The sequence below is a fragment of the Alosa sapidissima genome, chromosome 18 (assembly GCF_018492685.1).
Source record: "Alosa sapidissima isolate fAloSap1 chromosome 18, fAloSap1.pri, whole genome shotgun sequence".
In the NCBI taxonomy this organism is placed as follows: Eukaryota; Metazoa; Chordata; class Actinopteri; order Clupeiformes; family Clupeidae; genus Alosa; species Alosa sapidissima.
The window spans coordinates 18,775,395-18,847,280 of NC_055974.1; the positions used below are offsets into that span (position 1 = coordinate 18,775,395).

At 40.1% G+C, this 71,886-nt stretch overlaps 4 protein-coding genes and 3 long non-coding RNA genes across 11 annotated transcripts in view; 1 reads left to right on the plus strand and 6 right to left on the minus strand.

Annotated features, from left to right (window-relative positions):
• The window catches only part of LOC121689420 (nuclear factor 7, ovary-like), a 7,304-nt gene extending 6,605 nt beyond the window's left edge, over nucleotides 1-699 (minus strand). The window contains exon 1 of the mRNA XM_042069225.1: nucleotides 470-699. The gene's annotated coding sequence lies outside the window, so the exon portion shown is untranslated. The remainder of the gene's footprint in view (nucleotides 1-469) is intronic.
• An 8,238-nt stretch (nucleotides 700-8,937) lies between these two features.
• Nucleotides 8,938-11,828, minus strand: LOC121689511. The gene is made up of 3 exons (XR_006024791.1): nucleotides 11,754-11,828; nucleotides 11,348-11,421; nucleotides 8,938-9,104 (listed from the first exon to the last, which is right to left on the minus strand). It is a non-coding gene; the product is annotated as an uncharacterized LOC121689511 (long non-coding RNA).
• Nucleotides 11,829-17,660: 5,832 nt separating this feature from the next.
• On the plus strand, nucleotides 17,661-19,770 carry LOC121690416 (P2X purinoceptor 7-like). Of its 3 annotated transcripts, XR_006025061.1 has the most exons (5): nucleotides 17,661-18,009; nucleotides 18,208-18,277; nucleotides 18,819-18,973; nucleotides 19,189-19,233; nucleotides 19,403-19,770. XR_006025061.1 is itself a non-coding variant. In XM_042070954.1 (4 exons), exons 1-4 carry the CDS (start codon nucleotides 17,888-17,890, stop codon nucleotides 19,557-19,559), a joined length of 504 nt encoding a protein of 167 aa, XP_041926888.1. In that variant the 5' UTR covers nucleotides 17,661-17,887; the 3' UTR covers nucleotides 19,560-19,770. The 3 variants fall into 3 exon arrangements, 2 of the variants coding, with proteins under 2 accessions (XP_041926888.1, XP_041926889.1); XM_042070954.1 differs by lacking the exon at nucleotides 19,189-19,233; XM_042070955.1 differs by lacking the exons at nucleotides 18,819-18,973; nucleotides 19,189-19,233.
• Nucleotides 19,549-23,477, minus strand: LOC121690415. The gene is made up of 11 exons (XM_042070952.1): nucleotides 22,889-23,477; nucleotides 22,186-22,384; nucleotides 21,833-22,064; nucleotides 21,404-21,677; nucleotides 21,134-21,314; nucleotides 20,940-21,016; nucleotides 20,665-20,845; nucleotides 20,335-20,583; nucleotides 20,054-20,225; nucleotides 19,812-19,960; nucleotides 19,549-19,718 (listed from the first exon to the last, which is right to left on the minus strand). Exons 1-11 carry the CDS (start codon nucleotides 23,156-23,158, stop codon nucleotides 19,549-19,551), a joined length of 2,154 nt encoding a protein of 717 aa, XP_041926886.1. The 5' UTR covers nucleotides 23,159-23,477.
• Nucleotides 23,478-30,504: 7,027 nt separating this feature from the next.
• Nucleotides 30,505-47,820, minus strand: LOC121690239. Its single transcript, XM_042070671.1, has 9 exons — nucleotides 47,485-47,820; nucleotides 47,014-47,052; nucleotides 46,208-46,516; nucleotides 41,910-42,305; nucleotides 41,092-41,219; nucleotides 40,764-40,900; nucleotides 32,514-32,881; nucleotides 32,093-32,190; nucleotides 30,505-30,654 (listed from the first exon to the last, which is right to left on the minus strand). The coding sequence occupies exons 2-9, from the start codon at nucleotides 47,048-47,050 to the stop codon at nucleotides 30,505-30,507; spliced, it is 1,623 nt and encodes a 540-aa protein (XP_041926605.1). The 5' UTR covers nucleotides 47,051-47,052; nucleotides 47,485-47,820.
• A 15,930-nt stretch (nucleotides 47,821-63,750) lies between these two features.
• On the minus strand, nucleotides 63,751-68,461 carry LOC121689982. Of its 3 annotated transcripts, none has more exons than XR_006024957.1 (5): nucleotides 67,908-68,461; nucleotides 66,543-66,623; nucleotides 66,198-66,230; nucleotides 64,992-65,134; nucleotides 63,751-63,942 (listed from the first exon to the last, which is right to left on the minus strand). It is a non-coding gene; the product is annotated as an uncharacterized LOC121689982 (long non-coding RNA). The 3 variants fall into 3 exon arrangements; XR_006024955.1 differs by having other exon boundaries at nucleotides 64,987-65,134; XR_006024956.1 differs by lacking the exon at nucleotides 64,992-65,134.
• Nucleotides 68,462-71,341: 2,880 nt separating this feature from the next.
• LOC121689984 overlaps nucleotides 71,342-71,886 on the minus strand; it is a 5,554-nt gene continuing 5,009 nt past the window's right edge. The window contains exon 6 of the long non-coding RNA XR_006024958.1: nucleotides 71,342-71,570. This is a non-coding gene — a long non-coding RNA (uncharacterized LOC121689984). The remainder of the gene's footprint in view (nucleotides 71,571-71,886) is intronic.

The following is a 71,886-nucleotide window of genomic DNA, read 5'->3' on the forward strand; positions in this document are numbered from 1 at the left end:
TATGGTAGGCCTTACATTTAGCCTGAATGAGCCAAGCCTTACTAAACCACCACCCAAATAGCACACAGTGAGATCCACACCCTTAAAGGCAACTGCAACACACCCTTCACCCAGCAGTGAGCACATACCCAAACGCTGATCTACACAGATACTACAACAAACTACCCTCATTGTAAGAGTGCAATAGTATTCATCTCAGTGGACATAGTTGTGCACATCAATACATCAGTAAACACTGTTCCGTTGAAAACGCTTTACTTTCAACACGCAGATGTAAATAGCAGGTTACAAACATTATAAACATAACAAACAATACAAACATAACAAACAATACAAACGTTATGAACATTACACAAATTGCAAAGAGAAACACGAACAACACCAAACACTACAATGTCTCGTTATGCCTTACTATCCAGAAGGACATTCAAATGAGAATTGACACATTTTTGAGGCATTATTTCTTTACCTTAGTGACTTCTTGGGGTTCTCGCTGCAACGACAGTTCTGGCTGACAAAGCCAATGAAGAGGCTTTCTAGCGACTCTCAGGTAGTACTTTCCTATTTGTCATGGAAAAAACAGCAGAATTGAATGGGCACGGGAACTGTTACGCATCATAAAAAATACACACACAGTCAAGCACGCAGGTGATCATGGCTTTCAGGTGAGTGTGGTTTGGACGGAGGAAGACAGCCAATCAGCACAGCCCACAGGTGTGTCTGAAGGTACAAGGTGCATCGCTGTCAGATAATGACACACCTGGACAGGTGCACAATCACCTGACCAGAATGCAGAACTACTGGTTATGGGCACACAGATATGCCCATGAATGTGCACACACACACACACACACACACACACACACACACACACACACACACACACACACACACACACACACCTGGAATCGGAACGCAATAAACAATCAATATACTGTATGTATATATGGCAAGAACTAAAAGCCTCAATCTCTGTCCTTGGTGGTGGGAAAACAGAGTGGCTTAAAGACACCCTGATCCAGTGCAAGTTAAAGACAATCCAGTTAAAGACACCCTGATCCAGTGCAAACTCAGCAGTCATGCTAGGTGCGTGTATCAAAGTTCGCAATTGTAATCCAATACACTTTTCCAATACACTTTGGGACAAATTTGGCTGACATCTCCTCACGTGCTTGTTCAATTTCATGCAGCGCTGCACAGATCTCGCTGAATCTTACAATACAAACAAGCATCATGTTCAGACAGATCTGCAAAACGCTGGCAGTCGAGAGCCCTCACCCCCGACTGCAATATTTATAGATTTTCCTACGGCCTTGTACATGGTTGATCATAACTTTCCACTGCAAGCTATTGGTCTTTTCATGGTGCTCAATCACAATTCATATACTGTACAGTTTTTTCTGAATGCTTAAACACAACCGTGATTCTTATAGCACCATTTCTAAAACAATTAATTCTTATAGCAAAACCACTCACTGAGTTCGCAAAACTAAAAGCACAAACACTGCTTTGCACTCAGTTTGCAATTTTGTAACACACACTTCGCACAACTGTAGACACAATTCACTGCACAGCACTCTTTTTGCGGAACTGTAAACACAACTCTTTACATTCAATTTCCAACGATCAACACACAAATCTATACACATGTATGGCTATTATTTTCACTATTTTGCCAACTCTCTGGCACACTTTCTCATGTGAAAACTGTTTAAGATAATTAATTCACTTTGCAATCAGCCTAAGCACTATAAATAAGCCACAGGTAATGTACAGTGGGTACAATAGAGGGAACAGGAAGAGTGAGAAGAGTATGAATTAGAGGAGGCTGAAGAATAGGACGTGTAGGTGAAGAAGTAGGAGGAAGAAGAGGAGGAAGAGGATGCGGAGGTGAAGAAGTGAGAGGGAGAAAATGACAAGGACAAGGAGGTGAAGTTAGAGGAAGAGGACAAGGAGGAGCAAGAGGAGGACGAGGAGGGGGAAGAGGAAGGGTAAGAAGAGAAAGAAATAGCCCTTTTACAGGTAAAACAATCAGTCTACATGTGGGGATATTGTCATGTCAGGCCTGGATGAGGCATTCCAGAATATATTTTCCCCGGTGCCTTGGACTAGGACATTGCATGTGATGTAGACGAAATTTTGAGAGAGACGACCCGATGTAGACTGATTTGTTTTGTCTTAGTGAAATTGCTACATTGTGTTTTGACTTGGAAAAACACACTTATGTTTGTTTTGATGTGTGTAAATAAACACCAATACTTGAAGTTTGGATCCCTGTATGTTTACAGAACTATGAGAAAAGTATGACCTCAAACTGACATAGTCTACCTTGTGCACAGAGAAAGCAAAAGCCAGATGTGTTTTTTATTCATACCATCAGTGTGTAGTTGGCACATTGTGTGCTTACTATTGTGATGGCTTGTGTTTACTGATACGAAAACATAATTTTTACGAAGGTGTGAAGAGTTAAGCAAGGTGTGTTAGCTTTTGCAAAAGAACTACAATGTTTTGCTGATTGGGTGAAGGGTTTTCCTACTTGTGTGTAGAGTTTTGCAAAAAAAGCCATAGTTACAAAAAATGTGCTTAAGCAATCAGAAAAAACTGTAATAATTAATAATCTAGAGTTCATATAATAATTCATTGTGATTGGGTAAAATGTGTCCTGCAGGGGCGGAGCTAATGGTTCACTATGGAGGGGGCGGCGACCTGTAGTGGGCCCCTACATAGCTATTGTCAGTGTTTATCCCAACATCATTTTTATTTAGTCCACTTCATATTGTACTAATTAGAGGCTGAGGCATTTTGTTTTCTTTCATGTCGATTTAAGATTGTTTGTGTTTGCTATACAGGCTGGAAATATATAGGCCGCACCCAGTTAATTTGAGCACCTTGGGTCAATTACATAGCGTTTAAGTGTGCTATATAAATAAATATGACTTGACTAATATGACTTAATTTCCCTATTTTGACAATCGGCTGGCCTAGGCCTATAAGCAACGCATTTCATTTGAAAAAGCCACCTGGTCAATCGCTAACAACTAAGTGCAACCACAGCTCTATTACAGTAATACATCCAAAAGGACACTGCGCTTTTGCCTGTTTAGGTTTTTGTTCTGTCGTGGGTCGTAAAGCCTATCTTCCTGTCTCTATTGAAGTTGTGTTTTGTGTGTTCACAACATTGACATGTCCCTGTGTGCGGATATACTGTATAGGGTTGAGGCTTCTTGTCCGACAATGCAAACTAGTGACAGCTGTTGTCGCGGTAAGCTTATGCTCCTGTCTCTAAATAAGCACAGTGTAGACTAGGCATACTTACTATGTCTCTTGACATAGTAGCTTAGGCTACTTCAGCAAACCCAGACACAGCGTAGCGTGAGAGTCCCTGTTGCCGGCTATTTCATTTGCAGCGTATAGGGCATGACTGACAAGCTCCCATTGTGAGTGCAGTCTATGGACCAGCGGCATCATAAGTAGCACCCCCCCCCCCCCCCCCCCCAGCAATTAGTACAAATAAACATTGTTAAATACAACAATTCAGCAAGATAGATTTGGCCAAAGGTGGACCCCCTTTCCGTTCGTGGCAGCCGTGGGCCCAGAGCGACTGCACTTACACTCCATCCACTCATGTGCAACGTTCATCTTTAGGGCCTCTTCTATTTTCCATTTTTATTAATATCCTCCCATAAATATGCTCAGGCTGTCACATTCAGTTATATGTAGATGACACTGTGATCTACACCTCTAAGCCAGTTAGTGCCACAGATTAAGTATGCACTACTATCAGACTTGATGGCATTCAAAAGTGGTTCTCTTCCAACAAACTTTTATTAAATAAGAAAAAGTAATTCAGTATGCTTTTTACCAATAGGTATGCACTTTGGCACCAAGTTAATAATATATCAGTTAATTGTCTTGATGACACACCACCTGAGAAAGTGGACTTATTCCAATACTTGGGCCTTTGGCTTGACTCTCAACTCCCTTTTAAGCCTCAGATAAATTGCAGCTTGAGGACATTATTCCCCTCAATTAATTGCAACGTGCATTATATTTGAACCAATGACCAAATGAAACACACCAGAAAGGTATCTCACCTCTCCCTTCAGTATTCCCAGGGAAACTGTATGGTTTTGTTTTCGTTTGGGGGACAGGCTGCCTCTTGGAATGGGCGGTGAGGAGATAATTGCTGAATGTGACGTGAATGTGAAGACTGCTAGACATAGCGTACAATCGCTGACCGCACCTTAAGGCTTACTGAGCTTGATGGAGTGAGGTATTAACATAAATGATGTAATAACATGACAGTGACAGTATAGGCTTTTATCACTGTCAACTGGTTACATACTGTATTGTAATTTTATTGATTTAAATTGTTACATTTCAGTAAGGATTAATATGTGATCACTTTAAGTATATGTGGACTGGGGCTATGGTATTCTTGGAAATACAGTACAGTATGGTACAATATTGGAAATACAATATGGCACATTGGTACATTGTCCTTTCTCTAACAGTGTGTCAGTGAATCCTGTGAATTGAATATATGTTTGACAGAATTTGTCCATGGTGGTCAAGGATTTTGTTCTGGTAAGTTTCTGCCAGTATACATTCCTTTCTTTAACAGATATTTTTTCTTAACAGTGTGTCCAACTTTAGAGCAGAAATAAGTATGTTTACAGCCTGGTATAAAAAACAGTTTTGCTAAATGGTTTTCCTGTTTCTGTGAGTCTTTCATGTCTCATCTGTTTAAATTATACAATTCAATTTAAATTGCATTGACTGAACAGAGAATTAGATGGAAGTTGCAAGATGCAAAACAATAAAAAATGCCAGGCCAATTGTGTCAGAACATTGTTTGGTGTATAAATTTAATTTTACTTAAGAGACAGTATTATCCAATTTTTTTTATTTTTTATTATTTAACCTTTATTTTACCAGGAATAATCCCATTGAAGGGAGTCCTGGCCAAGACATCAGCATAATAGTTCCATATTAAAATATACAGTGTAAAACAGACAACATAAAACAGAAAAATACAGTATGCAATTTAACAGCATCTCAACGTGAGCACCAGCGCTCAGTAACAGCACATGTGCATTTAGTACTCAAATAGTCCTTTATCCTAGTTTTAAACTGTGTCATTAGGCAGTCTAATTTAAAATGATTCTGCAATTTAAACCAGGATGAGGGTGCAAAAACAGAAAAGGCACTTTCACCAAAGACAGTTCGCGTTCAGGGAATATCATACACGATTTGCCTACATGATCGAAGATTACAATTTCTGGTGGTGAGGGCCACACTCAAGAAAAATAAATTCAAAGATTTAGGGAATAAAGTCATGCTGTTATGAGATAATAAATTGAACCTTTAAGAGAAAAAAAAGTCTAAATGTTATGAGAATTAAGTCATAATACATGACAAAAGTCATCTTAAGATACAGGCTTTTATGCCATTTGTTGGAAGGGATTCCTGTGTTAAAATGAAGGAGGTGGGACACCTAGTGATTAGTAAAGTTATACTTTCATATAGGCTTCACAAAAAAAGAAATACTTAATCTTTTGGCACCTCAGCACCATATTGTCATAAGCATAAGGACTCTGAAAGAATGGGACAAACTCTTGTGGAGAAGAAATTTATTAACATAGGCCTACATTGTATGACATGTGATGCAGTCTATGCCCTCCTGGGCTGGGTTTACTTTATGATATTCATGTCATGACATGTCTGTTTTTTTTCTTCTGTGTGGCCTATAGTCCATCATACTATCCAACAAAACCATTATTATATAAGAAAGATATTAATCCAGGCACTCCAAATACGGTGACAGCGAGGAAGCGATATGGATACATTTAAAAAGCCTTTATTGTAACTGGCTACTCCATAAAAAATCATCATGTTTCGATGAAGAGGTCTTCATCAAGGCTTAATTTTCACAGTGGAGTACCATACCATTATTATAACCTACAGTACAATAATGTCTGATGCAATTTATGAGTTGGCTATCAGCGTTGGAAAAGTGAAGTATCTATGAAGTGCTTGGTGAAATTGAAAATAGATTATTGCCGTATAATAATAAATAAGCAAATATCAATAATTTCAGTTGTTTTATTCACACCTTCGTGAAAAGAACATATATCGGTATACTGTAGTTAATTCATTGCATGTCAAAGCCCTTCAATCTAAACACAATATACGTGCTTTCTATTCTATACGTCCCTTATATTATCTTTTTTATTATTTAAAAATGCCTCATGATTCAGGTTTGCTGTTAATATTTCACACATTCACTCTGAACACATTCAACAAAAAAAGGTAGGTCTCAATACTCTTTATCTGCTTTTCTCTTGATCTCTCCCTAACATCTGCTGACACTTACCATTGTAACCCAATTAAGACCAATGGCAAATCAAATGGCAACGTTGCCTATAAGTTGCCATTTGGTCATGGCGACATTACTTTCTGGCAACGTTGTGGCAACGTTGTGGCAACGTTGTGGCAACATTGCCACAACGTTGCCTGCAGGAAGTTGCCATTAAGTAAACAAATTACATTGCCACGACGTAGTGGCTTGGTAATTTTGATAACGTTGCCTCTTGGTAGTGTAAGTGACGTTGCCACAACGTTGCCTACAGGAAGTTGCCATTAAGTAAACAAATTACGTTGCCGCAACGTAGTGGCTTGGTAATTTTGATAACGTTGCCTCTTGGTAGTGTAAGTGACGTTGCCACAACGTTGCCTACAGGAAGTTGCCATTAAGTAAACAAATTACGTTGCCGCAACGTAGTGGCTTGGTAATTTTGATAACGTTGCCTCTTGGTAGTGTAAGTGACGTTGCCACAACGTTGCCTACAGGAAGTTGCCATTAAGTAAACAAATTACGTTGCCACAACGTTGCCTACAGGAAGTTGCCATTAAGTAAACAAATTACATTGCCGCAACGTAGTGGCTTGGTAATTTTGCTAACTTTGCCACTTGGTAACCCAAGTAATGTTGCGGCGACGTAGTGTTGTGGTCATTTACTTACCGTGATACGTCAAAGTTCAGAATTACACCATACGAGTATTAAAGGTTGTTTCCATGTCCAGCACAAAGATTAGGTTTGAATGCTATGCTGGATATGTATGACAATTTCTAGTTTAGAATTTGTATTTCCATTTTATAGTGACAATAAAGGGCTCACCTTCAGACAGCAAAGCAAAACCCATAGGCTAACATGCTATAAAATAACAGATTTTTTTCTAAGTCAAACTATCTTCGAGCCAGAAAAATTAACCACTGGTTTGTATTGTTTATTCACTACCTAGGGATGACTCAATTCCCACAGAAACTATTTGTGCTAAACTAGGATTAATCCAGAACTACATAACAATTCTCAGTTCCACAAACTCTGACCCAGTTGGAAAAATAGCAATGACATATATTCAGATACTGAATTGATGAAGCATTTATTTTAAATGCATATACAGGGACCACATAAATAAATCACAACGACAATTATTTCTATTAAAACAACATTTGAAGTCAAATTCATGCGTTTCACAGATTGAAGTGATGTACTAACAAACCACATTGCAGGGTAGGCATTAGTCAACCAGTACAGAGCATGAAGGCCTTGGAGCGGCTGAGGTGGAGAGTAGCTAAAACAGTGACTGCTAATCAGAATCCAATTCTAATGTTAATGCTGTCTAGTGCAATTTTGACTAAGATCTCCCTCTTGTTATCCAATTACTGGCCACAATAACAGTTTTTTCTCCCAAAAACTCCACAATACTCATTTTGTAATCAAACACAGAGAAATGACAGTAAAAAATATTGTGTCTGTATGAAAAATTGCAATGATAATACTCTGATGAGAGCACAAATGACAACACACTGCAATGTCATGAAGAATGGCCATTAAGATTATTTTTCCCTAACAGGAATCTTGATTGTACTTTGTTTCAGTCACCTCAAAACAGTCATTGATCTTGAATTTTAGTACTCCGACTAATGTACTAATGTAATACAGCCATGGGTATATCATTTACTAATCACACTCTCACGCAGGACATTTTGCCCAATTAACAGAACTATATAAGAGGCTATTTCAAAATACTATCGGAAACAACAAACAAAGACTGTGGTCGGCATCTCCGATTTAAAACAGTGATTCACAAGGCATATAAGGGACAGGGAAACACTAGACCCCAAAGGTAACTGCCCCCCAGTTTTCTATCAAGCTGACGTTGTCCTTAAGCCGCAGAGGGGCTGGTTCTGCTGTTGCAGCTGAGGGTTGTCAAGATGTCCTTTTGCCTCAAGTCGTCTTAAAAATGGTGGATCCCAGCATCTTCAGTTCGGTTCCTGGAAAAGGAAAAAAAAAGGTAAGAATGTCTTACTTTCTGTTCACATACATACATTATGCTGAGAAACAGTTGAATAAAATATCCAGCGAAATGAAAAAGTGTGCGAGGGCAGCTATAAAAGAACAATTGTGTCTAACTAGCTGGGTTTGACAAATTGGTCTTGTTTTTATGCCTGTAGCTCACAGATAAGTGTGACTAAGTAATCTCCATGCTTGGTCACAACTGAATGGTTCAAAATAGAATAATAAACAGACTAAATTAACATACAAATTAATATATAGTAATAAATATATAAGACATTTCTTAATAAATACACTTGTTACCAAAAGCTTTCAACTTTAATAATTTGTATGATCACCACTTTTAAATTAATGTTACTGCCCCTTTAAGACGCCTTCCTAGCCACGAGCTAGTATGAGTTAGACGCGAGCAAGTTCACCTAACGGAAAAAACGAAAAGACGCAAATCATTCATCATGGGACAACATACAGCACCGAACTATATAGGAATTAAACACCTTTCACGTCTTTTCTATCACCAAACCGAGTCTGTTCTATCACATCTAAGCGACAATTTCGTATATATATATAATCCACGCTCTGTTGCTGTTGTGGGTTAAGCTGAGTTTGTTTAATCTCTGCATCTCTTCTTTGTCCCTGATGGTGGCCAGATCAGTGTACTTCTCTCTGCAGTTGGTCTGGGCTTCGGTCCATGTCTTGGGGTCAATGATATAGTGGTACTCACGAGAGGCCAACACTAAAGCTCCAAAGTGGGAAAGAAAGGGATCTTTAGAACAAAAGCTGTAGTCGTTTTGATTGATGAAGTTTATCGACCTAATGAGTTAGATGACCTTGAGTACCTAATCAGTGCATCTAGGCTTTGTAGTGATTGTTGTGTATTGGATCTCTATACTCCATAACCTTAATTCTGGCCCTGCCGGGCCACCGTTGTGAGGCGACCCTACTGTATTAGGCATGTTGCTCTATGTGCTTTGTCTATGAGTTAATCTATTAAACAGAGTTGTCTGCATACTGCCACCGGTCAATTCATTCTTTAATGGTTAGATTGTTATTCAACACATAACAGTGACAAACTACGCAAGATAAGATTAGTCAAGCCACTTGGGAGATATCGCACACTATACAGTAACTCTAAATTACAGTTTTTCTTGATTGCTTTGATGCAGCAGTCAACTCAAACTCATTTTCAAAACAGTTAACACACAAGCCGAAACAGTGGCACTCATGGTCAAAATGATACATTTTGCCTGCAAAAGGCTCTAACACTCTCAAAACATTTAAAACACAGCAAAAGCAGATTTTGTCATCAAACAACTTGTAGTCAAATCACTTTCAATCAATCATTACACACTGCCCAACAAAATGCAAAGCCTTCATTTTTGCTATGTCTGTGGCATTTCTTCTAATTTTTCTGGTATCAGAAAAACTATGGAAAGACAAAAGGTATTGAACAAAAATAAATGTTATTCATTCCTCCCAAGATGTAACTACTATTGACATGTAGGACCTACAGTAAGCACCTGGACAAGACACATTTCATACACTGAACTACAACTTGTCATTTGTCATTGAAATAGACCTACAGGAAACACCTTGACCTATCAGCTTTTGGCCATACAGTTCCTTAGATTCATACTTGTAAATAGCAACACAGAACAGACATTGTATCTCTTATGGATAATGAATGATTGCTGATTGAAGAATTGTGCAAAGGAGATTCACACATTGACATTACAAACTCATAAGTTTGCAAGCAATATCTATTAGCTGTGGATAAATGTTTTCTATTTGTTACACACAATTAATCCAATGGAGTTTAGAGTCTTTGTATGAGAACTGTGTTACTGTAAATGTTTTGAAAAAGGATGTGAAACATGAGTTAAACCAATTAAAATGTGTTAAATAATTTGCTGTGCTAAGAAGGTGAAGCTCAAGATCAAGTGGATCCCAGTCTCATTACATGCATCAAAGCAATCGAGAAAAACTGTATGTAGGACCCCGTGTGACCGTGACCTTTGACCCCAAATAATAACATCAAGTTGCCTATGCTATGTATTACCCTAGCTGTACTGTACTGCTATTTTCCCACCAGTTTGCTGTACATGCTTTTGAATAAATGTAAATACCAGTAGTAATGCAAATTATACTACTTCTGTCCTTTCTTCTTGATCCATGAGTTGAAGTGGCTTTAGACAGACCAGCACGAAAGTCTATGGGGTTTGCCATTCTGAGTAGGCTACAGTTTCGGTCATACAGTCTTGTTTCGGTGGTGAGCGACGCAGACACAGGCGACACCGAGCGTTATGGTGGTGAAATGCACCGCGATGCAAAGCAAGCCGACGCAGAACCATAAAAGGGTCACAACGCTGTAGGAGTGCCGGCGTAGCTACGCCATGGAGTTGACGCAGAAGCATGTTGAACCCTAAGGAAGAACCACTGACCTTGTTGCCTTGAACTGGAACTGTCACGGATGCCTGGCATTACATCGATTATAAGTCTCAGGATTTGTCAAGGAGCCACCAAACAAAAGCATGATGCTTCTCCCCCAAATCAAATTAAAAATGGCTGGTGTATAGTACTTCAACTTCAATAGTACTTCACTTTGGTGAACTGGTAAAAATAGCTGATTTACGTTTCCCCAGACCATGGGGGAAAACATAGCACTCTCACTCTTATGTTCTATATCTCTCTCTCTCTCTCTCTCTCTCTCTCACACACACACCCACCCTTCCTTCTCTAAACTATTTATTGAGCAATGTTTGGACAGAAAACCGAATTGAACACCACTTGCAATGACAGAAAACTATAACAACTATATGCAATATAATATATCAACTATATGCATATGCACCATCCCTGAACTATTTGTGACAACAGCAAGGGTATCAGTTTGATGCCTTCGGAGGACATAGTGAAAAAGGAGCCTATATTTGGCTTTGAATTAAACGGTTCGCTTACTGGCTCCATGTAAACATCAGCACATACATACTGAGACCAAGACCAAGGACAGGCAGTAAGTCCACTTCCGCATGGCCACAGATGGAGTCCTACAGTATCCCCTAAAACAGTGCAAATAAGGATGTATGACATGTCACAGCTAACACCAGATCAATCTCTCTCTCTCTCTCTTTCGATAGGTGCAAATAGATTAAGCATCTGCATAACACAACCAAACAAACAGTTGTACTCTTTTTCAATTTCATTTTTATAATCATCTGAGCTTTGTACTGCACAGTAAAACCTATAGTGTCTAACATAAACTTAGCAAACTCTAAAGACTTAAAAATGTATCACTGCATTTCCAAAATCAACACAAACAAACCTGTAAGTTATTATTGAGTAAAAAGTCTCTGCCAAATGAATAAACATGAATCATAACATGGACACATACCTGTGCACGAAAGTGTTCACTGTGTGTGAAAGGTCTCTGTGACTAGACAATATCCCCTCACTACTGCTTTCATCGTTTGCATTATTATTTGCATAATTCATAAAACATGAAGCATACCTCATGCTTTTCCCAGAGAGACTGCCCAATATTGATGTTCATGGAAAGAGACATGACTAGTGTTTTAAATACATTTTCGTTAGCTCCCACACCATAAGTGTATCTAAATGAGCTATGTACCAAAAATTAAATTTTACTGTGACTCAAAGAGCTGTAAACAATGTTAAATCCGCTTGGAGCTCCAGTGGAATTTTGATTTGTAAAAAGTATTCTCAGTCTAACCATTGATGTGCCGTGTGAAAGGACGGAAATAGGCACCCACTAGCCCAGTACTAAACTCTGAGCGTGGTAACAAAATCGGATATTTCAGGCAGTAAAATCTACACACCTATGGCTACTGAAAAATGTAAGGTTAATTTATCAAATGTTATTTTGAAGTATTTAAAAACGTTGTTGTTTTAGAATTTTCGAACGAAAGGGTAATTGGTGCTTTTATGATAAAACTTTTATGGATAAAAACAGTGCTTGTAGTGGCACTGAAACCATTCAAGTAGAAAACGGACTGTGATAAGCAAATTCATACTGAAGCCTTTCATGCCTTTCACTGTATGTATATTACAACTCCTCATGACAACAGATGACTGGGGCTGATCACTGGTGCTGAGCCTAAGCCCCATGACCTAGTTCTTAATGGGAACAAGCCAAAAGAAAGGAAGTGTAAAATGCAAACTGTTACTGCTACTTTCCATATTCCACTGTAGCCTCTCTAGTTCCTGAAAAATATCCATCAATCATACAACATAGCTATAAACCAGGACCAAACAGTGAGGCTGTGCCAAATAAAAGAAATTGAAAGATATTATGGCTACTTTATGGCAAATGACACTATAACACCAACCATTAAACTCTATTACAGGCCTATAACAGAGCTTTGTTCATTCAGCTCTGAAATAGTTGCAGTTTGCAGGATGATGATGTAACGGGTGCGGTGTCAGCCAATTCAGCGTATATGCCTATAGGGTGGATGTAATTCAAAGTGGGGCATGTCAGGACAGGGAACAGTAGGTGGTCTGCCTAGGAGATGGTTCTGGAAAGGGGAACAGCATGGAGTGTGTCTCAAAGTGTGTCTCAAAAGTGTGACAGAGAGAGACCATAAAAGCTGAAACAGGAAGGCTTGTGTAACACACTTTTTTAAAACATTCATCATTTTAAAGACTTTTAAAAGTGTTGTCCTGTGTCAACACTAGATGAGTGTTTTCAACTGACGTTGAGGGTGTCAAAGTTGCCAGATATGGTGTATGGATACATAAAAAAATGTTTAACTAATTCAGAATCACAACATGTTCCATACAATGGCCAAACAAGTTAGGCACTGTAAAAAAGTGTTTCTAGTTCCTTTAGGCAAACCATTCTAAATCAAACAAATGATTCAGAAATAATGGGAGCAAACAGGAAGTGAGGTCATTTACAGTAAACAGAAAGACTGATAAAAATCTTTCAGTAGCTCTTTCACTAACAAAATTATGTCACTGGGTCATTACCATGAAGTCAGCTCACAGGGTGGGCAGCCGTGGTTGCCGGTTCGACTCCTGAAGTAGGAAAAATGCGGGCATTCAGGGGAAGTTGTTGAGCACTGTTCTCCCATGCCCAAATCCACAGCTAATGGCCTTAAGCAAGGTAAATGAGTAAAATGGAATAAGGGCTCTCCACTTAATAAAATATAATAAAATAAAATATAATAAAATTATAATAAAATAAAATCAGCAGCCTATTTTGATACTTCAGAAACAAGTAACCATGATTTAATCATGATTTGCAGGTTAATGAAAACGTTGTCATTGAATGATTTCAATTAAATTCCCACTTCAAGAATTCAAAATTTAAGAAAATATGTAAAAATGAAGTACAACAAGATGAAAACATACCTGACATGGATGCTTCTGTTTGAGTGACAATGTGTAAATAGATACTGGCCCTGGTCTGACTGATATTGCTCCAATGCTTTAGGGTGATAAGCTTTTGCATATGTTATGTTGATATTTACACTTGTTTTGCTGGAGAGGATGGCTACACAGCAATCCATTACCATTAAGATGAAGGATGATATAAGAACAATAAGCAAACACTATTGTCAAGATATGTTTCTTAGAATGACAACTCTGTACTCATTATAGGCCTATTTGCTCTGTATTCATAATAAATGTTATCACTCTGTCTGTTCTTGCTTTTCAATTTTATATTGTTCCAGTTTCATATTTTTGTCATTGTTGTATTTTTCAATGTTGTCATTTTGTAATAGATAGATACTGTACAGCGGGAAAAATAAGTATTGAACACGTCAACATTATTTTCAGTAAACATACTTCCAGTGAGGCTATTTGCATGAAATTTAAAAGTAGAGTTATTAAGTTAGTAAAAAAGTGAAATGGCACAGGGAAAAAGTATTGAACATGCTAAGAAAAAGGAGTACACAAAGGCAAGGAATGGCAAGGAACGAGCTGGAATATATAAGTAGTTAGAAAAATTATCCCTCCTATCTGTGCAAATTGATATAAGCTGGGTTAATATATACTGATAGGCTATAAAAAGGTTTTTTGTTACCAAGGTGTCACACAAGAAACATTTCATGATGAGTAAAAGCAAAGAGCTCTCCCAAGACCTTTGCAACCTTATTATTGCAAAACACATCAATGGGACTGGTTACAGATGCACTTCAAAACTTCAGAATCATCCAGCGAGCAGTACTGTAGCCATTATCTGCAAGTGGAAGGAACATCACTGCATCATCAACTGGCCGTGCACAGGATCTCCTTGCAAGATTTCTGACCAGGAAGTCAGAAGGATAGTCAAAAGAGTAGCCCAAGAGGCAAGGACCACTCAGAGAAAGCTCCAGAAAGACTTGGAGGCAGCAGGTACAATTGTTAAAGAGAAAATCATAGGTAATGCACTCCACCGCCATGTCCTCTATGCACGCTCATCCCGCATGACTCTATTGCTGAAGAAAAAAAAACAAGTCAAAGCTCGTTGAAAGTTTGCTACACAACATTTGGACAATCCTATGAAATACTGAGAGAATGTATTCTGGTCAGGCAAGAGCAAAATTGAACTTTTCGGATGTCATACTACACACCATATTTGGAGGAGAAATGACACTGTGCATCATCCTAAAAATACCGGTTTGGAGGTGGTGGCATCATGGTGTGGGCTGTTTTTCCTCTCATGATACTGGCAGACTTCATACAGTTGAAGGAATGATGAATGGATTCATTTTGTTCCAGGAGAATCTTTACATCCACCAGGATGATGAGGATGAGACATGGCTAGACCTTCCAGCAGGACAATGATCCAAACCATTCAGCAAAGGAAGCTCTTAATTGGTTTCAGAGAAAGGAAATCAAGGCCCTGACTTCAATCCAATTGAACAGTTTTGGAAGTTAACTAAAGATCAGGATTCACAAGATGGACCCCTGGAATCTTCAATATTAAAGGACTATCTGTTTAGATGAATGGGCCAAACTCGCACTAGAATACAGTGATTGATTAGTTTCGTCATACAGGAAATGCCTTGAAGCTGTCATTACAAATAAAGGCTTTTCCACAAAGTATTTAAGACATTTCAACAGGTGTGTTCAATACTTTTTTCCTGTGTCATTCTACTTTATTAAACATAACTCTACCCATGTACTTTAATGTTTGGAATTCTTTATATGGGTGGATTATCTGAGTTAATTCTAATGTCTGGTGAAAATTTCATGCAAATAGCCTCATTGGAAGTATACTTACTGAAAAAAATGTTGACGTGTTCAATACTTATTTTCCCCGCTGTAGATATATGGATAGATAGTAAGTATTCCCTAGTTAAATAAGGGAAAACAAACCAATACATGATTATTGAGAGATAGAGAGATGCATAGACACATTAACAATTACACAAATAATCATGAACACATACAGTATACACACACACACACTCAGGCACACGCACACACACACACACACACACACACACACACACACACACACACACACACTAATAGATTATTCACTGAAGCCTTGTCACTGAACCATTGGATACAAATGTGTGCCTTAAACCCTGTGCCCTGCATTTGTAACCTGAAGCAACCTGCTCCGATTCAAGATGTATTTGTTTGCTGCACTTCTGATAAGACTTGCCAATTTGGTTAGAATTTAATGCACAAATTTAGGTTTAATTTCACCGCTTATTATGCCCCTGGAAGTCATAAAATGGGATCCTTTCCAGACGGACCTGTAGAGAAAATTGAGATTTTCCAACAGGCTCCTCCAGGTTCATCGAGGCTACGTTTGACAAGCAGTCATACAAGATAATGTATCAAACAAGTAAAACAGCATGAAAGTATATTTGCTTGTGCTGATAAGACCATATGTGTGGAACGGTTTCAGGTCTGACTGATTAATATGAAACTGCTGTTGTGTGAGGTGATAATGTTTTGCACATTTTCTTATAGTGTAGGCTATAATTTATGCTCTTTTTTCACTGGAAAGGGTAGCGTGGCACAATGGCTAAGTATACACTAAATGGGTCCTTCCAACATCCAACTGACTTTGAGAGTTTCAAATAATTTGCAGATACAGTACATTTTGAGGACATTTCACTATAGCCAATCTCAACGTGTTCAATTTGCTTATGCCAGTCCAGGTAGGATACACTCATTATGAAGAGAAATGAAAGTCAAGGGTGACCCCTTGTGGTCATTTCGGGTGGGGGGCACACAGCTGAAAACCTGACCTACTGTACACTCATGAAGCAATGCACATATTTTGTATTGCTTTATTTTTGTAACCTCTTTGATCATGAGGTTACTTCAAGATAAACACACTTAGAATGTTCCTTTCAACCTTCCTTTGCCTCTTTCAACACAATTAAGATGGTTCAACGTTCAACAATTCATTAGTCACATGGATCTTGAACAGCTGTGAAACTGGGTTGCAACAACTTCTGACTGTGCAAATAATAACTAGATGTACCGCATAGCGGTACAAAATATGACCGCCGCTCAGTCCTGTACATCCGTTCCGCGAAAATAAATCACACTTCAATTTGTCTCCATCTTTTACTCCATCCCCCACTCTTGAAACTTTTGTGTATGCTTGTTTGGCATGCCTGTGTGTGTGAGCGGCTGCACAGAAAGTAGCCTACTGCTGCTGAAAAGGTGAATAGATTGTAGAAACTAGAAAGCCAAAGAAGATGTAGCATTGTTATGAAACCTTTAAAATCTCTAAACAATCACAAGTAGGGCAGTTCATCACAGTTCATCCATTGCAACTGGAATGATGAAAGGTCACTTACACCTGGGCTACAGTACATTGTATTTGGGAAAAGCAAAAGGTATCAGCATAATGTTATTTATTTATTTATTTATAAACAAAAACATCTCTTTCAGTTCCATGCCGTTTTCAACAGCTATCAAAAACAAAGGTCATTTTTGGATGGATGGATTTTTTGTGAATGTTTCTTTGATCTTCTACATAAGATTTTAGTCATCTTTAGTTCATGTGATACTTTATTGTCAATGCACAAATTAAGTAACAGTAGTCTGAAACGTTATTGTTAATGCACAAATTAAGTAACAGTCTGAAACGAAATGCTGTTTTACATCTAACCAGTGGTGCAAATAACGGACATGTCCAAATGGGCCTTGATGAAATGCGTCCCTAGACTGTTAGAATGTGTAGACACATTTTAACGGGCCAAAGTTGAAGAGCTGTTGTCCGTTATTGTTCGTGCAAATATAGGCTGATTCATGTTCCCTTGCATTGTGTAACTGAGGTCCATGGCTAGTCTGGCTTTCACCAGACCAAACTCAATCTTTTAAAGGGGCCCTATTATGGTATTATTTACTGTTTATTATTTAATTTGTTGGGTCTAATAGAATCGATTTACAACGTTGAAGTGTCGTCGGCCATATTATTTTTCATCATACGTCTATCAGTATTACAACCCCTATGTGAAACGCCCGGTTGCTGAGAATTTTGAGGGAGTTAGAATCTTGGCGCTGACAGAAACGTCTCGTCAGACATTTGTAAGTTAGGCGATTATGGCGTCAGTGCTGCCTTACCAATTTGAACCAGAATCCGACCCCGAAAGCGATAATGGAGCTGATGGAGCCAATGATGAGCGCGATGTTAGTCGTAGATTGGACCAAGACGTTTCACTGTGGTAAGTTTTTGTTTATTCTATTATCCACACCTGATTTACGAAATGTATCTCTATAGCCTAGCGTCTAATTTAGCCCGAGGCTAGTAGGCTACTCGTACTAACAAGCTTTATTTGCCTGCCTGACATGGAATATAAGTGAACTGCTTTTGTCTGCCAAAAATAGTTAGTTCTATAACTTATAACATCTTTGTTACTTAGGTGCACTTGTGGGAATTGTGCCACTATGCCTAGTGAAGTGGAGAACGTCTGCTGCAGAGAAATCACAAAGGTAAAACTGATAACTGTAACTTTATGCTAGGCTACTACACGGTTTGGTGTTTATTTCTATGGACTGACCTAATGTCCTAGCATAACATCCCCTTTAGATGAGTAGCTTAGGCCTACTAGTGAACTAGGCTACGCATGTTTATGACATCTCTAGCATAAAGCATCAGCATTACACTTGTAATGGTAAACGAGTGATCTCACCAGTTCATTGTAGTCTCAGCCAGGTGCATACTGTATTATAATCATTGTTATGTAAAAAAACTAATCAATGATACATTTTTATAATTAATATGTAATGGTAAACGAGTAATCTCACCAGTTCACTGTAGTCTCAGCCAGCTGCATACTGTATTATAAATCATTGTTATGTAATAAAAAAAACTAAATCAGTGATAACTTTTTTTTGTAAATAAAAGTCTGACAAGAAACCATGTGGCTTCCTGAATCAATATTGTCCATGCAGTCATGTAGCACTCTGAACAATGATGATGCCAAGGTCACTTGTTACACAGTAGTAGTTCTTGTCTTATTTTCTTTATTAGGTAGTAAGACGAATGAGCCAAGTGCCAATACCCATAATGTGCATGACAGAACATCCAGGCCTAGAACCTGTGTGTCTAAACCCATACAGTCTGCAAAATATCTACAACATTTACAAATATGATTACGGACCTGTTAGGCACAGAACAGAAGAAGAGTAAGTTACTTTGGCTGTAATAAGCTCTTACTAAACAAAACAAAAGCATTATTCTTATGTAATTTGTATGCATGTAAACATTGATGACAATAGTGCATAGCTTCTTCCATAGAGTATGAACCTTTGAGGTAATATTTGAAGAGTTTGGTTTCAAAATGCTATATCTCCATTTTTAAAAACATTAAAAAGTCATGTTATTCAATTGTGTATTTCAGATAATATCAATCAACTTGCTGTTTTGTTGTTTTGATTGAGTAAAGGTAAATCAATTAATGCCCAATTACAGTTCTACTGAAATTACTTGCAAAACAAATTGTAAAAAAATAATAATTATTTATCAAAGTTCTTTAAAATGGTCGATGTAGCGTTTTGGAACCAAACTCTTCATTTGAAAACAGTTGAACAGAGAACTGTGCCTTGTCCCTTCAGGCGTTTGAGGCATCTTGCCTATCGCAGCTTTGTAAGCTGGTGCTGGGGCTACTTAGGACCTAGTCGTCGGGTCATCATCCCGTCATGTGTGGTGCAGCGGATACGGCAGCAGTTCCCGTCTGGTGATTACATAGGCTTCAGACCACCTATTGATTGAAGCGGGAGACGTGACGGGCAACCAGCTCAGCCTTTGGAGTTTTCGGGAATTCTGCTGAGAGGTCTGGAGGGATGGGGATGGTCTTCAATTCCTCTGCAAAAGATGTAGGGTCCTCAAAAACTTCCTGCATGAGCAGCCTCATGAGTTCACGTACATAGTCTGGAAGATATAGCATTCAAATCCAATAAATGTATCCATAACAATCTGTAAACTGTTGTGGCTGTATTTAAAGAAACTCTTTAACAAACTTACTGAAGGTTGGATTTGTTTTCACGGGCTTCACAATGCCTTCCCCCCTCTTCGCCTTTGGAAAAACAACCTTGAAAACGGCCTGTCCTGTAGATGTTGTGGCTTGCTCCCGCATAGCATTTTCATTGTGGTGCATTGCTGCTAGATACAACCTATGGTAACAACACAGCAAAATTATTAAATACATAGAATGACTGACAGTCATCTCAATCAGTCACTTTTAAAATAATGACATTGTGTATTACCTGCACAACATTCCCATGAAGGGGAAAACTACATTCTTTGGTGCAAAACGTAGTATCAGGCTGTGGAAGGACTCTAGCGATGAGGTCTGGTGATGGTGGCTGAGTTTCTCTACATCCTTCAGGACTCTCTTGTTGAGCAGTATTTTCTCAGCTTTGTGAAGTGCAACTGATCCTTCAGTAAAATAAGAACACGTGGTGAAATATCAACCCCCCTGCATCACAACAAAAGACTGGAAAAATGTAATACTTGATTTTCTGAGCAAAGATAATTTGGCACATACCAGGTTGTAACCATTTGCTAGGGTCCCTTGAGACGTGGTCGGGATGCAGACATTTGGGGAAAAGGGGGTCTTCATGAACATGAACATTTTGTAGGTGGTTTAGCAGTGATGTCCATTTTGCCACCTTTTCTGGTCCAGTGCTTGATGACGTGGCACACCAGTAGACATGGTTTTTGATGCTCTGTAGCCACTTCTTCAGAACATCACAGTCTTCATTGTGCGAAGCTTTCTCAAGTTTCTTGGACAAACCTGTTTACCACACACACTGATTATACAATCTGTTAATTGCTAACTTCAAAGTTTAGGATATGAATTAGGAAAACACTTTACCTTTCTCAAAGTGCCAAACGTCATAGAACTGAGTTACGCTGCGTTCCCTCAGAAATTTCTGGATCTGTGGATGACGGTCTGTCACAATGTAATCCACCTTCAATCCATTCGACTCCAGATGATCTAGGCATCTTTTCAGTCCTTCCTTCTCCATATGATAGCTGCCACCTACTTCATTGCTCTGGTAGTGAATGGTCATTACAAACAAAAAACATTAGACAAAATCACACACTTTTAAGATTCAAATTCAAACAAATCCAAAGAGAGAAACATACCTGAACAAGTTGGATGTCCATAATGGTGTTGCTCTCCAGATTCATTAGAGTGTAGCTGCCAAACTTTGCGGAGTGCCCTAAAATAATGTATTACAGAGTGTGTAAAGCTTTTCAGCACACCATCAAGGGATGTCATATGATTCAGAATGCAAACTAATAATTTAGTTGCCAGAATATTTCAAATTTCTACAAACCTGGAGAATCAGCCCTCATGTCTCCTCCTACTGCAACCACCCCACCAAGGTGCAATTGATGCTGGAAATGACTCTGCTGATCCATCTTCCACTTGTGAACAATAGCCGGTTCCATGTAATTCCTTGCATGCCTTCTGAAGGTGTCATACTGAAATATCTGGAGTTGCATGGCCTTGCACAGCTTTAAAGAAAAGACAAATAAGAGGCGTTTTAGACCAGTTTAGTTCATCACTAGAAAGATTCACATGTTTGAAATGGTAAAATGCTTACCTTTTCCAGTTGGATGAAGGAGGTCCCTGTAAAGTAGGTAGCCGCAGAAAGTTGTAGGTTGCCGACAGGGGTACTTCCAACCATGGGCTGACTCTCCCACTCTCTGAAGTAACTGCAGTGTGGACATCGCTGAGTGAAAGCCACATAGGTTCCCATCCTTCGTCGTTGGAGATTACAGCCCTTCTTACACACTGGACAGTTTTCAAACAGCTGTTTGAGGCAGCTTTCAAAAACAATATACTTTTCCTCATCATGTGTGGACTGTGTCTCAAACCTAACAGATTAGAAACACAACATAATATTAGCTTTTAAATATGTTTTCTAGAATATTAGCAATGTTGTATCGCTGGTAACCATATACTGAAAACAGTAGCCAATACTGCTTTTAGTACAGCCAATACTAAACAGTAGCCAATGCTAAAAACTTACGAGATGTCAGATTCCTCTGTAAGTACAGAATCTCCAGGGTTGTAAGTCGAGTCCAGAGGCTCCTTATGAAATTCATTTGAGGAGTCGCTCTCCTCCTCGTCCTCCAACTCAAGCCGTGGTCTCTTGCTAGGTCGACAGCCTGGGCCCTTTATTGGTGTAGACGCCAGTGGTGAGTCTATACCAGAAATTATTCCAGTGCCTACACTGAGAAGAGGCAGCTTTGTCTGGATACCTACGAATAATATAGACACATCTTATTAGAAAATAAAAAATAATTCAGCTGATGATTTTGTCCTGGGTACTGAAGATATAATACAGAGTAGACCTTGGTTAACAACTACATCACACAATACCTTTGCTTCTCATGTGTGCCGTTTTCAGCGATCCCATGGACAACTGTGTGCCGACTGAAGTCGTCTTCAATGGCGCACTTTGTACTCCCACAGAATGCATTCCCACGGTGTTACTTGTCTGGGTTCCCGCCGAAATAAGCTGAGGAGAGTCGGTCTGACATCCGACGTGCTGGAAGGGGCTATATGGGGCACTGGAGTCCTGTAATTATAACACCAAAATCTGTTACGAAAATAATTTTATACAACCTAACAGTTAACATCTGAAACAAAAACTATAACCATTCAACCAAATAGTACCCCTCACATAGCTGACGTTAATTGTCCGTAGACGGACTCTGTTACCGTTTAGAATTTGTTTGAGATCCCCCGCGAAAACTAACGTTAACTTATAACGTTAGGCTACAAATAACACCAGTGACAAATTAATCAGCCTTGCGTCAAGACTACAGACTACTACTTCGCTCTACTTCAACATGGTAGCCTCACTATCAGAGCTAACTGCTACACATTGGTTTAATTATACCACTGAGCTTGCTTTTAAGCTACTGTAATTACACCTTTGCTCAGCTCAGACCACGAACTTAGTCAGCCTCTAGCACTAGCAGTTAGCTATCTCCGCTCGCAAGCTTGTAGGGTTAATTACCCAACTAACGTCAACCTTACACACAACAACTTTTGTTAATATCAAAAAAGGTTTACTTACATGTCGAGCGACATCTTCACCCATAGGGCCACACAAAGTTGGAACAGCATCTTCCCTCAGAGCAAGCAGCTTCGCAAATCCTGTGCTGAACAAACGCAGGTTGCTGAAGCAGCCATCCGTGAAGTGACGGGGACACAGAAAAATGGTCGGTAAAGTTGGGGGAATAGAGTTAAAAATAAACTCTAGCCAACAGGTATGTGTAGGCTCTGCCTTTGGCAAAGCATACAAGGGAGACGTCCCTTCACAACGAAGAAAACACCTTCTACCCATTGCTAACCGAAACTTTACTTGCTGAGAAACGCGAAATCGAACTGTTCTAGACTGACTGTGAAATCATCTGATGACGCTGTCCCATTTACTCCCAGCAAAAGTACGAGGTTACGTCACCTCGTACCGGAACTAAAATAAAGCAACGGCTGAAATTCGCATCGAGGCGTTTCTAGGCAGCTCAGTAGTCTGTCTTTGCGATATTCATTTACTCCCCCCTAGTGGTTACTTTTGATATTGTGTCTTTGCCGACCATTTACATACACAAAAAGCTATGTAATCCACGATAGGACAAGGAAAAAACGAAAAAGCATAATAGCACCCCTTTAAGAAATCAAAAAATAACTAGAAAAGCATTTCCTGAAGGAAATACAGTGCATGAGTAAAAACAAACTATATTGGTTGCTAAGTAGATGAGGTTTAATATAGTTGGAATGACTGAACAGTTAAATAGGTGGATACTTTAAATGGTTAAATTATTTAGGTAGATAGTTGACGATAACTGACAGTTGGAATGGCTCTAATGTTTGCAAATATGTTTACAAAGATAATAATGCTAACCAAGTTACTATGCTAACTAACATGTTAACAATGTTAAAATGTTAACTATGCTAACCATGTGACTTAGCTAACCTAGCTAATAATTTTTAGTAGTTATGTTAACTATGCTAACTAGCATGCTAACTATGCTAACCATGTGACTTAGCTATCTTAGCTAATCATTTTTAGCAGTTATGTTAACTATGCTAACTAGCATGCTAACAATGCTAACATGTTAACTATGCTAACCATGTGACTTAGCTAACCTAGGTAATCATTTTTAGCAGTTATGCTAACTAGCATGCTAACAATGCTAACATGTTAACTATGCTAACCATGTGACTTAGCTAACCTAGCTAATCATTTTTAGCAGTTATGCTAACTATGCTAACTAGTTCCATGTTCCATATGTGTTGTGCATGCATTACTTGAAAAGAACTAGCTCCAGTTATGTATGAACAGTGAAGGTAACGATTTCTTGTGAAAAACGTGAACTTGAAGAAGTGAAAATTGAACAATATGAACTATGAATATTGAACAACTTGAAGCTAAAGTGTGAACATGCTTAACAAAATATGGGAACAAAACATGGGAACTAAACGTGCATTACGAATATAATCAGTGTGAGCCCTGCTTGTTTCCCTGCAACAAGAAGCTTCCATCTGGGGGTGATGGAAGACAGTGACACCCTCAGTGTGTTTGAAATGTCCAGTCGATTGCGCAATTTAGTAAGTAACGCTCAAACTCATTTGAAAGCGCAACAAGGTGATCGCGCACCAGCTGCGAGAGAAAGGGCCCTGCCTCAGTCTCTCCCAAAACCCCCACTACTGTTTTGAACATATCAAATACACCCCGGTCCACTCGTCGTCACCACAAATCAAGCTTGCTTTAAATGCAGCGACTTTATCTGCCAATTTAAAGACAGTCGTCATTCTCCCCTGGAGTGACAGGTTGAGATCATTAAGCAACCCGAATATGTCACACAGGTAAGCAAGTTTTGACACCCAGTCCTCATCACTAAAATGTGCAGATAACGGTGACTTTTTTTCTGTAAGAAATCTCTGCAGCGGCTCTCGCAACTCAAACACTCTGGCCAGTGACCTGCTAAAGATGCTTGTTTTTTGTTGCTCATTCTAGCAGTTTAGCTAACTTCGTGTGACACTACCGTTCGCCAAGAACTGATCAAGTGAAGTGAGCTGACCTGAGGCTGCGCAGCGCTGAAGGCAATATGTAAAAGTGTTGAAGGCGGGACAGACAGACGTAAGAAAATAGACCTTGCAAAATGCAAACATGCGTGCAATCAAACAACTGCATATAGACCTATGCCATGTAAAAACGTGACATTATTGCGAATTAAATTTAGTTTAGTTCGCATGCATTTTTTTTAAAACTCATGTCGTAGGCTACGCCCCGGTTAGGAATGTCCTGCGGCCCGGTACGGTGGTTGGGAACCGCTGGTTTAAAGGGTTAAATTGTTTAACAGTGAAATATTGTAGTGAGGACTTTTATTTTGAAACAGTTTTTGGCAGAGGAAGCAGTTGAACAGGATGTGTAGTCTTAATAAGGCCAGTTTGTATGCTTAAAGCCTGAGACTGGCAGTTGATCCAGGTGGCCTGATCACCTGCCATAGGATTCTAATTGCTTAACGGCCGTATTATGATGTCACAATCAGCAATGTTAAGTCTATGGGGATTTTTAAAAAGTTTTTCTTTAATAGTTTAAAAAGTATAAAAGTTTCAAAGTTGAAAAGACAGCTTGGTCCGTTTGAATACCTACGTTACAAAGTTTGAATGAAGTTTCTAAGTTAAACTGTTCAAGAGAAATTGCGTACGGAAAAAGTGGTAAGCGGAATAATAATAAGAAGAAAAAGTTGTTGTTGTTGCCTAGGAAGAACAGTACAGTGCATTTTCATGCACTGTAAATAGCGGGCAGATCACCCAGCCTAGTCCATATGCACCCGATATTGTTTAATTTTCCGATTGAGATATCCACGCTCTGGCTATTCTAAATGCAAAAATGCATCAGGGAGTTATGACAAAACTGTAACTAACAAACTAGATCCTAATAGAAAGCTGTTAGCTTCCCTAAGCTATTGTAGGCTTATAAGGTAGGCCTATTTACAACATAAATTGTCAATAGGCTATGCTGGCGACACAAATAAAATTTCCTTTGGAAACCAATGGCTTAGGCTACGCCTTACAGTATCAAGCGGACTTAAACTGCCATATCGTGGCGAAAAGTTGTAATAAAATTCACGCAGCTCCATGAGTCAAGGAAAGCGCAAATGAAGCAGTAGCCACTTCTAAATGGGACCCACTACACAGTAGCTTAAGGTCTGTTGCTAAAGCAGCCATAATGAAATGAAGGTGTCATTGTTTGGATACTTCACACACACGTGCTTTTTAATTTCACTTTTTAATTTCATCAAAGCACATCGATTCCCCTCTCACACCCTGCACGCACTTAAAACAAATAAACAGGTGTCTCAGTCTCACACATATATAGGCAAAACTGTATCAGACCGGTGTAACGTTGGTAAATCTTCCATTGCAGAATGATTTTTGTAGCACGTGCAACAAATGACAGTCGAAAGATACAATTACAGTGCTGTTATCAATTTGCTTGGTATAGGCCTAACCGCATTTATAGTTTTCTACAAATGCAATCAATCAAATTGGCCTCCATCATTCAACCAACGCTAACGGTAACATTACCTAGGTCCTTATTGATATTATAAGATTAACGTACCTGCAGTAAAAACCAAGCATGTCCGATAAACATCCTCAGATTTATTTCGGCTTCAAGAAGAAATGGGAATTACATTTCACGTGAACATCGTCCTATCCTTATTAGATGTTCTCTGCAGTAAACTACAGTCCTGTAGGAAGCGTCCATTGTTTTTCCAACCCACTTTTAACTTCCAACAAAATTACGTCTCACTGCAACGATGCGCCATCTAGTGGACAAACTACTACTTATCGCCAATACTGGAAATGCAGCCATGATGATGAATATTTGGCTTTCTTTTAATCCTACTGAATTTGTAATTATGTATTGGCCGTTCTAATACCGAGTAGTACGTGGGTGCCTGTGTGTGTGTGCATGTGTATATGTGTGCACCGCCATCTATGAGTGTACAGTCACTAAATGTACACATAACCTAATTTTTTTTAGACCCCCCCATGGATGAAATTCTACGAAACTTGGCATACCCCCAGAGAATGCCAGGTCAATCATACACATAAAATTTAGTGCAGTTCTGAACAACTTAACTGAAGATAGGGGCGATTAAAGCAGAATAATATTGCATTTTCATTTTTTACCGGGGGGGTGCAAATCACAAATGAGTGATTATGGGCCAGGTTGATGTGGGCCCTTGAGACCAACATACCATAAAAGATTCTTCATCCTCGGTGCCACGGTTCAGGTAGTTATTTAGGAAAAACTGCTTTTTTAGCAGTTCGGGGGGCCCAGCACGGGGGGGGGGGAGTGGCCCCCTGGAACGAAACGATATATACCCACCAAATTTCATGTGCACCGGTGTTTCGGTGTCCCGGGTATCGTTGACCAAAAATTCAGGAAGTAGATGACAGAAAAAAAAAAAAAAAAAACCTTTGACAATCATTATATGACCGCTTCGCTAGCTTCACTAGCGGCGGTCATAATAAAACACACACATTGTTTCTTTAAATAATAAAATGTAACTGTAAATAGGCTGAATAAATAGTAAGCTATTTTAGACTTTGGCGATGAATGTCAATTTGAAAGTGGTCATAGTCTTTATGGCCTTGGGGAATTCTGGTCCTAAAGCAGCTGAAGGACCCTACTTTACTGTTTGTTTTCCAGTTTTCGGAGCCTGGGCTCCCTAGAGATCGTTTTTTTTATTTATTTTTTTATTTTTTTTACAGTGTACTCATGGAATGGGCAGCTAGCGGAACATAAGGAGATGATTGTAGTAGTGGAACTGAGACCATGCAACAACATACTGTAAGAAGCAAAAGGATACATTTTGAAAAACACTGGTTTTCATGCAAATAATTATACACTTAAAGGAATTTAGAAAATGGCCTTGCAATGTACGTATGCTTCATCCCAAATCCACACATCAAGAAAAAAGGGCCTAAAAGACCACGGGAGGTGGCAGTGTAGTGCTAAAGGACCTGGGCTAGTGTAGCCTGAAAATTGTGGGTTCAATTCCCGGCTCCCACCATTGTGCCTTTTTCCGGGGGACAGTGTTCTCACTTGTAATATAGTTGACTTATGTAAGTCACTTTGGGCTTAGCCAAAAGAAAGTGAATATAAAAGGATACTACTACTTTATTCCATTGTAGCCTCTCTAGTTCCTGGAAAAGTCCATACATGATACAAATGAGTTGCAAACCAGGATAAAACAGAGAGGCCAGGCCAAAAACAGGAAGTGTAAGATCTTGTGGCTACTTTATAGCAAATTATAAAGGAAGGACCGTAAGGGCTCGAAACGGTAGGCCTACCCATAAAAAATACTTAAATGGGAGCTCTCCAGTGTGCGGATCTTCACTTTTTCTTTTAACCATATTTTAGACCCTGCACCTGTATTATTTTTGGATGTGTGTGATTAAACCATGCTTTTTCTACTTTATAGCAAATTAAGCCATAACCAGCAACCATTATACTTTTTATCGTAGACCTATAACAGAGTTCTGTTTATTCAGCTCAGCTATTCACCGTAGGCCCTTCGCCAGATCTCAAACACACACTGACTAACACGCTACGGCAGAGTGTGAGGAAGAGAGGATTAAGGACATCTCTGTCTGTTGATAAATATATGAGTCTCTTCTGTGTTTGTCCTCCTAACGCGGCCATAGTTCCCCAATCCTCATAGGCTGCTGTCAGACATATGTCTATAGGTAACTTTGGTGGATGTAGTACAAGTTAGGGCCTATCAGGACAGAGAACAGTAGGAGGTCTGTCTAGGAGGAGATAAAAAGCACCAGACTTGTTTTGTTTCCATATTTGAAGCTGGCCCAGACAGCCTCAGTTCAACCCTGAACTCAACAGCCACACACATACCCCTGTTGCTTCAGTGCTCTTGACAATGCGACAGCTTTGCCTTCCCTCACCTCTTTCTACTGCCCTGCAGCAGCACTAATGCCACCTCCTGTTTCTATTTTTGGTATAAGCTTTTCATGTGCAGTTTCACCTCTGTGTCCCATGTACAGAGCTAGGGTCAGAAGACAGGAGCAGAAACACAGAATAGACAGCTTACAGATCGTGAAGATATAGTCACTGAATGTTACAAGAAGTGTATTGACTTAGAATCACCATACTGCCCCTTCAACGAATATCCCCGAATATTACAACTCCTAATGACAACAGCAGACTGGGGCTGATCACTGGTGCTGAGCCTAAGCCCCATGACCTGGTTCTTAAACAGACCAGACAGTAAGGCCATGCAACCAGGACCAAACAGTGAGGTCATGCCAAAAAGAAAGCGATAGATCTTGTGGCTACTTTATGGCAAACGCTTTGTTTATTCAGCTCTAAAATAGTTGCAGTTTACAGGATGATGATGTAACAGGTGCGGTGTCTGCCTATTCAGCGTAGGCCCTGCGCCAGATTAGGAATGAATACGTTTCTTCTGTGTTTGTCCTCCAAAGGAGGCGATATTTCCCCAATCCCCGAGTTAACACTCATTAGGTGCTGTATGACAAATGCCAGGTGATATTTCCCCAATCCCAGAGTTAACAGTCATTAGGTGCTGTATGACAAATGCCTAGAGAACTTAGGCCCCATCTTGAATTACATCCACCTATCAGGACAGCGGAGGGAGGGAGGTCTGTCTAGGAGGAAAAGGTTCTGGAAAGGTTTTTAAGTGTTGTCCTGTGTCCACACTAGACGAGTGTTTTCAATATATCCACCTGACTTTGAGAGTGTCAATGTTGCCAGATATGGTGTATGAGTACGTAGGCAAGCGATTTTTAAATATTTAATTATTGGGAATTTTAACCTTCTCTCCACACTCATCATGAGAGTCAAGGGTGATCCCTTGTAGTGATATGAGGTATGGCAATATACAGTTCTAACCTCTGAGACAAACACAGGAATGTTTGTGTGTGTGTGTGTGTGTGTGTGTGTGATTACTTTTCCTCTGCACCCAGGGACAACATATAATTAGTAGGCTCTTTCACCGGGAGAGAGCTGTCACTCCAGTCACCGCTTGAAACACATGCGATGTCCAGATCTCTTTATTTCACAGTTTCATTAATTGAACAAACAGATCCTTTCTTATGATGAAGTCTCACACCCACATCTGCTTCTTACATGGTAACCCAAAAACATTATAACCTAAGACATGACAGATTCTATTCAAACATGAAAATCTTTTCAAATCATTGCAATTGATATTTCTGTATCCCTCCCTCTTGCTTTGCTTTCCCACTATGTTGAAAAACTCATCTTTACATGAAACAACAAATTGGACCTAAATTTTTTTAGCATCCTTACATCAAAACCAAACAATTATTTGCATATACCATAAATGCTAATTGATAGATGTGATTAATAGATTGGTCCACACAATTAGTACCACAAATATCAGCAACATTTGGAGCTCAAATGGAAAGTTCCTTACTTAGAATTTTCTCATCTCATTTTCCGCATCCTTATTGTAACCCAGAAACTCACAGTATGTCCACAGTAAAACACTCAAAAAATGCTGATCCGTATAAACCTATATACATGTATTAGCAAAGCAACAATTTTTTAGAGACTGTATACTGTATAGTACTCTCGTGTCTCACTGTATTGCACCCTGACATTTGTGGAGCTATTCAAAACTCATCTTTGCTCTTCCTCTTCTTATTTGCACTCTGTCTCTTCTTCTCATCCTTCTTCTTGTGGAAAATCTGTCCATCAGGCTGCTTTATCCAGCTCAGTTTGGTGTTTGGTGGCAGCCCATTCTCCTGCAGTTTCATTCTGATCTGAGGAGTAGAGGAAAACATGTTATGGCTCCAACATCAACCCTGTCTTTTACCCCTACAGGACGGAAGCTTCAAACATTATAGGAATGGATGAATGTAAGACTGCACAATGTAAGGAATCCTGTGGTTATGGTTATGGTATTTTGCAGACACGTTTGGCCAAAGCGACTTACAAGATATTGACAAAAGACTTTTAGAATAGAATATAATCTTATACTATGTCCACACGTAGCCTAGTGTTTTAAAAGTCAAAGAAAGGAAATAAATATTATTAAAAATACCAGACTATGGACATAGAATACTTACATTGTTTGTAAGGTTAAATTTTACATACTGTTTGATGGACTCAGATATTCTTTAGAATTCTTTAGATATCCTTTAAAACATCAATTCCACTACATTCTAAGTGGGCTACCTATCATCATTCATAAAAAACATTATAAATAATAAAAAGATGTATGTTGTCATAATGTAGTAGCCTATGTTGAAATTCAGTGATCCCCAAACTTCTTCTGAGGGCCAGCTCACTCTGCCTGGCTCTAAGAGAGGGCCCGAGACTCGGAGTATGTCTAACCATAAATTGCTTAGTGCTGTGAATAGCAGTCTACCTTAGTTGAATATTAATCCATTACATTTCATCTATTGCAATCTAATAATATTGTTAGCTGTGTTTGTTTTATATTGCCATCATGCCTTATCAATATAAAATCTATTTCAACATAGAAATAGCTCAAATTAAATAATACTAATAAAAAAACTTCAGCATTCCCAAAAGTATATATTATTCAAAATCTGTGAATTCTTTACATACACAGCTCAAGTTGAGAACAAGTAATATCCTACAAATAATTTAAATTCTCAAACTATGAGAGTTTTATGAAGTGCTAGAAAAAAACATCTGAAATGACCACCATTTTAACTTTCACATGGTGAGAACTGTATGAACTCTGTCTTTGTACATTTGAAAGAGTGAATACAAAATAGAAATAATTATCCCATAAAGTTCCAGCAATATGACTTGAATAGAAGTTAGACACTGATACACTTTTAGAATAGGCCTACTTTAAGCACTGATGCAGTCAGCATAGGCCTATCATACATTGTTTGTAGGTAGGCCTACATTTCATTCAATTTTTCAATGGCAAACTTGAAACAGCGGCAAAACAACCACCAGTGGACAAAAAAGGTATTACATGTGTACTGTTAAGACTCGCCATAGAGAATGAATGGGGAAAATCAAGGAGGTTATAGTTTGACGGTGTCGTACTCCTGCGCGGTTTGGATGCTACATAATACGGACATGTTTTGAGGGGCCACCCAACATGAGGCGACGGGCCGTATCCGGCCAGCAGGCCGTAGTTTGGGGACCACTGATCTAGTTGGTCTCTGCACTGACCATGTCTGTATGGCGGAAGGGTGAGGAGGAGAAAAAACTCACCTGATTTAGGATTTTATCATGAACCACAGTGTTACTCAAGTCCAGGGTGGAGTTAACTTGGAGCTCCACTCTCACAATCTGCCTCTTCATCACTGGCTCTAGAACACACATAACATAGACCTTTGCATTTACTTACATTGTATTTAATACAGCAGACTCATGTAATTGAAAGTTGTATTACAAGAGTGCTGGCCATGTGCTAGTTGGCTTGCCGTCATAGAAAAGTTGCAAAAAGTTGCTTTTTTATACGAATGTCAAAACAACTTGTGGACTGAGCCAGACACTTTGTAGGCTATCTGGCTATGTAAACAACAAGATAGGTTTTATCTGCAAAATAACTTATTTTTTCTAAACTGATTTCCCTTTCAAAGCTGCATGATTTTAATCGATTCCAGTTATGTACTTATTTGAACTTACTTACCAATATAACAGAAAAACGGCCGTTGGCTGGAACATGGAAAATCATTCCATTTGCCATTAAAAGGCATCCAGGTATTGCCACAGTTCTCCTCTCGATTTCCATAATTATTTGGCTCATTATCTTTCCAATATCTGTATGATGAGTTATTTCCATCTGACCACTTCCAGACATCTCTGAACAGGCCAATCCATGCATCGGTTCCTGAAGGTACCAAGTTCTGAACCCTTTGGTTCTCACTAAGGTTCCTCACACTGGCCAGGTCTGTGTGGTGCTCTCTGCAGTAATGTTGAGCGTTACTCCAAGTTGTTTCATTGCTGATAAACTTAAAATCAGCTCTCCCTGTTAAAACAGCATTTAGTAAGTCAGTGTCAGGTCACATGTTAAAATACAGTACAGGCACTCTTTTGACAGTGCTCTAAGCGATGCCACATTTTTTAGGCTAAAATATTTTATGTCACTTACTGCAAACATTACCTAACCAACCACTAGCTGTCGGTGTCCTGAATATCACTGTAAAAACGCAATCTCTGTGGACAGCCCAGGCTCCAAAAACGGCAACAAAAACAACCTGGGCAAATCTAGCCAATAAAAACATAACAAACTGTTCCAGCATTTCACAGAAGAGATGCGCGTTTAGGAGAGTTTCAATTGCACAGGAGCAGCATGGGAGGGAGGGGGAGGAAGTAACGAGCTAGCTCTCTGTTTTGTTTGAAAGTCAACAGAAGTAACGTTACCCAGCATCGCTTAGAGCCATGTCAAAATAACATTATTGACTGTTTCATCTCGAACTATATACTGCATGGTTGCCAGTTGCTTCATGATGTTTTTAGATCATAATTTTGTATCCGTACAGATTACTGTGATTCAAATTTAGGGTAACACCTTACGGTAAGGGTGCATGAATTATCATGAATTCATGCATGAATGAATTAATTAATGATTTATGCATTACTTCATTCTATTATATTTTATGAATCATCAGGAATTGAGTTCATAGTCTCTCATTCCTGACATGCATTAACAACACATCAACTAAGGCATTAAGTATGATGGGTACATCATTATGATATATGATTTCTTAAGCATGTCATAATGATTACATGAATTTAAGGTTAATTGCTCATAAGTTCATCATGTCTCGTGCATGAACGCGTTCATTGAATGATAGTTCATGAACTCGTTCATATTTTGGGTGAACGTGAACTGAATGTAGGCTACCTACTGTATAACTACCTGATAAACGTTACAGTGAACTTGTTCATTAATCTGGTGTCTGTGAACTTCGTTCAATACGGTGCCAGATTTCTATAGAGCCTTCCAGGTGAAAACCTTGGCTTAAGTACCGGTCAGGGCTGTATTAAGGTCGAGCACCACTACAAGTTGAAACAGCATATTGCTCGATGTCGGCAGTAGGCCTAGTTCTAAATACATGTAGGCTACACAGAACGTTACCAATTAACATTACAGAATCAAATTTGATGCTTAATATGCTGATACAGCTTCATGTTTTCCCCCATTATACATGGCATATTTCCAGACATTACCTTATCCATGAGACTACATTATTAAATAGTGAAAACCCCGTTATAATCACCCACTCTGGATATTGAAGCTTACCAAGTGTGCATCTTCAATTTTAACTTGACATGAAGTCATAATCGCCTACTTTGTTCGAATCTATCCATTTCTTTCCAATTTGACCGAAGTCATCCGTACATTTGCACAGACGTCTGGACTATAGGCAGAGTTTACATTCACCTGTCTCTTGATTTGTTTGTAATAGAGACTGGTATTGTTATCCCAGTCTCTCTACTGTAGGCCTATTCGAAACTGCAGGACTACTTCGTTAGCATAGATATTATTGATATTATGAGAAGCAGCTGTCATTGAAACTTTCTTTCTCAACAGTGAGTTTTTAAATTATGGATCTACACACCTCAAGCATGTCTTGACTCTTTATAAACAAACCTCAAAGCAAAAGTGAAATGTCGTGAAGTCAATTTTTTGTTAGGCTATGTGATGACACACCAATACCATTTTCGCTATTCAGTTCACCATGCTTATGTTTTCAAAATCAAAGACTGGTTTGTGTTAGCCTGGGTGTTCCCATGCTGCCTTGCGCGCGATTTGATTCACGCTGCTAAGGCAGCCTGGAGACCATGGAGCAAATTTTCGCCTGAGAGAGGGAACCAATCACAGAACAGGGGGGAAAGCAAGACGATGATGAGCTATGCACAGACGCATTTGATAGACATCCGTGGCACCCAATAAACGGATCAGGGCATTTTTTTCAAATACGAGAAAATGAACGTTTGGTTCCCAGACCACGTCTCATTGAGAAGTGGTGGCGCTAGCCAGGCTAGGTTTGTGTTCTTTCTGGATTTAAATGGCATTCAGAAGGTCAATGAGAAAGTCCATGTTCCACGTTTTCATATCAACCTTAATTAAGAAAGTGGTGGATCAGTCTAGTTCTATTTTAAACAAATCACTCTTTCTATATATATATTAAGTATACTCTTTTGATCCCGTGAGGGAAATTTGGTCTCTGCATTTATCCCAATCCGTAAATTAGTGAAACACACTGCACACAGTGAACACACAGTGAGGTGAAGCACACACTAATCCTGGCGCAGTGAGCTGCCTGCAACAACAGCGGCGCTCGGGGAGCAGTGAGGGGTTAGGTGCCTTGCTCAAGGGCACTTCAGCCATGGCCTACTGGTCGGGGTTGAACTGGCAACCCTCCGGTTACAAGTCCGAAGCGCTGTCACGAATGACAGACTAGAAATTCATGTCAATTCCTGATGATTCATGAGACATTAAGGAATGAAGTAATACATAAATCATGAATTAATTCATACATGAATTCATGATAATTCATGTACCCTTGATTGAAAAAATATAATGTCCGCAACACTGCTTTTGACTCCCAATTATTTAATGCAACGTTTCGACCCTGCTGGGTCTTCTTCAGGTAAATGGTGACCATTTAACAGAATCATTGCGGACATTATATTTTTTCAATTGAGTATAGTTTTCTTTTGTACTGCACCTGCCAGAAGGTGGGATGTGCACACTATAACTGCTAACTGAATTCATGTACCCTTACCATAAAGTGTTAACAAAATTAGATGTGGTGGAGGTATTTATTTATTACAGAAGCGATAGAGAAACCTAGTGGGGCTATATGTCCACCAAACATGCACATGTGTCCAAAAAATCAACGCAAACATGTTATTTCAATTAAATTAAATGACACTCAACCCTATTATTATAATTAGTGATGTAATTGTCATTTTTTTCATAGGTTTAATTTACATGTACTTACTCTGATCATAGCAGATAAAGGCCCTCAAAAGTCCACAGTTAATGTCGTCTCATAGCCCAATGCTGTTTATTTTAGCACAAGTCTGTTTGCCCTGATAATTATTTGGTTGCCCACTATCCCACATGTTAAACATTAGTTCTCCCTGATCATGTGAATCAGTGTCCCTCATAGATATATAGTCCTATCCAGGCCTCTTTATTGTAACTATTATTTTCTGCAATGCTAATGATCTGGTTAATTTCCTCCATGTTTGTAACAGTGGCCAGGTCTTTATAGTTGCCCCTACAGTACTTCTGTGCATCCTCCCAGGTCTTGAGTTAATTCACAAAGTGATACTGGTGCAAAAGGGCAGACGATAATGTCCACAGTTCTACAAACACAAGCAATAAAAAAAGAAAGGGAGAGAGAAAAATTGTTGAAAAATATTATGGTATAAAAAACAGAATTTTATCACAGTGTCTTATTACTGTAGTTCCTTGTTTGAATGTACAGATCACCGAACAGACACTGACCTGCTAGTATGATAAGGTGATTTCCAACTGAAGCCATGATAGAGAATAGTAACTTCAGTTAAGAGTCCTCTACAAGAGTGTGTGGCCCAGGTAGCCTATTGGTTTGCTGTGAGAAAGTGTTATGACAGGCCGAAAAGCATCGGCAAACATCTCATAAGCATTTGGATGTCTGACACACAAACATGAATAAAAAAAAGAAGTGTTGGCGGCATTGGATCCTTATACCATACAATTATCCAAAACATACAGCCAAACAAGGCAAGAAATGGTTAACAGAGAATATTCAACATTTTAGAGTGGCCAGATTGCTGCTAAAAAGGTGCTGTCATTGTGGAAACATCAACATGGCAAGACTGTGAATACAAATAAAGATGTTTATTTAAAAAGGGTATGAATAATTTTGGGCATGCCATTTGTCATAAAAATGTAAAAAAAAAAAAAAAAAAGCTTATTTTTTTATTACATGTTTCTACCACATTGTCTTACAACCTTTAGCCATGGCAGTGTCATTTTCAATGAGAATAAACATATTGGTCAATAGAAAATCAAAATTAAATCAATATTTGCCAGGGGTATGAATAATTTATAACACCACATTTTGAAAAGTTCAAAGCATAATTTCCTTAAGAACAACCACACTTCATATATTCCTTCTAGCAGACACCACTTCCAAAATGATCACCCTTGCATAGCAGCAGTGGTCATAATAAGTAGCACAACTTGAAATTTACTGTAAAAACAATGGCTCCTACTTCTTACACAGTTGGAAAGGTTTCATTTCATCAATTTAAATGCATTACCCAATTATATACATATATCAAGCCATCCAATAACAACAAACCTCTGGTGAGGACTTCTGCCTGTGTTGCTAAGCTCAAATAGACGTTTCTAGTCTGACTAACATACCTCCAGTCCCTCCAGTACTGTCAAGATAGCATGCAAAACCTGCTGCTTTCAATTTTCCTTTGGAAACAGCCTCCCCCAGTGAGATGGGGGTGTGATGTAATTTACAGTAAATAAGAAGGCTATTCAACTTGAATTATTTCCCTGATGGAATAATGACAATTCATTATCAACATGGTTATGCCTGATAGGGAATGACTGTCTTGAATTATCACTGGTTTCGACTGGTCACATGGTGAAATTGTAGATGACACACCAACTCCATATGAGCATAGAATTTAAACTGGGCCTTAGGCAGGGATCACACTGAGCTGTGGCAGTGTTAAAGGTGCGATTTGTAGTATTGTTACAGAACGTTCTGCAGGCCAAAATCAAAACACTGGTGAATGTTCTCAAGACTACCAGAAGCGAGCCTCTTCTGGGTTGCCAGATGTAATGAAGACTTAGCTAACCGATTCTAGAATTAATCGTTCAAAACATAAACAAAAATTCCAAGAGATTCCGCCGTAACTTATTTTTTTCATGGGTTTTACGGGGTTTTACGGGTTAGAGTAATGTTGTCAAATAAGCCATTACTTCAATTCATTGTGTTTCCTTACTCTCTGACAACATATGGTGATCATTTTTGGAATGGTTACAGTTTATTTTCCATTATTTCCTACATACTGGACCTTTAAGATAGCGTCAAACAAGTATGCATAGAACGTTCATGTAACTTAGGAACGAGATAACTTATTTTTAAATAATACTCGCCTGAACGTTGTGTTACGCTTTAATCAAAGATCCTTGATTACTAGCTCCGGTAAGGGTGCATCCTTGATTACTAGCTCCGCTTGAACCCTCTCTGCTTTAATGCCACCGTTTCATTATTATGACCGCCGCTAGCGAAGCGGTCATATAATGATTGTCAAAGTTTTTTTTTTTTTTTTTCCCTTCCCCCCCCCCACACTCATTTGTGATTTGCACCCCCCCGGTAAAAAATGAAAATGGAATATTATTCTGCTTTAATCGCCCCTATCTTCAGTTAAGATGTTCAGAACTGCACCAAATTTTATGTGTATGATTGACCTGGCATTCTCTGGGGGTAGCCTATGCCAAGTTTCGTAGAATTTCATCCATGGCGGGGTCTAAAAAAAATTAGGTTATGTGTACATTTAGTGACTGTACACTCATTGGCTTGTAGATGGCGGTGCACACATATACACGCACACACACACAGGCACCCACATACTATCGGTATTAGAACGGCCGATACATAATTACAAATTCAGTAGGATTGAAAGAAAGCCAAATATCGGGCATGCTTGTTTTTTACTGCAGGTACGTTAATCTTATAATATCAATAAGGACCTAGGCAATGTTACCGTTAGCGTTGGTTGAGTGATGGAGGCCAATTTGATTGATTGCATTTGTAGAAAACTATAAATGCGGTTATACCAAGCAAATTGATAGCAGCACTGTAGGCTAATTGTATCTTTCGACTGTCATTTGTTGCACGTGCTACAAAAATCATTCTGTGCAATGGAAGATTTACCAACGTTACACCGGTCTGATACAGTTTTGCCTATACATGTGTGAAACTGAGACGCCTGTTTATTTGTTTTAAGTGCGTGCAGGGTGTGAGAGGGGAATCGATTTGCTTTGATTCCAGCTTGGTAGTTGTAGTCTGTGAAATTAAAAAGCATGTGTGTGTGAAGTATCCAAACAATGACACCTTCATTTCATTATGGCTGCTTTAGCAACACACCTTAAGCTACTGTGTAGTGGGTCCCATTTAGAAGTGGCTATACTTCATTCGTGCTTTCCTTGACTCATGGAGCTGCGTGAATTTTATTAGGCCTACAACTTTTCGCCACGATATGGCAGTTTAAGTCCGCTTGATACTGCAAGGCGTAAGCCATTGGTTTCCAAAGGAGATTTTATTTGTGTCGCCAGCATAGCCTATTGACAATTTATGTTGTAAATAGGCCTACTGTACCTTATAAGCCTACCTGTAGCTTAGGGAAGATAACAGCTTTCTATTAGGATCTAGTTTGTTAGTTACAGTTTTGTCATAACTCCCTGATGCATTTTTGCATTTAGAATAGCCAGAGCGTGGATATCTCAATCGGAAAATTAAACAATATCGGGTGCCTATGGACTAGGCTGGGTGAACCCAGCCTGATCTGCCCGCTATTTATTTTTTGATTTCTTAAAAGATTGAGCTTGGTCTGGTGAAAGCCAGACTAGCCATGGACCTCAGTTACACAAAGCAAGGGAACATGAATCAGCCTATATTTGCACGAACAATAACGGACAACAGCTCTTCAACTTTGGCCCGTTAAAATGTGTATGAACAGTCTAGGGACGCATTTCATCAAGGCCCATTTGGACATGTCAGTTATTTGCACCACTGGTTAGATGTAAAACAGCATTTCGTTTCAGACTACTGTTACTTAATTTGTGCATTAACAATAACGTTTCAGACTACTGTTACTTAATTTGTGCATTGACAATAAAGTATCACATGAACTAAAGATGACAAATCTTATGTAGAAGAAGAAACATTCACAAAAAATCCATCCATCCAAAAATGACCTTTGTTTTTGATAGCTGTTGAAAACGGCATGGAACTGACAGAGATGTTTTTGTTGATAAATAAATAAATAAATAAATAAATAAATACCATTATGCTGATACCTTTTGCGTTTCCCAAATACAATGTAGCCTACAGGTATAAGTGACCTTTCATGAATCCAGTAGCAATGGATGAACTGTGATGAACTGCCCTACTTGTGATTGTTTAGAGATTTTAAAGGTTTTATAACAATGCTACATCTTCTTTGGCTATTCTACAATCTACTCACCTTTTCAGCACCAGTAGGCTACTTTCTGTGCAGCCGCACACACACACTCTGGCATGCCAAACAAGCATAAACAAAAGTTTCAAGAGTGGGGGATGGAGTAAAAGATGGAGACAAATTGAAGTGTGATTTATTTTCGCGGAACGGATGTACAGGATTGAGCGGCGGTTATATTTTGTACCGCTATGCGGTACATCTAGTTTCCAATGTGATCTCCTCAGCCTGGTATACTGACTAATCTGACAGCACAGACAGCCATTTGCCCAGCCAGATCCATCTGAACACTCCATCATCAGTATTTCATGGCACATACAGTATGAGTATTTTCTCTAATAATCAGTAAACAACAGCATTTAAAAACGTTGTTGACTTATAGAGATGTGTTCCTTCCAAAAAGTTTAACTACACCGCTGGTTACAGCCTTTGGAAATCGAAAATGAACCACTGGTGTCTAGACCAGTTATCCATTGAGAATTGATCTGGTGTTAGCCAAGCTTGCCTCTCTACCTTATGGTCATTAAAAAAAACTCTTCTACAGTAAATCATATGCTGATCCATAAACACAACTAAATAAATCAGATGAAGGTCATGCAAAATGCAACATTACACAGTATATGTTTTTCTCTCCTCTCTCTCCCACTCTCCTGCCCTTTACAGTAGTGTTTACTGAAATTCAAAACTCATCTCCTCTTCTTTCTTTCTCTTTTCATCCTTCTTCTTGTGGAAAATCTGTCCATCTGCCTGCTCGATCCAGCTGAGTTTGACATCTGCTGGCAGCCCGTTCTCCTGCAGTTTCACTTTGATCTGAGGAGAGGAGCACAACCATATTTCCCGCCACCACCAAAGCCCTCTGCTTTCACATAATGAAATCAGAGTTTTGAAGTATTCATAAAATCTTCATAAAATTATGTATGTTTTTTCATGAATTAGAAGGTCATGGTTATCCGTGTGTCTATTGTGTGCAGTGGCTGAAATTTGTGGGGGAGGAGACTCACCTGATGTAGGAGGACTTCCTGAACCTCAGGGATGTTCAAGTTCAGGGAGGAGTTAACTTGGAGCTCCACTCTCACGATCTGTGTTCTCTTCACTGGCACTAAAACATTCAAGAGTACTGACTGTAGACCTGTAAACTGGCATAGGCACATCAGACAAATGCACACCATCTCTCTGTCTCTCTTCGCTTTGTGTACCAGGGCCTGTAGTCACAAAGCCTTTTTATCACACTAAAACTTTTTAACTACGTAGAAGTTTCCTCTGATGGGTCTGTTTCCAATACAGATATATGCATTTAGATTGCAGAATGTAGGAGACATTTTGGATTAAATAAATATTGAGGAACTGAACATGGAGGAGATAATTCAGATTAACAAAACTACACAAACTACACCTCATCAAATCCATATACCATAAATACTTGATTTGTACTCTTTTGTGTGTGTGGGGTGATGTAGGTGTAAGGGTGTGTGGGTGACTGTATAAAGACACATTTGCACATTTCGTTGACTTGACTATGTACCCCTCACTGCTCCCCGAGCGCCACTGTAGCAAGGCAGCTCACTGGTCCGGCTTAGTGTGTGCTTCACCTCACAGTGTGTTCACTAATTCACGGATAGGGTAAATGAAGAGAGCAAATTCCTTGTATGCTCAAGTATACTTTGCTGAGAAACCTGATTTAAATTGACATCCATTTACAATGCACATTCCCTCTCGATTTAGATCTGCTGCAAGTGATTCTGCATGTGCATTTACCTGTCCCAGACTTATGTACTACATTTAGCACTAAAATGCTTTGTGCAGTTTCCACAGTTTTTACCTTGAGGCTTTGGGGTGCTGGTGGTAGTCAGGCTCTCTGATCCATAGCAGATGAAAGGGAGTCTCTCAGTGCAGCTCTGTGTCTCCCATCTACCCTGACTGCCAGGAGTCTGCAGGGACGCAACACACCTCTTGCTGGAGTTCAGGTGCTTCTGCGCTGGGTCCAACCAGTTGAAAAAGAAGGGCGTGCTGTCATCAGACCATGTCCAGCCATCCCCATATGGGTCCATATGCACGCCATAGTGACCAGATGGTATGATGCTCTTCAGGTAATCTTTCTCTTCTTGATTCCTGAGAGTGGCCAGGCGGGTGTGTTTCTGTTGGCACTCCCTCTGAGCTTCTGTCCAATTTTTTTTATCCAAAGTCAGGTTGAAGCCATGGGGGGCATATTGATTCACTGCCAAATACAAATATTAATGATGTTAAATCTATCAGAAAGTTTAGGAGGAACCCATAGTGATGATAAACAGATATGCATCCCCCTTTTTCAACCTAGAGTCTATAGAGCAGCATGGTATCAGCAGACCATTCACTTCATGAAAGGTATGGGCACTCTTTGGGAGATCAATGGGCATAGACTTATGTTGTATACATTTACACATTCCTCCTGCTGTAATGAGGTTTATGCTGAGTGTCAGAAGGCTACACTAGAAAACAGATCTAATCACATCTGCTTGTCGAGGGATATCAGACAATACAGACAATAACACTGAATTTAAAAAGCAGGTTAACAGTATTATCAATTTGGTGATCGCTGAATCACTGTCAGCATAAACCTCATTCTTTCATGTTTGCTACTACCATGGAATACTGCCACTTATGATTTCTAATCTACCATCATTGTTTCTGGTAACTGATTGAAGTCAAAAAGTGAGCAGGCAGGCAGGGCCAGGCTATATTTTTGATTTTCTTTGGGACCAAAACAACGTGATTCGGAGCAGTTTTGTGTAATAGCATAGCCTTTGGGGCAAAAATAACTTACAATTCAATGTTACTGACATAAAAAAGCAATTTACTTTGACATAGCGAAAACACTACTAAATGTTATGGTATAATGTAGTTTAATTAAAATAGACTAATTTCCGTCTCCAACAAACATTATGACTCATTATTCTCAAAATATAGACCTTAGGTTGAAAAATACCATCTTAAGGCTAGTGTAATGATATTTAAATTATGACCACTAGTTGGCGATGTTTGGTTACTAGATTAGATGAAGCTTTACCTTGGAACAGCAGAACAAGTGTAATGTGATGAGCATGCAAGGAGGTAAATAAAGACACCAACTGAGAAAGCACAAAAGTCGTTTTATTTAAGAACCCATAACTTTACAGCTAGTTTAAATGACATGACTGTCATCATAGTCATTTGGGTTCATACTACACAATTGATCAGTGACAGGGGATCACACAAGCTTTCACCAGAAGAACATCCCTGACCAGCCTGTGTGGTCCCCATATTTTTTTTGTAATAACAAAAACACACAAACAAAATGGGCTGAAATCAGTGGTTCCCATGGGTGACAAATCATGGCAACCATATCATCTCTCAAAGTCTCTACTCTGGGATAGAGACTTGGCCCCAAGTGTGGCCCAGGGACTTCATAGCGTCCCCTTATGTCATTGAGTCTTGTGGTCATCAAATAGTTTCATCCACACCAGTGTTGGGAAAGTTACTGGAAATTAGTAATTAGTTATCGTTACTAGTTACTTCTTTCAAAAGTAATTGAATTACTATATCAAAAGTAATTAGTTACTAGAGAAAGTAACTTTTGAGTTACGTCTAGTGCTTTTAAAATGTCAATGTGAACAGTACGGAACAGTCACACACACAATGAAGATTTAGACCTATTTATTGTAGTCTCAACCCATTAAATCCAACAGCCTTACATGAATTCTCAAACTTTTCCAACCTCAAAACATTCTATATGAAGCCCTGTCTGACCTCGTTTTAAGCCACCTTCACCATATCTAGGTGGTGGTTTGATAAATATGTATTGCCTACTACCAGCCTACTACTAGTAGTAGGCTAGTACAGTACCACTAGGTCTAATATTAAGCGTAGTACACTGACTCCTCTTCAGTTTCCCCACAATTCTGCAATATACTGTAGTAATATGTTATTATTATCATTTTTATTGCCATCCTTCGGTAGGCTACTTGGAATGAGTTCAATGTTATGTGAAACAATGTTAAATAGCCTATTATCAAAGTTGTCTGCTCAATTTTGTACACACATACACACACACACCGCAGGTTGTCCTCATCCTGCTTTGAACATGGTTGTGTTGCGGAGTTTGGAAAACCCTGTGCTGCATAAGTGACTAACCTACCAAAATAAGTTCTAATGCGCATCCGAGAATTTGAGGATATTGTTGCACACATGCAGAATGTTGCGGTGTTCAACCTGTTATTATTCACCTCTTGGAGTTTACGAAACGAAAGGGAAAGGTCCATTTAAAGGACTCTTTAGTGTTTTACATATGAAATAAGTAGAAATGTGAGGAGACTGCTATTAACTGTAAAATGTATCAGCAATGGAAGCACAAAACACAATCGCGGGAAACACTGATAAGGTCGGGCGACGTTAGAGGAAGCAGCAAATATGTATCCGTCATCATTTTTCACACAAGATAAACAGGGTAAACAACGCTAGTAACAAACTCATTTAAATTTCAGTAATTGTAACTGTGTTACTTGATTTAAAAACGGACCCACACACACAAGAGTGTTTATATTATTATAGGTGTATTTGTGGTGTAGCGCCACCTAGTGAATATCATCAGTGTAAATCGTCACATCCAAGAGGAAGTGAGTAAATCAGATATGTGCATTTAATGCATGGACTACATGTTAGTCCATTGTTGGATTCTGAAATGTCATGGGTTGCAGAACACAGGTGCTCGGGCCAGGCTTTGCTGCTTGCGGCTATATTTTTAGTGCCCATTAAAATGGGCAGTTTTTCACCAATGGGAAGTTTTTTATCAATAGGTTTCAACATTACTGTGATGAAGGACTTGGGGTTGGGGTTATAGTAGATTAATATGAGCAATTTAGTAGGTTGTGAAATGTGGCCTATTAGCGCCCCCTGTGTTAGATGTTAGTGTGACACATAATGGTATGGTAGCCATCTTTGATGTAGTTCATAGTGGAGGATGGATGAGGATTGCATCCGCTTTATATATGTATGATAAGTTGGCATCCATCCTTAATCCTATTCTGTGAGCATTCATAAATAAGTAAGTAAACTTGTATGATGTATACATTATAATTTTTTAGTTTTCAGAGTATATTTATATGTAAAGATTTAGGTTGTAATGTAATTTAGTAATGTAATTTAATTTAGCAATTTGTAATGTCATTTAGGTTGTAATGTAATTTAGGTTGTAATGTAATTTAGTAATGCTACATGTAATTTACTAATGCTACATGTGCCTTGGCTGTTTAGCAGTATTAGCTAAATCCTGTTATCATTATGCTAGTATTGGTACTGTAGCACTAGGACTTTCAGTATACTTCATAACGTTAATGCCATTGTGCCTTTATGCTAAGAAGTGGTTATTTCTGTTTTTATTTGTAGAACCACACCCCCCCATTACTATTAACCCTTAAAGGAGTACCGTCACACCGGTGTGACGGGAATGTTGGGAAATTAACATTCTAAAGAATATCTGGGTTCATTGAATTCAACATAGAATTTTAGAACCTTCAATTGTTGCGGAACTTAGAATGTTCAAAAACCTACACCTTTAAGGGTTAAGAGTCAATTCTGGAATAATACATTCTTTGAATACAATCTGGGCTTTCTTGCCAATGCCCCACAGTGCCCCAGTCAGAAATTTAGTGAAGTGATAAACCCTCATTACAATTAGAGTACACAATTGTCTGCAATTACATACAATACACATGTTACATGTGTAGTGGTCTACATTTTTGTATCCTACCAAGACAACAATAGTTGTGTAATTTGGGGTTTCAGGCATTTATGCAATCAGTTTCCACCATCAGGTATGCAAAAGGGAAAAAATAGCGCATCACTGTACACTTGACAAATGGCGTCCAGTTTATCAGTTTCGGTCGTTCATAAGACCTTGAGTCAAAATCAACGTCAGCCTTATTGTCATGTGGAGAAATTGACATTAAAGCTGACTTTGACTTTGATCAGAGCACTCTGTGGCACTTGGATGACAGTCTGATGACTGGTGTGGTTTGTCAAATGCTGTGCTAATTCCCTTGCATTTTGTGAAATAGCTGCACCTGCATTACAACATATCAAGGTGATATGTGAAACAGTTCTTACCATCATGACAGACGAAGGCAACCGTCAAATTGCAAAGGCATGGTGTCCAAATACCCCCGTGTATCCAGAAGTACAAACAGCTGTTTTTGTCCTTATCGGCGGTGAATTTACTCGGCCAGTTCTGCAGTTTGTTGAACAGGCCTATCCAGGCACCTCCACTGAAAAGGCTGAGCTCATTTAAGATCTGCATCTCTTCTTTGTCCCTGATGGTGGCCAGGTCAGTGTACTTCTCTCTGCAGTAGGTCTGGGCTTCGGTCCATGTCTTGGGGTCAGCGATATAGTGGTACTCACGAGAGGCCAGTGCTAAAGCTGCAGGATAGGAAAGAGAGGGATCCTTAGAACAGGAGCTACGGGGGATACAATAACATAGCCTGGTCAAACCCAAACTCAATCACTTTGAAAATAGAGTCAGGACACTCACAATTGCGAAACACTAGTGAACTATACTGAAACACTAGTGAACTATAGTATATCCCTGAAAGGAGATCTAGTTGGGCGTGGCCAGGCTAACATTAACATGCTTTTCATTAAAAACATGTAATCAGTAACCCAGACAATAACAGTGATATGAACGTGATTCTTAAACATGCAATTACAATAAAATGTAGGAGATTGTATGAAGATAATGCAAATGTTAGATTTAAATTTCTGACAAAGGGACAAATCATCAAGGAAATTCATCAATCAGTTCTTCAAGTTAAACACACACATAAAACAGACAGGCACACAAACACACTCCATGCATAAGCATACGCATACACACAAACTCATAGAGATAAACACACATGAGATGTGTGTGGACTCACCCATGAGAGGCAGCAGACAAATGATGCACCACTTCATGGCTACAAGATTTAAATTACACTGAGTTCAAACTGTACCAAAAGTGATACTGTACAGGTTAATAGTATACCCACCCCCACCCCCCCCTCTCTCTCTCTCTGTCTTTCTCATTCACGGCAGCCTGAAGTTAAATTCTTCCTTTTCACTTTCAGCATCTTATATTTGTACCATCTTATCTACAATCTCTTAGATACTAAATAAAATAAAAAATTCACTCTAAAACATTAATGGTGGTAATCATGTTTTCTTTGCCCTTTACATCTGTTTAAAATAAGAGGCAGAACTTCACATAATGTAACAAACGGTGTCTTGTACTTTGCAGGTTAATGAAACCTTATTGTTGAATGATTTCAATTAATTTCCCACTTCAACAAAGGAGACTTTCAAGGAAATATGTAAAGAATTTAGTAGGCTACAGCAAGATGAAAACATACCTGACGTGAATGCTTCTGCTTCAGAGACAATGTGCAAATAGGCCACTGTCCCTGGTCTGATTGTACATGTCGCTCCTACTCTTCAGGGTGAAATGCTTTTGCATACTTTATGTCAATACTGTATTTATGCTTGTTCTCCTGCAAAGGTTAACTTTACACAGCAACCCAATATGGAAATATTGACTCCATTATCATTAAGATGAAGGATAATATAGGGACAAGTAAGCAAACATTATGGTCAAGATATGTTTCTTGTTATGACATAACATAACAACTCTGTGGAGTGAGGGAGAGAGTGAGAGAGATGCACAGACACATTAACGAACACAAACAAACATAAACACACATACACACGCACACAAGCCATGTTTTCTCACTGTTGGTAATCTCAACATGTTCCAAGTGAAAATCTGCTTAGACTTTTAGTAAGCAAACCACAGTCACGTAAAGCGAGAGGAGAGTCAGCTATACTCCTTTCACGTTCATTTACTGTGGTTTGCGTTGCATTCGTAATCGACTTGTTAGAGGAGAGTCGGCTACTCTCCTCTCGCCTTCATTCACGACGATTCATAGTGGTTACTATGGTTTCTAGGGTAGTCATGTTTTTTGCAACCCAGTCTCACGTCTGAACGTGTCACTGTCACGTTAATTAATCTATTGGGACGTGTTGTGTAACACGTTTCCTTGTTAAAAAACGTGTTGAGCAGGACGTAATTATCGTGTTACTATCACGTTGTATTTCGCATTCAATGAGCAAACAGAACCACGTCATCTGTCAAAAAAGCCCGACCCAAAATGGCGAGAATGTTATTTGATGCTTTTGACGTGCAGTTTCATACTCTTAAGCCTGCTTTGAGTTGTGGGTTAGAAGGAGCCACCTTCTAGCTAGCAGTTTTAGAAGGCTGAACCCCAGAATCCAGAAACAAGAACCGAACAGGGACGGAGAAAAAAGAAGAATCCAAATGGGAAATGAGGTGAGCCTTGCTACTGCCGCTAGCATGATCATTTTGCTAGCAATTGAGCAAAACATTTTAAAGTTGATTTAACATGAAATAGTAGCCTATGCATGGGCAATACTGTGAATTCAGAGTAGGCTTGCACAACTTATAATTTAGCTAACGTCCATGATGTAATGTTACATTAATCTGTAAAACAGCTGTTGTCTGTGTAAACTAACATTGTAGCCTAATATTGTTAGTGTGGGCTACAGCTAACAGCTGGGAGGTAGCCTATCAGCCAGGCATGTATAATCGATAATCATGATGAACATGAATAGATTTCGTTGCGAAAACGCGCATTGTTTTAGGCCACATATCAGCTATAAAACAATTGTATTCTGATACAGCAGTTCTCAGATGTTAGATATTCATTTATATTATAATATAATTTTGTATTTCTTTAACCTGATTAAGAGAGGGGTTTAATTCAATAGAGAATTGCAATGTGTGTAGCCCATAATATTAGAGATTAGATTAGGCTAGATTTAGATTAGATTCAACTTTATTGTAATTTAAAAGAGTAGGCTACAGGTACAGAGCCAATGAAATGCAGTTGACATCCAACCAGAAGTGCAAAGAAGCAGTTATGTAGACGATCAAGATTAAAGGGGTGGTTCAGGATTTTGGACATAGGACCTCATTTCCAAGTAAGCAAGTGTGATATTTATCAGTGGAGACCGTTTTCAACACGTTTCATCCAGTCCTTCTAATTGCAGAGTTCGCAGGTGCTAGGCTAGCGCAAGTAAACGGTATGTGCTAGCCTGCCACTAAAAACAGTCTTAACCACTCCAAGCGGGTAAGACTGTCTACGGCACTGCGGTGCTGTGCCGTAGACAGGTGTGGCTTGCCCAAACCTCTCTCCCTGATGCCATCAGGACAGACCTGTTAGGTCTCCCCGTGGTGCCTGGGCATGTGTTCCATCCAGACTCCCAGGGGGTGCTGGACAGAGTGGAACAGGCTGGCGCTTCTAGAGAAACTGGTCAGCGTGTGTGCCACAGGCGGGCTCCGGTTCCCCACAGGGCAGCATCAGGTAAGTATGGGCGGTGGCAGCCCGCCCGAACACCACAGGTAAGTATCAACTATGCTGCCCCACGGGACTGGGGCTTTCGTGCACCAGACCAGAGCTCAGCCCCAACTCCCTGGCCCAGAGGACAGCAAAGACCTCGACGGGGCGCAGGCAGAGGTGCAGGCCGCGGTGGCGGTCCTGCCTAGGGATCCGGGGCTGCCCGTCGATTGCCCTTCCCAGCTGTCCAGGACCTCCTGGGAAGGGATTGTGCCAGGCTCTTGGGTTGTGGCTACGGTGACTCACGGTTACCGCCTACAGTTTCGACGGCGGCCCCCTACGTTTTCAGGGGTCAAGATGACGTCTGTGAAAGACCCCCTTTTAAATTCCGTGCTTGTCAAGGAGGTCTAGGAGTTGCTTCTGAAAGGGGCCATCTCAGAAGTACCGCTGCACGCACGGCACACTGGGTTTTATTCCAAATATTTTATTGTGCCCAAAAAAGACGGAGGTTACCGGCCGGTCCTCGACCTCAGGCCCTTGAACCAGTACCTCAAGGTGCTGCCATTCAAAATGGTCCACGTTGGAATAGTGATTCGTTCCATCCAGGAAGGGGAGTGGTTTACGTCTCTGGATCTAAAAGACGCGTACTTCCACGTCCCTATCTGCCCAGCACACAGGTCCTTCCTCCGCTTCGCCTTCCAAGGCAGGGTGTTCCAGTTTCAGGTCCTCCCATTTGGCCTTTCACTGGCCCCCAGAATTTTTACTCGCGTGGTGGCAGCCGCGCTAGCCCCCCTGCAGGTCCAGGGCCTAAAGATCCTACCATACCTGGACGACTGGCTAATTTGTGCCCCATCTCAGGTGCAGGTGGTGCACGACACCAACACGGTTCTGACCCATATCCAGGCCCTGGGTTTCACGGTCAACTGGAAAAAGAGCAACTTGCAGCCCCGCCAGCAGGCGGATTTCCTTGTTGTCCTCCTCGACTCGGTCAGCATGACGGCGTCTCTCACTCCACGGAGGGCAGACAGCTTGACCGAGGCTCTGACAGGCTTTCGGCTGGGCAGACTGGTCACCGCCCACAAAGTCCAGAGGCTGTTGGGCTTAATGGCCGCGGCAGCTGCGGTACTGCCATTGGGCCTGCTGAAGGCACGCCCCCTGCAGTGTTGGTTCAATGCCTTTCAGCTCCACCCGAGAGACGACATGTGAAGTTGCGGGTGTCTCCTGCTTGCATCCGAGCCCTGCGTCCTTGGACGGACAGGAGGTTCTTACTCCAGGGTGTTCCACTGGGGGGCCTTCCTCACAAGAGGCAAGTCATCTCGACAGACGCTTCTCTGACAGACTGGGGAGCTGTCTGGGAAGGGCTGTCAGCGAGGGGCGTGTGGCCTCCCTCCTGGACGTCAGAGCACATCAACGTCCTCGAGCTGAAGGCCATCCATCTCGCCCTGCAGAGGTTCCTGCCAGGGTTGCGAAGCCAACATGTTCTGGTGAGGTCAGACAGCACCTCGGCGGTGTATCATGTCAATCACCAAGGCGGCACGAGGTCCTGGCGGTGCCTCCAGGTGGCGGAGGAGTTGCTGTCATGGGCATGGCCGCGTCTGGCTTCAGTGAGGGCAGTACACGTTCCAAGTGTGGAGAACAGGGCGGCCGACATTCTCTCCAGGACCGGGCCACTCCCGGGGGAATGGAGATTGAACCCAGAGGTGGTCAGCCAGGTCTGGGCTCAGTATGGGACTGCACAAGTGGACCTGTTTGCGTCGGCAGAAACGACTCACTGCCCAGAGTGGTACTCTCTCGTGGGACAGGGAGGCAGTTTGGGCCTGGATGCTCTGTCACAAGACTGGCCGACAGGCTTGTTGTACGCTTTTCCTCCATCCCCTCTTGTACCTCAGGTCCTGTGGAGGATCAGGGAGGGCCAACACACAGTTCTGCTGGTTGCTCCACGGTGGCCGGCGAGGCCTTGGTTTCCAGACCTTCTCCAGCTCCTGCGGGGTCAGCCATGGGAGTTACCCTGCCGGGCGGATCTTCTGTCACAAGCAGACAGGCAGATCTGGCATCCGAACCCAGGTGCCCTGCGCCTGTGGGTTTGGCCCCTGCAGAGTCAGTCATTGAACAGCTAGCTGAGTCTGTGCAGGAGACTCTGAACAACGCCTGGGCTCCTTCTACTAGAGCTTGCTCTGCACTCAGGTGGAGGATCTTTTCGGATTGGTGTGCCAGCTTGGGTCTTGAGCCAGCGGTTTGCCCTGTGCCACAAGTTTTGCGCTTCTTACAGTCCTATTTGGATCAAGGCAAGGCGGTCAGTACTGTGAAGGTTTATGCCTCGGCCATTTCAGCCTTTCACCAGGGTGCGGATAACAGGCCCTTGGGTAGGCATCCACTGATCGGTCAGTTTTTAAAAGGGGCCCGCCGGTTGCGTCCAGTTCGCACTTTGCGGGCACCAAACTGGGATTTGCCCACCGTTTTAATGTCTCTTACTGAAGGCCCGTATGAGCCCATTTTAGATGCAGATCTGCGATCTTTGTCTCTGAAAACTAGCTTTCTCCTGGCTCTTTGTTCGGCCAGGCGCGTCGGGGAGCTGTGCGCCCTCTCCGTCAGCGAAGACTGCCTGAGGTGGCAGGCAGGGGGCACTGGCGTGTCACTTTGGCCTAATCCAGCCTTCCTGCCTAAGGTTCTAAGTCAGCAGTCTATCAACCAGGTTCTGGAGCTGACCCAATTCCAGCCGTCTGCTGCCTCACAGGCAGAGCGCGACAAGTTGCTCACTCTGTGCCCAGTCAGGGCTTTGAGAGCTTATCTGGCCCGTACGCAGTCGTTGAGGAGGGAACACACTCAACTTTTTGTCTGTTATGGGGCGGCGAAGCAGGGACTACCGCTTTCCAAACAGCGGCTGTCGCATTGGCTGGTTGAGGTTATTTCCCATGCCTACCAATGCCGGTCCCTTCGGGTACAAGGGCTCACTCCACCAGGATGGCTACGTCTTGGGCTGCCCTTAAGGGGGTACCAGCAAGCGATATCTGTGCAGCGGCTTCATGGGCGACGCCTTGCACTTTTACCAGGTTTTATAGGGTGGACGTCACTCGCCCAGCTCCGGTTGGCGATGCTGCCCTCATGTCCGTGACCGAGCGAGGTTTTAATGGCTTAGAGCTCCTCGCGACTTTTTTGGTATGTGTCATCCCTTTTTTAGACCGTAGTGACGGTCAGAGTGAGGTCGAAACAGATCGTAAGTTACGCATGTAACTATGGATCTGTGAGACCGAGGGATGACCGTCACTATCCTTGTCGCTCGGACCATCCTGAGGCGCTCAAGGTAGGAGACTGAACCGGGAGCAATCTCCGCTATTTACAAGCTCGAGTCGTTCTGCTTCCGGAGGTCATGGGCATGACTTTGTTGACATATGGTCTCGGTGATAGGCAGAACGAAGGTGATCATTCCTTTTTTAGACCGTAGTGACGGTCATCCCTCGGTCTCACAGATCCATAGTTACATGCGTAACTTACGTTTCCTATTGTTCCATGCCACTCTCCTACTGTCTCCTTTACTGTCCTGCGCCACTTGCCTACTATCTTTTGCCTCTTGCCTACTGTCCAGCACCACTCGTCTACCGTCTCCTATGCTGACCCACGCCACTCACCTACTGTTTCCTAACACAAACTGTAACATTAAGCTGACACAATCTTGCTGCACGGTTACTTATCTGCATGCAATCACTATTGCCAGCTGTTATGAGTAAACATTATATTGGGACACCAATATATTTCTGATTCACGGGCAGTGTATTTGGTACTGAAGAAAAGGAGAACACATAGTAATTGTTCTTGGATGGGGATTTAGAGTAAGGTTTCTATTGATCTTTTTCAGATAAGGCCTCTTCATTTTCAGCTGTGAAGGATCTACATGGACTTGGTCTAGATAGCCTTTCCTGTTTTGATGAGCCAGTCGGTATGTATTTGACATTCTTTAGGATAAAAGGAGCCATATGTTATCAAAAATTCTACACCCATATGTAGAAAAGCTTTATTGCTGTTTGTTATTGTTGTTGTTGAAAACTACGTTGAATGCAAAGAGATGCATATGTCCCTTGGGAGGAGAGGGATGAGTGTGGATGATTGAATTGTCCAACAGACATAAAAATATGATTGTGTATGATTGTGTTTGTGTCTGTATATGATTTTTTGTACTTGTTGCATTTTAAGCATGCATACTTTACGCCATGGTGGTCTAAATTGTCTTTATTGCCACTTGCAGGGTCTAGAGGAAAAACCCTATATGAGCCCCAGGGTGAGTAGTGTATAATTACTTTATCCCAAGATTGATTTTCGTAGAAAGGTAAAAGATAATAGATAGATAGATAGATAGATAGATAGATTTATTATTTGTCCTTTCGGAAAATTGTTCTGCGCCATACAGTAGACAGTTAGACAAGACGGAATATAGACCAGAATTTTTCTCACCCCAATCGCCCCCACCCTACCACACTCCCACACATACACAACATCAGGGCAGAAGGCACAGACCCCACTACACATTTATAGAATGATAAAGTGCAGTTGTGCATACTGTGATAGTCCAGCTGGAAAGAAAGTGCATGGTCCTGCAGGTAACGTCTTGTTCATCAATGTAATGCTAGTTGGAATGCAATGTGAGCCTTGAATTGGATGCCACGCAAGAATTTGCTAGGATCTCAAAACCGGATTATGAACATGCTTTGCCATAGAGAAACACACAATAAAGTTGGATTATAAACATGCTTTGTCACAAAAACAGACAAAAACGTGGGGTAAGTCCAGCTATATGAAGTTATTATTTTGCTGTCACTTCGTCTGTTGTATAACCCAGAAGGATATACATGGTACCAATGGATAGCCCTGTGTCTCCTCTTTCATCTGATATGCTTGCCATATCTATGCGATCACGGGTTCGCAAGTAATTCAAACGAGAGTAATGGGTGCGCAGGTAAACGCAAAGAACTGTAGACTGTAAATATGATGCAATTTGATTTAATTTCATGATTTTTTCCCCCATACCCATACTTGATCGTACAGGCAAGTGCGTAGTCTCGTTGGAAAGCCCCACTTCTGCTCTGTCACGCATTAAAGGTTTCATCTCGCTGCGATGAACAGTTCCGGAGCAATGTAACAAAGAAGAAATGTTGTGTTTTTGGAGCACTTTGCGTCAATCGGGTTCTAAAAAATTAACGCGTATGCTTGGTCCTTACTGCATCGTGATTAACATATTATGGCTGACAGCCCTATTACAAACATAACGTTAACCGTCTCCTTGCTTAACTAGTTGTAGTTGTAACTGTTACTGTAACTAGCTAGCTGAAGTTTACTGGCGTATAGATGTAGCAAACCATGTTCAATCTTTCTGTCAATTAACATTAGCCTAACTTCATTGAGTAGGCTAAATGCCAAACTCCGATGTTGATCCGTCATCACTGCACCCTCGATTGACGTTTAGGCTACCACAGTAGCCTAAATATGTGCGGATTCTTTGAACTCTTTTGAACTCAGATCCGCTGTTTATAAGGCCATAGCATAGGGCCTACATATGTACAGATGTAGCCTACTGTTTGTACAACAGGACAGGAGCACGCAAAATAAATATATCATTCAATCTCTATGGACGAAATTCTCACTCGACCCACCGGCAAACACGCTGAGACCAGGTCGGGGGCCCCTTAGTGGCTCGGGGCTCCAAACAGTTGCCTGCCTTGCCTGTTGACAAGGTGCGCCTCTGATTGTGCCTAAGTACTTGTACTCGACTACAATCACAACATCCTCACCATTTTTAACCATACACTGGGGGGACTGGCTCCCAGTTCTGTACTGTAGTCTATTATTATTTGCTTTGTTTTCTGTATATTTAGAAGAAGACAGCTGGACCTACACCATTTCGCAAATTGATTCACCCAGGCCCTGTAGTTGGTCTCCTCGCTATTCTGTATTTAACCCCACTATTGCTGTGTCATCTGCAGATTTTATAAGTTATGTAAACGCTTTAAAAACGCCGAAGAGCCCCGTATAAGAGCCCCAGTGTGATAGGCTGGTTCCTGTCATGTGACACATCATTGTTAAATCATGATTGACAATTAAATAAATCATTGTTCACGACACGTTATGGTTAAATTATCGAAATGAATGCGATGGTGATACAATACTGCTTTTCAATTAGTTGACATGGTGTTTGACATTACATTATAATGAGGTCAGTTTCATGTAATAAGCTATTTGTTTCTTTGAGTCTGGGTAATTGAAATTAGCAATATCTTAGTTCAATTCAATGTCTTATAATGGTAAAAGATGTAGACAAATACATGATAATTAGCCAAATAAATCGTTGTTCACGACACGTTATGGTTAAATTATTGGAATGAGTGTGATGGTGATACAATCCTGCTTTTCAATTAGTTGAGATGTTGTTTGACATTAAATTATAAGCAGGTCAGTTTCACGTAATAAGCTATTTGTTTCTTTGGGTCTGGGTAATTCATGTGACAAAAAATTCTGTTATAGGCTACTACCGTTTTTCTGAAAAACAAAGCAGTACAACAACATTTCTATCTCCAAAATAATGCATTGTATGCATGTGTGTACTACGTAGTGCATGCAGCTTTTAATGTTCAAAGTAGCCTATACTGATTTTCCTGCATAAGAACTACAAATACTCCTCCAAAACTACAGTGTTGACACTTGAAGTTGTGGAGTTATATTTTAGTAGCCTATTCTATAATAGCATAAATACCCACATCGGTTTTACCCTTGTCTCACCTGTATACAACATATGTCTATGAATTGCAGTAGTGATCAAATGAAAAAGGAAAGAAAGGTGTCCTGATGTGTTGTTTAGGGATGGTCCTGCAATGTTTTCTCGACATATCTTTATGTCTTTTTTTTCTCCCCTCTACTTATGTTTTCACAGATCCTTGCTCCTGATATCCTGATGTATGGGATGCACTTCATTATATGACTCCAACAGAACACTCACAGAAAGGAGAGTGGTGTCAAACTACAAGACAGCCAGCATGTAAACAAGGCCTTGTTTGTCCTTGTTTGGCTACTCATTTGTCTACTTCCTGAAGCATGCTGGCCTTGACACCTCAGTCACACTAGTGTGCCCCGGCACAGTGGTTGAAAAATACTGACCTAAACCATATATTTTCTGAAAGCCTATAGCCTCTAGATGTCAATTAATATACATTAAGACATGTCCCACCTTTCTACTGACTTTGACAATATACAAAATAGTGCCATGTATACATTTATATCCTCCAAAGTTTGCAGGAAGGTGGGCCATGTGCTAGTAGTGTATGTTAACTCACATGTACAAGTGACAGGCTTTAAGAAAATATATGGTTTGCATGGCTGAAACTGCTTTGCCTTTGTGTTGGAGCTCAAAATGTTCTAAACATATCTTAAATTTCTCTCTTCTACTTATGTTTTCACAGATCCTCGCTCCTGATATCCTGATGTATGCATTCCATTTCATTATATGACTCCAACAGGACACCTACACAAAGGAGCTGTTAAAGCAGTGTCCTTCTACAAACAACAAGACAGCGAGCATGTAAACAAGGCCTTGTTTGTCCACTTCCTGAAGGGGCTGAAGCATGCTGGCCTTGACACCTCAGTCCTTGCTTCCATTTACAGCTGTGTTGTGGAGCGCATTCTCACATCCTATGGTCTGCAGCGGGTGGTGTCATCGCGTTATTTATCACCGTTTGTGTAAATCTTACACATCTTACACAAAAGTCTAAAATAATCTAAACTTCATTCACTCTCCATGTCACTCTCCATGTATAGATCAAGATAGACTTGCAGAACAGGCTGCAGGGCAACAGTCTGATAGCCTGCATGAAAGCATAAATGGTCCGCACTTGTTAAAGAGTGCAATTATCAAAGGGCCCTTGAATTGTGTTTTTTTAAACCAAGGAGGATGGCTGTAGCGATGCTGTCAGCTCTGCCATAAGCAGTGACTGTGATTACGTTTGCACATTTTGAAAATGTTGTTTTTCTTTCTTTTGCATTCTTTTCCACTTCATTGTTGTATAGTTTGTATAATGTTTGTTAAAGTTGCACACATTAATTCACTGTTCTTATTTGTAAAAAATTGTATAGTGTGGTATAGTTTGTATGGTGGAGTCTTTATTGTATCGTACAAACAAGAACACCCCACCCCACCATACCACTTTGACTAACCAATTTTCTGCGGGAAACCCTGGAGGCTTTCTACAGGTATTTTGTGAAACATAGGGGTTGCTATGGTAGTGGTTGCTAAGCTATTGCTAGGGTAACTGAGAAGGTTGCTATGGTGTTGCTACAGGATATATAGTGGTTGCTATGCAGGTTTATAGGGTAATCATGTTGGTTGCTAGGTTGGTGATAGAGTAACTGAGAAGGTTGCTAGGGTGTTGCTAGAGTAGATATGGTGGTGGCTATACTAAATTAAGTGGTTGCTATGCTGGTTGCTAGGGTAATTGAGATGGTTGCGAGGCTAGTCATGTTGGTTGACTATCTGGTTGCTAGGTTGGCATTGTACAGGTGGTTGCTAGGTTGTTGATAGGGTAACCAAGAAGGTTGCTAGGGTGTTGCTAGGGTAGAAATGGTGGTTGCTTTTCCAAATAAAGTGGTTGCTATGCTGGTTGCAAGGTTAATCATGTTGGTTGCAATGGTGGTTGCTCAGTTGACATTGTGGTGGTAGTTGTGAGGTTGTTGGTAGGGTAATTAATATGGTTGCTAGGTTGTTGCTATGGTTCTTATGTTGGTTGCTAGGTTGTTGCTAGGGTAACTTAGAAGAATTTTGTTCAGCTAATACATTTTGGCCTACACTATTAAGGGACAGCTGAATTGACCATCTAAACCATATATTTTCTTAAAGCCTATAGTCTGTAGAGATCAATTAATATGAATTAAGACATGTCCAACATTCCTACTTACTTTGGTGCATCATATAGGCTTAAGCAATACTGCTATTTTTGCTCTTAGACTATAAAAATCCATAATCACTTTAAAAACGCTAACTGATTACAATAGTTTTTGAAAGTCAATTTCTTTAAATCATGCTTGAAATTGTAACCATATTCTTTATTGAGTTATGTTAATTGACTATAATACTATTGTATTGTCATCCTTCTTTGGGACTTGAGTACTTCAATATCCCCTTCATGTATCGATGTACATTAAAGCATCTTTGATAGTAAAGGACTCTCCATGTAAATAATTACTTGAATTGTCTTTCACTTGTACTGGTTCTATATGTTTGGACCACTGATTGACTGCACTCTGGTTTTCATCAGCAAGGTCAAGGCTTAAATTAACCTCAGATAAGTCTGTTTTCATCACATGCATTATATGTGCTAATGTTGTGAAGCAATTGGTGTGACCCTACAAAGGCCTGTCTGACCTATGACCTAATAACCTAGGGTTAGTAAATATGGGATCGGAGTGAAATTACCTCACACATTCAGAAACCTCAAAGTGAAATGACCTCACACATCCAGGAAGCTACAGCAATACAAACTCCGCTACAGGTCTCAAATACGGCAAACCAGTTGCCAATTTCTATGCCCTTTATATCAATTTGTGGCACATGTTATTAGTTGAAAATTACTGGTGTAAGCTTATCTGACCTGTCTGACCTTTGCAATTCATGGACATGTACACATTGGTTTCACATTTCTAACAAGAATATGACTGATTCAATTTGACATGTAACATCCTTGGATGACACAAAATATAGCGAAATGGACTCAACCCTCACATATTCACAGACTCTGTAGCACCCCCTACAAATCCTTTTTTTTTTTTCAATCTTTGGCTCCGCCTCCTGGCAACACACAAGCAGCTATATTTGAGTATGTAGTTAAATCGCATCTCACATATTCACAGACTCTATAGCACCCCCTAGAAATCCAATATTTCCTATATTTGGCTCCGCCTCCTGGCAACACACAAGTCATTAGATGTCCCAAATTTGACAAACTAGTTTGTTATCATCCCGTGTATCAAAATATGTGCCACATGTTGGTACTATCTTGAATTAACTAGTGTAATCCTATCAAGGCCTGTCTGACCTATGCAAATCATGGCCATCTAAACCTAGGGTTAGCATTTCTAACTTGCATACCTCATAAACAGACTAAATTTAGCATGTGACATCTATCTATGACATAAAATATATGAGATACGTAAAATCACATCTCACACATTCATAGACTCTATAGCGCCCCCTAGAAATCTACATTTTCCAATCTTTGGCTCTGCCTCCTGACAACATACAAGCAGCTGGAGGTCTCAAATTTGACAAACAAGTTTGTTATCATTCCCTGTATCAAAATATGTGCCACATGTTGGTATTATCTTGAATTAACTGGTGTAATCCTATCAAGGCCTGTCTGACCTATGCAAATTATGGCCATCTAAACCTAGGGTTAGCATTTCTAACTTGCATACCTCATAAACAGACTAAATTTGGCATGTGACATCTATCTATGACATAAAATATATGAGATACGTAAAATCACACCTCACACATTCACAGACTCTATAGCGCCCCCTAGAAATGTACATTTTCCAATCTTTGGCTCCGCCTCCTGACAACATACAAGCAGCTAGAGGTCTCAAATTTGACAAACCCGTTTGTTATCATTCCCTGTATCAAAATATGTGCCACATGTTGACATTTCATGAAATAATGGGTGTGACACTTACCTAGGCCTGTCTGGCCATATGGGTGTCTCAATTGTAGTTTCTGAGTATGTCCGGTGCATCAAACTTGCCATGGCAGGTAAGATCAGTGAAATTGGGTTTATTTCAGCACAGCACACCTCTGTGTATCATATTCAATCAAAATATGGATGTTTTAATGGTTTGTTTATGATTTAATAACTTTTGTTGGTCAACATCTGTCAAAAAATGCTCTCTGAACAGTCATTTCTGAAGATTTCTTGTGCATCAAAATTCCCACAGCACCTTAGATTAGTGAAATTGGGTTTATTTCAGCACAGCACACCTCTGTGTATCATATTCAATCAAAATATGGATGTTTAATGGTTTGTGTATGATTTAAGAACTTTTGTTGGTCAACATCTGTCAAAACAATGCTCTCTGAACGGCCATTTCTTAAGATTTCGTGTGCATCAAAAGTCCCACAGCACCTAAGATAAGTGAAATTGGGTTTATTTCAGCACAACACACATCTGTGTATCAAGATCAATCAAAATATGTAAGTTTGTGATTGATCTTGCTTTAAACAGGGGGTTGTCTAATACACATAAAACAAACAGCAAAGGTATATGCTAATACAAAGCAGCACTACAGGCACTAAATAATAATTTACATTTGATTAGATTCACTTTTATTGTCATTGTGCAGAGTAAAAGTACAAACAGGGTTCCCACTCTAAGTCAAATGTAAAATTCTATGACTTTTCCCTGACAAAACACCAGAGAGACCTGTAATAATAATAATAATAATAATAATAATAAAGACAGTAATATTTTTCAAGACCATAGAGAATGCTGTACTCCAGTCTTGAGGCGATGAGGGCATGGATGAGAATGATGCATTGTTGAGCCGTCTGGTCACAGTAACACAAGACCCATCCTGTCAGACTAGGCCAGAAGTCCCGTCACCAGAATGATGTAGAGGACTTTGAGACAGTCATGTGGCGCCTTTGACCAGTGGTCACAATACAGAGGACCCCTGGCCAGTCAATGAGCAGTGCTTGACAAACATCATGTGTAGAAGACCCATTTTCCAAAACGATGTAGACACCCATCTATTCTCAGGAGCAGTCCTTCTATAACGGGCAGGAACAGCTGCAGAAAAATCCCCGGGCTTTGCCTTGCTCCTTCCTGGCATGTCTTTCTGCTTTGGGGATAACCAAACAGCTGACAACCTGGAAATTAGAAATAGAGATAAAACAAGTGTACAAAGAAAGAAACTACAATCTCAGTGTATCTCTTGACATGTTCAAACATACTGATGACTATAAAGTCCACTTATAAAATGCAGGTCTATGCCTTTCATATAGTGCGCCAAAGTATTTAAGGAGGGTGGACCAAGTCCTAGTATGGTTTAGGTGGTTGAATCAGCTGTCCCTTAATAGTGTACGCCAAATTGTATCAACTGAACAATTTGTTTCTCGACCTACAATATGGGCCTATGTATGCTTTATCATATGCCAGAGTAAGTAGGAAGGTGGGAAATGTCTTAATTAATATTAATTGACATCTAGAGGCTATGGGTTTTCAGAAAATATGTGGTTTAGGTGGTCAATTCAGCTGTCCCTTAATACACTAGCACATGGCCCACCTTCCTGCAAACTTTGGAGGACATAAATGTATACATGGCACTATTTTGTAAATTGGCGTAAATTTGAGCTCCAACATAAAGGCAAAGCAGTTTTAGCCATGCAAACCATATATTTTCTTAAAGCTTGTCACTTATACACAGGGGTGAAAGCAGTTTTTATTTCTTGGTGGTACTATGATATAGAGTTATAAAATTTCACTTAGCCTAATTATTTATTATTTATTTATTTGTTTATTTACTGTATTATAGTCTACTTATCAAGCATTCACTAGGACTTCTTATCACTCTAGAATCACTCTTTAACCCACCTGTATCTGTTTTTGATTATGAATAAATTGCAAACACTTAATTTCAACAATTATTTATTTATTTAGCCTAGTTACTCTGCTCGCTCCCACTTCCAATCGTTTTTTTTTTTATATAGGCTACTGTATATCATGAAACACGTTTCTTTGAGTCATGCCTTTTTATTTGGTAGACTGCAACATACTTCTGTCCGCTAAAACACTTTCATTATTGCTGCGCAAGATCTGGTTAAGCCGCACACGCGAAACATCAACATATTTTTCTTTAGCCTGTATGTTTTTTTTATTTGGGAGACTTTCCAAGAATCGTCAGTCTGCTAAAACACTTTGGATACCAGTGCACGTTGGCGCAATTACTGTAGGCTACTGTACGCGCGCTATAGCTTGCTCGTTGTCTGTCCAGCTGCACGGGAGGTTTAGACAGTGGCGCAAAAAGTGGGCATGCGCTATATGCGGCGCATAGGGGCACATCAAAAAAAAAAATAAAAAAAATAATAATATATTTGGTATATTCTCTATGTAGCTACTGTTGTAGGTTTCTAAATCATTTCTGCATTTCCTCAATGTTAAATAACATTTTAGAGGACTAACAGGCTAGAGTAGGCGCCCTATCTCATAAGATTCCATCATAGAATTTTGACATAGAAAAGGGAGTGGGGGCGCTGTGAGCGATGAGTGAGCAGGTAGCCTACGAGTAGTAAGTTTTCGTCTATTGAGAAAGATGGATAACGCATAAAAGCTGTCGGGGGCTGAAAATAGAAAAAGAAAGGAAAAATGAGATGGCATGTCAGGATGGGATGTGACAGCAGTTAAATAAGTGGATGGTGAAAATTTGTTGTTGCATACCCCTCAAAAAATGGGTAGCTGCTCCCCTGGGTTTAGACACAATTCAGATACAGTTCAGAACGATGTATATGAAATATATTTTGGGGGAAATGTGTTGCTTCTGGTAATTTGACGTTAGCAGTTGTGTTGTCATGCTGAAAGTGCAATATTTTTCAGAGACAGTATAGTTTTCTTTCCGGTACGGCGTACCCTCTCCAAATATTTTAGCGGTACTCCGTACCGGCCAGTACCGGCTTACTTTCACCCCTGCTTATACATGTGAGTTAACATACATTAGCACATGGTCCACCTTCCTGCAAACGCCTTATGATGCACCAAAGTAAGTAGGAAGGTGGGACATGTCTTAATGTATATTAATTGACATCTAGAGGCTATTTGCTTTCAGAAAATATATGGTTTAGGTGGTCAATTCAGCTGTCCCTTAATAGTATAGCCCAAGATGTATCAGCTGTACAATGTGTTTCTCGATCTACAATATAGGCCTATGTACGCCTTATGATGCACCAAAGTCAGTAGGAAGGTGGGGCATGTCTTAATGTATATTAATTGACATCTAGAGGCTATAGGCTTTCAGAAAATATATGATTTAGGTGGTCAATACAGCTGTCCCTTAATAGTATAGCCCAATATGTATCAGCTGTACAATGCGTTTCTCGATCTACAATATGGGCCTATATTTAGCACAGCGACAACCATATCTAGCAAAATCACAGTAAAAGTAATGTAAAATACCTGCCAATTGTCCTCTGTATCCACCGCTGCAGTAGACCATGATGTGAGGATGCACTCCATAACACAGCTGTTAATGGAAGCAAGGAGGCCAGCATGCTTCAGCCTCTTCAGGAAGTAGACAAATGAGTAGCCAAACAAGGACAAACAAGGCCTTGCTTACATGCTGGCTGTCTTGTAGTTTGACACCACTCTCCTTTCTGTGAGTGTTCTGTTGGAGTCATATAATGAAGTGCATCCCATACATCAGGATATCAGGAGCAAGGATCTGTGAAAACATAAGTAAAGGGGAGAAAAAAAAAGACATAAAGATATGTCGAGAAAACATTGCAGGACCATCCCTAAACAACACATCAGGACACCTTTCTTTCCTTTTTCATTTGATCACTACTGCAATTCATAGACATATGTTGTATACAGGTGAGACAAGGGTAAAACCGATGTGGGTATTTATGCTATTATAGAATAGGCTCCTAAAATATAACTCCACAATTTCAAGTGTCAACACTGTAGTTTTGGAGGAGTATTTGTAGTTCTTATGCAGGAAAATCAGTATAGGCTACTTTGGACATTAAAAGCTGCATGCACTACGTAGTACACACAAGCGTACAATGCATTATTTTGGAGATAGAAATGTTGTACTGCTTTGTTTTTCAGAAAAACAGTAGTAGCCTATAACAGAATTTTTTGTCACATGAATTACCCAGACCCAAAGAAACAAATAGCTTATTACGTGAAACTGACCTGCTTATAATTTAATGTCAAACACCATCTCAACTAATTGAAAAGCAGGATTGTATCACCATCGCACTCATTCCAATAATTTAACCATAACGTGTCGTGAACAACGATTTATTTGGCTAATTATCATGTATTTGTCCACGTCTTTTACCATTATAAGACATTGAATTGTACTAAGAAATTGCTAATTTCAATTAACCAGACCCAAAGAAACAAACAGCTTATTACATGAAACTGACCTCATTATAATTTAATGTCAAACACCATGTCAACTAATTGAAAAGCAGGATTGTATCACCATCGCATTCATTTCGATAATTTAACCATAACGTGTAGTGAACAATGATTTATTTAGCTAATTATTTATATTTATAGGCTATTTGTCCACGTCTTTTACACTTATAAGACATTGACTAAGAAATTGCACTGATTTCGCGTGATTCTAGCTGTTTTACAGCATGAAGGAGTTTTGGTCAGGATAAGTATCTCTATATTTTGTTCGAAACAACAAAAAACAACTATTTGTTATAATTATTATTATTATTTACTAAATTTACGTAGTTGAACTTACCTTACCCCACACGGCCAGCTCTCGCTCTACGATGCGTTTCCGCTTTCTTGTGGTGGCGTGTGTCACATGACAGCAACCAGCCTATCACACTGGGGCTCTTATACGGGGCTCTTCGGCGTTTTTCGAACGTTTACATACCTCATAAAATCTGCAGATGACACAGCAATAGTGGGGTTAATACAGAATAGCGAGGAGACCAACTACAGGGCCTGGGTGGATCAATTCGCGAAATGGTGTAGGTCCAGCTGTCTTCTTCTAAATATACAGAAACCAAAGCAAATAATAATAGACTACAGTACAGAACTGGGAGCCAGCCCCCCCAGTGTATGGTTAAAAATGGTGAGGATGTTGTGATTGTAGTCGAGTACAAGTACTTAGGCACAATAATAGATAATAAGTTGCAATGGGACAGTAATACCAACACCATCTATAAAAAGGGGCTGCAGAGGCTGCATTTTATGTGCAAACTAAGACAATTTAGAGTGGATAGAGATATATTACTTTTCTATCATTCATTTGTGAAGAGCATGCTACTTTTTTGTTGTGTTACCTGGTATTTCTCTTTGTCAGTGACCAAAAAAAAACAAACTGAGCAAGATAGTTAACATGGCCAGCAAGGTTGAGGGGCAAAAACCAGACAGTATTGCTACGACCTGTGAAAGAAGGGTGTTGAAGAAAGGTCATGCAATTATATAGATATGTCACATCCCATACACCAGGCATATGAGGTGTTGCCATCAGGGAGGTTAAGGCTACCTTCTTTCCAAACAAATTGAGCCAGTAGGTAATTCATTCCAACTAGCATTACATTGATGAACAAGCCGTTACCTGCAGGACCATGCACTTTCTTTCCAGCTGGACTATCACAGTATGCACAACTGCACTTTATCATTCTATAAATGTGTAGTGGGGTCTGTGCCTTCTGCCCTGATGTTGTGTATGTGTGGGAGTGTGGTAGGGTGGGGGCGGTTGGGGTGAGGGAAATTCTGGTCTATATTCCGTCTTGTATTCAGTCTTGTCTAACTGTCTACTGTATGGCGCAGAACAATTTTCTGAAAGGACAAATAATAAATCTATCTATCTATCTATCTATCTATCTATCTATCTATCTATCTATCTATCTATTATTTTAGAAGATTTTGGTTTGATTTTGGTTTGAACACCTTTCTATGAAAATCAAGCTTGGGAAAAAGTAATTATACACTACTCACCCTGGGGCTCATATAGGGTTTTTCCTCTAGACCCTGCAAGTGGCAATAAAGACAATTTAGACCACCATGGCGTAAAGTATATAAGCATGCTTAAAATGCAGCAAGTACAAAAAAAATCATATACAGACACAAACACGATCATACACGGTCATATTTTTATGTCTGTTGGACAATTCAATCATCCACACTCATCCCTCTCCTCCCAAGGGACATATGCATCTCTTTGCATTCAACGTAGTTTTCAACAACAACAATAACAAACAGCAATAAAGCTTTTCTACATATGGGTGTAGAATTTTTGATAACATATGGCTCCTTTTATCCTAAAGAATGTCAAATACATACCGACTGGCTCATCAAAACAGGAAAGGCTATCCAGACCAAGTCCATGTAGATCCTTCACAGTTGAAAATGAAGAGGCCTTATCTGAAAAAGATCAATAGAAACCTTACTCTAAATCCCAATCCAAGAACAATTACTATGTGTTCTCCTTTTCTTCAGTAGCAAATACACTGCCCGTGAATCAGAAATATATTGGTGTCCCAATATAATGTTTACTCATAACAGCTGGCAATAGTGATTGCATGCAGATAAGTAACCGTGCAGCAAGATTGTGTCAGCTTAATGTTACAGTTTGTGGCATTGGACAGTTAGGAAACAGTAGGTGAGTGGCAGCAAGATTGTGTCAGCTTAATGTTACAGTTTGTGGCATTGGACAGTTAGGAAACAGTAGATGAGTGGCAGCAAGATTGTGTCAGCTTAATGTTACAGTTTGTGGCATTGGACAGTTAGGAAACAGTAGACGAGTGGTGCTGGACAGTAGGCAAGAGGCAAAAGATAGTAGGCAAGTGGCGCAGGACAGTAAAGGAGACAGTAGGAGAGTGGCATGGAACAATAGGAAACAGACACGTCACCAACAACAGTGCGAGTGGCCTACTGTAATTACTGCTATTATTATCATTATTATGTATTATTATCAATTTGTTTTGTTATAGGCTAGACACACATTCCATATTCACTGTATAGGCTATTTCTGTCACTGTACACATGTCACCTGGAAAACTTGCCTATTTATCTAACTGTTGTACATAATTAATCTTGATCGTCTACATAACTGCTTCTTTGCACTTCTGGTTGGATGTCAACTGCATTTCATTGGCTCTGTACCTGTAGCCTACTCTTTTAAATTACAATAAAGTTGAATCTAATCTAAATCTAGCCTAATCTAATCTCTAATATTATGGGCTACACACAATTCTCTATTGAATTAAACCCCTTAATCAGGTTAAAGAAATACAATATTATATTATAATATAAGTGAATGTCTAACATCTGGAGAACTGCTGTATCAGTAATTGTTTTATAGCTGATATGTGGCCTAAAACAATGCGCGTTTTCGCAACGAAATCTATTCACGTTCATCATGATTATCGATTATACACACCTGGCTGATAGGCTACCTCCCAGCTGTTAGCTGTAGCCCACACTAACAATATTAGGCTACAATGTTAATTTACACAGACAACAGCTGTTTTACAGATTACTGTAACATTACATCATGCACGTTAGCTAAATTATAAGTTGTGCAAGCCTACTCTGAATTCACAGTATTGCCCATGCATAGGCTACTATTTCATGTTAAATCAACTTTAAAATGTTTTGCTCAATTGCTAGCAAAATGATCATGCTAGCGGCAGTAGCAAGGCTCACCTCATTTCCCATTTGGATTCTTCTTTTTTCTCCGTCCCTGCTCGGTTCTTGTTTCTGGATTCTGGGGTTCAGCCTTCTAAAACTGCTAGCTAGAAGGTGGCTCCTTCTAACCCACAACTCAAAGCAGGCTTAAGAGTATGAAACTGCACGTCAAAAGCATCAAATAACATTCTAGCCATTTCGGGTCGGGCTTTTTTGACAGATGACGTTAGTTTGCACAAAGGCTCATGGGACTGTTTATGATTGAGATAAAACAAGTGATGATTAGTGTTAGGGACCGTTCGTTATTTATAAACGGGGTCACCGGAGGGATTTTGAGTGCTTCAATTAAAAGTTGCATGACCCTCCCCAGCCTGCAAGACAATTTTCAACGACCCTCCAGCAGTCTTTTTAATAAAGACATGACCCTCCCCGGCCAATTGTCGATATCTTCCGCCCACGCTGTAAAGCGCTATGAAAAGACATCGACTTAAGCAATCTTTCTAAACTCACCCTCTGCTTTCTGATCTTACACATCACACTTCACCAAGATAGTAGATTTACTCACTAACATTGTTGTGGAAACACAAAAAGCATGGAAACTAATGCACACTTCCTGCAACTGCATAGCCTACCTACTTGAAATAAGTTACTCCTCTAGTAAGTATTCACATGAAATAAAACAATAAAACATTGAGACCATTCAACAAAGCACACTGGGTAATAACAAATTCAACACATGAACTTGTTGCTATGGACTCGTCTCTTAGCCTGACGAGCCAGACCCACATTAAAATGTAGGGTCTGGACACTCACCGTTCGCAGTGCTCAGTCCGAGGGGCGGGATAATCAATTGTCTTTCAAATTCCCTCTGCACGCAGTAGGACAGCGGCAGCGCTATGAGTCCCATGCGTTTCCCACCAGCGGAGCTAGTGTGGTGGATTTCTATTACTTAACGGATGCATGTATGGTTTTTATAAACTTTGATATTACTGCAATTATTATGAGACTTCAAGGCCTGAACACATCTTAAACAGACCAGACCAGCAGTCAAGGAGTGGGGTGAGGGAGATCACAGTGACACCTGGCAGGATGGACGAGGGGGTGAAGGAGTTCACAGTGACACCTGGCAAGATGGTCGAGGTGAAGGAGTTCACAGTGAACTAGATGGTCGAGAGCGAGAGGATGATGTAATTGGATGATGTAATGGTGGTAACAGCAAGGCCAAGTAACAGGTGGCAAGATAAGAAGCCCTGTTACAACTGGAAAAAAAACAGAATCTGGGAAAAAAAACCCAGGAGACAGTTTTGCATATCATTTATGCATGATGAGACAATGGGTTCCACCAATAGTTGTAACCTTGGTGGATGCTGATAGGCCAACAGGTGTCTTTCGAGGGTGGCGAGAGGGCCCAACCCCAAGGTTAAGGAGTATAAAAGATAGGTCGCAGCCACCTGTTAGTCAGATCTCATCGAGGGCGCCAGCTGATGACATCTCACATCACCCTATTGCTTGACACCTGGTCTGGACATCGTTTAGGCTGGACTATCACTGCAATACGGTGAATAAAGATCAACAGTCTTCAGAGATCTCCTGTCTGCATTGTCTCCTTCGGAAGCTTTGTTCCAGAGTGCTAATTAGTAAGTCGTTAAGTGATAAATTGTTCAGTGGATTCGGAAGTGGACCGGTTTTTCCACGACACTAGTTGGCTAGTTCAAACGTTTGCCTACTTAATAAAAGCTTAACTCGTGTCACACCCCACACAGCAGTAGACATCTAGGCGGATCCGCCTTCAAGTCGCCAAACCCGCGTGACTGTCATATTCGTTTTGGTGCCGCACAGAGGATCAGCTCCGCCTCCAGGCGGCCCCGTAAATTCTACTGTCAAACAGCGGATCCTGAGTGGACCCATGTCGGATCCGCGGGTGCGGACGCGCCTTTACTGTAACGGTTGAACATGACTGTACACCAAGAGCCAAGAAGAGTCATACTAGTGGATATTTTCTTTGCTGGGACACGGTTGCGCTGAACCCTCTCGAGTAAGTGATATTTATTAATATATTGCGACATTCACAATAGCTAAACATTGGCCTTTGTGGTTTTATAATCATCATGTTTATTGATTGTAATGACGTTGTTTGATATTAGGACTAACTTAATGTTAGTGCAACCAGAGACCGTTTGTCATTTTGTGCAACAGACTAAGTTAACGTTATTGTTAGCTGTGATGCTCATATGAGTCTGTAGCCTATCTGATTTAAAATGAGATAGCAATTTCGGCAGAATATGTTATGGTAGTGTGATTTAAAAAAACACACATTGTTATTTAACATTAGTCTGGTCTTGTCTGTTTTAATGTGTCGCTGTTGTCCATATAGTATGGAAGAATATTAGACTCAAAAGTTTTGTACGTGTGTATCACGTTTTGAAACTGTAGAAATTATTTGTAACTGTAAAAATTATCTGTACAAGTAATTGTCAATATCACAAATATGCCCTACAGTTACAAATCTGTTCTACGGGTACGGATCGGTTTTACAGCTACAAATCATCCTACAGTTAAAATATTTTACAATTACAAATATATTCTACAATTACACATCAATATTCTACGCACAAAAAGCTGCTCTACAGTTACAAATCTTTTCTACAGGTGTACAGACTTTTGCACCACCTTTGGGATGAGAAGTGTCTCATATGTATTGTGTGTGTGTGTGTAACAGGATTTGTAACTAAAAATTATTTGTGATTTAACAAAAAAATAACACGAACAATTTTAAGTATTACTCATATGTCGTTCATTTACAAATATATTCCACAGGTATGAAATATTCCACAGTTGCTGTCTTTCAATTACAAAACTATTCTGCCATTACAAATCTCTGCTGCTCGCACAAGTATTTTCTACAAGTATACAAATCATTTTGAGACTGTTCTGGCGCTTCCTGTTGAATAGCCAATGGCGATCCTCAGGTTTGGCTAGCCAACCATGAATCTCAGTTCACTAACCAATCACAGAGCAGGAGCAGCGCCGTCGTCGTGGCTACTGGCTTGTTGTGTGGGTGCAACCAAACATGGAGTCTACGCTTGGAGCACGCTAGCAGAGAATGTCTAATTAAGGAACGGGCTCCGATGCTAGTTTCCTATCGATATATTCCTTGAGGTACATTGATAGTTAATACAGCCAGTGTACCTGATACACGGGGTAAGTCGTTAACAAAATGTTTCCCCTCTCTATCGGCAGTTATCTTTCGGCTGTTCCTAGGTAGTTAAGTTATCAATTTATTTACATTTCAAATGGGCGACTTCAGCTATGTTAATTACAAACAAAATCACAACTTTTCTGGCTACTGCATATGGTGCACACATTGTAGTTAAATATACAACTAGGAAAAATAGCAATCGTCATACAGGTTCTCATTGCATAGTTTATTCATTGAACAACTGGAACTCTGGTCACCGTCTGAAACACTGAAATTGTTGACTATACTGCATTGAACTTGCAGAAAACACTAGATCAAGCCAAAACCATAATTGCTTTATTTCAGCCCTGCATTCATAGCTTCTTTGAAGGTGTCATACATTCTTGTCCCTAGGGGGAGTTTCAAAGTACAGTCGGCATTGCCCCTGCCAACAGACCATCCCGTCCAGAAGACCACCAGGTCTTTCAATGTCTCTAAAGAAACTGTAAGAATTAAAAGACAATATCAGAAAATACTTTTAGTAGTAGTTCGTTTGTTATACAATGCTAGCCTGGTTAGCGCTTCGGACTTGTAACCGGAGGGTTGCCGGTTTGAGTCCCGACCAGTAGGCACGGCTGAAGTGCCCTTGACCAGGCACCTAACCCCTCACTGTTCCCCGAGCGGCGCTGTTGTTGCAGGCAGCTCACTGTGCCTGGATTAGTGTGTGCTTCACCTCACTGTGTGCTGAGTGTGTTTCACTAATTCACAGATTGGGATACGGGTAGATGACAAATAGCAGAATTCAGACTGTCCATCTGT

Bases quoted from the DNA above. Each gene is read 5' to 3' on its own strand.
- LOC121690416 (XM_042070954.1), top strand. From the start codon at position 17,888: ATGGCGTCAGTGCTGCCTTACCAATTTGAACCAGAATCCGACCCCGAA. The intron at 18,010-18,207 runs GTAAGTTTTTGT...TTTGTTACTTAG, and splicing joins GACCAAGACGTTTCACTGTG to GTGCACTTGTGGGAATTGTG. The intron at 18,974-19,402 runs GTAAGTTACTTT...TTGTCCCTTCAG, and splicing joins AGGCACAGAACAGAAGAAGA to GCGTTTGAGGCATCTTGCCT.
- LOC121690415 (XM_042070952.1), bottom strand. From the start codon at position 23,158: ATGGGTAGAAGGTGTTTTCTTCGTTGTGAAGGGACGTCTCCCTTGTAT. The intron at 19,961-20,053 runs GTAATACACAAT...TTGTTACCATAG, and splicing joins TTCATGGGAATGTTGTGCAG to GTTGTATCTAGCAGCAATGC. The intron at 19,719-19,811 runs GTAAGTTTGTTA...TATATCTTCCAG, and splicing joins GAAAACAAATCCAACCTTCA to ACTATGTACGTGAACTCATG.
- LOC121690239 (XM_042070671.1), bottom strand. From the start codon at position 47,050: ATGAAGTGGTGCATCATTTGTCTGCTGCCTCTCATGG. The intron at 46,517-47,013 runs GTGAGTCCACAC...CCTATCCTGCAG, and splicing joins TTGTCTGCTGCCTCTCATGG to CTTTAGCACTGGCCTCTCGT. The intron at 40,901-41,091 runs GTGAGTCTCCTC...TCCTCTCCTCAG, and splicing joins AGGAAGTCCTCCTACATCAG to ATCAAAGTGAAACTGCAGGA.